Source organism: Lathamus discolor, chromosome 3, assembly GCF_037157495.1.
Source record: "Lathamus discolor isolate bLatDis1 chromosome 3, bLatDis1.hap1, whole genome shotgun sequence".
NCBI lineage: Eukaryota > Metazoa > Chordata > Aves > Psittaciformes > Psittacidae > Lathamus > Lathamus discolor.
In genome coordinates, this window is record NC_088886.1 from 82024726 (window position 1) to 82088355 (window position 63630).

A 63630-nucleotide genomic window follows, 5' to 3' on the forward strand; every position below is an offset into this window, starting at 1 on the left:
CCTTAAAATCTTAATATTGGTCTGATTTATCAGGATGATATGACAAAACCTGTTGCTGTGCATATTTTCTGCAGAACCAGGTGATCCTGTTAATAGGAACAGCCTGAGCAACACCCTGCAGAGATGAAACACATTATCTTTTATTCATGCAGCTTAGCACTCTATTGACTTACTGCTCCAGCAATATCCTGAATACTATCTATCATGATTTACTACTAGTCCTGTTTCTCTTCCTGTTTTCCATCTTATCTTCCTACTGTTTTGCTTGATTTACCCCAGCGAATCAGCAGACAGCTTCCATTATAAAAGAATCAATTACTTTGATGTACAATGGGCAGCACACACCTAGTTCCACATTTTCCATAAGCAGGTGTTTTGGATGGCAGATCTTGGCAATATCAAATACATAAGCTGAAAATAGCTTACTACAGACCATTGGGATCCAGCCCCTTTTTTCTGCTGCTCCAGGAAGAGAGGTCTGTGCCACGGGACCCTCAGTTGCTGGCCTTCTCTCAGAGCAGGGCACCCATTGGGCAGCAAGCCCTCTCACAGATACCAAATACTGTGCTTTTACATAACCTGCTGCACTGTTTTCCACTCTTCCGGAAGCGTTTCCCATTAGTTGCAGCATTCACCCCCCCTCCTGATTCCAGGTTTGTCCTGGTTCACCAGGGCTGTGGCCAGGGAAGGACAATTCCCAATGCAAATGATGGTGCAAGGGAGGTGGGTCAGTTTTATTGAGCTTTCCTGATTACAGGGCTGGCCCATAAGGATTACTAAGTCCTGTTGCAGACTAGCAATAAGGTTGTCCCAGGGAACAGGGGAGAACTGGTGCTATTCCCAGGGAGGAGCAGAGGGTTACACTGGGAAGCGCCAGTCCCACCGACGGCACCGCATGTCGTTTCTGCACCTTGCTGGGGAAGGACACTCCAGCTTCAAGTTGTAATGGGTGAAAACCACCACAAAAGAGCCTTGCAATTGATGGAAGTGTGTTTTATGGGTGTATTTGCTTGTTCTCTTTGAGCCAATGGCAGGCACTTGGGAAGAGGCCTGATCACAAGCTATGGCCTATTCGGAATGGGGCTTGAAGCTGCATGTTTGTAGACAAAATTAAAACAAATCAGAAAGAACTCGTGCCATCCTCTGCACTGGGCAAACACTTCTTAAGATGCTGGAAGCTTTTTATTAGGGGATGAGAACACAGTTTATCGCTCAGCTTTAAATGCATGCAGTATTTGTAGTTTGGATTAGTGCTGAGCATTCATGCTCAATAAACCTGTTAGGAACTATGTTTAGCTTCATTTGAACACTGCCTTTGCATTGCATTTGACTAGGATAACACAGGCAACGAAGGCACAGACCGAAGTCCTGGATTTTAGGCAGGTGTGAGCCTCGAATGAAGGCATTCTGGGCTTTTTTAGTTTTCTCTCTTTTCCCGTTTCAGTTGCAGGTGACACCTAACAGGTTTCAGTCACTTAAGGGAAAGAAGGATCAGCACGAGGGTCGGAGTAACATCATAAGGGTCCTTATGTCTGTTCCTCGCAAGCATCCTGCATCTTTCTCCCAGGGAACAGAGAGGAGCAGAGCAGTTTTTGGCTTGTTCTGGCGTTGTAGGTTTGCTTTCTTTTGATTTCAATGTTGCTTTTATGAAGATAAAAAGTAATTCTCAAAGAAAATATGACCAACGTGTAACCTGCAAAGTAATAGCTCAAAGGTACTGACTGCCGAGTAGATTCCAGCATGTGTTAACACTAGTGCAGATGGGAGTTTATAAATTGGGTACTTAGTGTCACTATTCCCTAAAGAAAGCAAGTTTGTCATACAGGCCTTCATTCCTCCACCATGTGATGGCTCATGTTTAACTTCTAATAATGCATGGTGGGGAGAGAGTGCGTTTGCTTGAATTTTCACAGCATGGAAAGCAACTTTTCAAACTGTGGGAAACGAGTCACAGTTTAAGCCCTCTGGGGAAGTTGCTGTAATCGTAAGGAGAACTCCACACAGCCTGTAAGGAAAGCCAGGCAGGACCCTGAAACAAAACCGAAGTCAGGTCGTGATGACAGCTGAAGGAGGAGCAACCTTTATGTCTGAGATGCAGAGATGGAAAAGACCCATGACTTATTCTGAAATACAAAGGACCAGATTAACTCCTGATGTGAGTCTAATAAGGTCAAAGGATCTATACCAGCAAGGAACTATATCCCTGCCAGCTACTGACTGCAGCTTCTGGGCTGTAAGCTTAAGTATATGTATAATTATTTGTAGGGTGCATAATAACTGAAGACTGCCAGGCTTGACAGGACTGATATTAGTGCTGCCAGCTGCGTTTTGGCTTGTGGGCTTACAGGGGAAGATAATTCTGTCTCTTTACTTGGCCTCTTTGCCCTGTACATGTGAGCCGCTGTCTGCTTGTGTTCAAAGGAGCTCCACTTCTCAGACAAGTCTTTACATTTCCTGTGATGGTTACTTGCAGGTAGATTTGTGCATGTTTTTACTTAACCCCCTCCCTGAAAGCTTAGAGTTTACATTCATAAACGGACAACCCTGTAGTCTCTTGCTTCATGATGCAAAACCAGGCCTCCCTTCATCCGTGAGCAGTATCCCTGAGAGGAGACATCTGAAACCATAGTTACCAGCTCCTAACTGAATAACAACTCTTGAAAAATTCCCAAATCCAAGGGAATTTTTCTTCTTGACTCCACCAACTGCAACATGAAGCGCAGTCTCCTAACGTGCTAGGAATGAAATTGCAGGATTTTCCACAACCATCCAGCTTCACAGTCACCATCAGTCCCAGAGATGGAGAATGGCTCCTTGCAACTGTTCAGTTGTGCTTCACTAGACCAAGAATATTAAATCCTGTGAATTCTGCTGTTATCTGCATCTTGCCTTAGGGCTGCACATGCCTCTCCAAGGCCATGTGCCTCCTTGCTTGTCTGCAGGGCGATAACACCAGCTCTGCGATGTTCAATTGCGTTCAATTCCTCTCTTCTTAGAAAGTGTCCCAGCTGTGGGAGAGGGAGAGAAGGAGTGCTTTCTGACCTTACTCTGAAGCAGCCTATGGATAACTTGGAGAAGAGCCAGGACTTTGTCTTTTCCTGGAAATGTAGCTGCAGGAAGAATGAATCACCAGGTTGAACCTGTATAACGAGCTGCAAACAAAAGCTCAGACTTCTGTGTCTCACTGTTACAAATAATGGGGGGAAAAAATAGGCATCCTGTTTTGAAATCCACCACCAGCTGACAGGACAAAAATACTGCATGCCTGATCGTCTTTTGAAGCTGATAAGTAACATAAGACTATGGCCATTTAAGGGAAAAAGCTTGAAGCAAAACAATAGTTAGGGAAATAGTAAATCCCAGTGTTTTTGGGGAAACAGAGTAACCAGTGAGGTTGTTCAGAACACACAAGATGGAGTTTTAGTAGCCCTACATTTTCCTGCTTTAAAATCTCCTGTACTACCCTTGGCTAGTAGTGAGTCATGCAAATCAGCGCCAGGAGCCTCTGTTTCATAGCATAAGGAGACTGCAGTGCTCGTGTCATTGATTAAATCCGTCCTTTGCCTCTGCAGCAATCTAAGATGTCATCACAGGCAATGCAGAGGCTTCTTGGCTAGCATGCGAGCATCTGGATCACTGCAGGGATACCAACAGCACAGACATATGGGAGTTAATGTTTCTTTACCTTAGCCTCTCTTTTCTGATCCAACTTCATTTTGTTTGTCTTAAGGCAAAATAAAACCAGCTTCACAGTTATCAAAGGCTAAGGCAGAGTTAAGGGAGACTTAGTACCTGAGGAGAGAATGTGAGATGGGCTGAAGCCAAGAAAGATAGAGGCCTGCAAAGATGTACTTTGTGTGCTCTTGGACAGAGGGCTGGCAGAACTCCTGTTCTGATGTACCAAGCGTTAGAAACTGCAGGTCATGGGTACAAATTTCCTATGAGGAAAAGGAAAATGCTTTCCAGTATTTTAACACAAACATTAACATGAGTGTGTGACTTCATTCAGAAGCACCAAATTGCATGTATAAGCCCTGCAGCAAGTTTGTTTAGGGTAAACTTCTAAAGGTTTAATTCCAACCCTGAGCCACCAAAGCCTGCAAGGCAGTTCTGAGGAGCCCTTTCTGTTAGCTTTGAAATTGCTTAGGCTTGACTCTTCCTCCTTCTCCATTGTCTTTCTTTCTAAGGAGCGGAGAAGAGAAACACTGCCAATACCATTGCAAATAACACTAAAACCTCCATGTTTTTTCTAAACTTGGATCTTCGTGGTTTTAAAAAGGTAACCTCTGCATTGAGGCAGATGCTTTTGCATCTATATGAATGCTATAGCTGTTGTCTGCCTGTCTATATAATTGCTTTTAAATTGATTTAATTTAGCTGTTGTTTACAAGTTCTAAATTAATACAGCGCATTGCTTGCACTGTAATTTCTCCTCCAATTATCTAACATGGCACCTATAAAGCACATCGGAAATGTGGCCACCTAATGTTAAGCCTCTAGAGCCACAATCGGACCCCATCCACATTCAGTATTTTGCAGCATTTTTCCCCTCCCCAGTATGCCACACGCCAGACACACGTTAGTTACCCTGGGTCTGCAAGGATCACAGAAGCTGCTGGGAGAGGAGGGCAGTCAGAGCACCGTGCTGCCATCTCCACACCTCTGCCCTGTGTCCACAGTTCCCCCAGTAGGAACGCTGGAGCAGCCCTGCCCAGTGCACAGTGATGCCTGTTCATGCACCTATCTCCCTGCAGCGGGTTCAGGACTCTGCTGTCACAAGACCTGGCACACAGTACCTCATGGCCTAGAACTCCAGCAGCTGGAGACATGGGTAAGGCTGCGGGTCTGCAAAGAAGAGCTTACTCATTTTGCTTTTTGTTCCTTAATTAAAGCTTCAGAATAATGTCAGCTTTCGGACCTGCAAGGCCTTCGAGAGATCAGTCACGGAATTCCACTAAAAGCGAAGTGATCTTTCTGTAACAAGACATCTTAATAAATGTGGTGATTATGGATGACAGTTTACCAAGAGGCGAGGTTGAAGGCGTGAGTGTAATGTTACTGATGGGAACATCTCCCTCTTCAGAGGATCCAAAAGCTTCCTGCATTTCAGCTCAAGCACTTACAAAATTATACATCTTTGTACTTTTGATCATTACTTCCACTGCTTAATGTAACTCTGTGTGTAAAGGAAATGACATGCTAGATCAGACCATACATTTGTTTCAATACTGAACATTTCTTGCAAGGATCTTGCTGAAGCAGCAAGTTATAAAAGGTCTACTGATAACCCATCACTTTGTGCAGAAACTGAAGGTTTTATTTGTAGTTCACCCCATTGTTTTTAAAGCTGATCCAGATCACTTCAAGATGAGGCTGTCTTCATTCTGCAACTGCAAGCCATCATCAGACAAATTAATCTCTGGTTTATTCCCTTTGTATTTAACAGGGAGTGATTTACCGCCCCATCTATCCCAGTGGTGTGGACAATCTGGAAGCTACTGCTGAAGACAAAACTGTAAGAATTGTTTCATCATTTCACTGCTCATCATTTGAATGGCCACTTAATGGTGACACTTCGGGAGAAAGACTGCTTTCCTTTCTGGGTTTCCTGCCAAGCTTTGTGTTAGCTGGTGTTGGTTTGGCTGATGAAAGCTCTTAGCAAAAGAGATGTTTGTCCAAACTTTACTTCAAAGAGATGTTTTTCATATTTCACTGGAATGACAACCAGAAGTAGCTGCTATTTATTTAGAAAGGAAAGGATTGAATGTGTACAACCAGAAGTTTCTACACCAATGTAGAACAGAACCATTTGGAATGAGGCGTTGCTGACAGAGGGTTATCAACAACATGAATTTCTAGATGTAGTTTAAAAAAAAAGGATAAGAATCAGATTGTTTCTATTTATACCTGCCTTTGCCTTGGTAACCAGAGACTGCGTGAGGGATGCAGCATCCTCCCCACATCATAGATGGCTCCAAAATCCATGCGCAGCCATGCAGTGTTACATGCATTGGCTGCACAACTATCACAAGAACTGTCACATTCATTTCTAAGAAGGATTTTAAATATTAAGCAGGACAGAAGATTTCGGAAAGAAGGTATATTAGTACAGCTTAACAATAATCTGTTCTCATTTCTGTCTTATCTACTCGATTCTTTGATCTTCTAAGTAATACAAGGACCATTGCTCTTAAACACTTTTTCTTAACTATCCCAAGCAGCTGAAGTAGCAGGATTTACTTATAATTGGACACATTATGCTGGCCCTATCAAATAGCTGAATGAGGTAAGAACAGACTTGAATTGGTGTTTCCTTAGACTTTTCTTGCTTACCTTATAATCAGCTGTTTCCCACTTTACAAGTTTATCTGCAGCTTAGGTGTCCTTACAGCCTTCTGCAGTGTTTAAAAGCTGAATCAGGCTATGTTCTTGCACCTTTACTGTTGTGCTAAGCTCTAGCCCTGCCGGGAGAAAAAGCATTTCAGTTCTGGGCAACTGTTTTAGCCATAATTCTTTGTTGTTGCATTTTCCTTACCCTTTTACTGTCAGGATGGGTGGAAGAAACCAAGTGTCTTTCTCTACCACAATAATACCTGGGTACTGTGTCTTCTTAGAAAATGGATATGGAAATAGGAAAAGCAGGTAAATACAGGCTTGGAATGAATACGGGGAATCAGGGCCCTTACTGAACTTCTAGTGGACCTGCTTCATTTCTAATAGCTCCACTGTCCAATTATGATCTGGAAAGTAATTTCTGATCTCTTGTCTAAGGCTCGTGGAAGTCAGTGCTAAAGTAACATCAGCAAGGAAGAAGGGGAAATACTTCTGGGAAGCAGGGCAGGATTGGTAAGGAACTTGCTGGGCTCCAAAGATACTCAGGGATATCTGACTTAGAAAAACATGTTCTTGGGATAAAAGCCCTCCCTGCATTATCATCTTTGGGAACAAATGCACACATTTTCACATGTAGCCTTTTTTCACTCTAGTTGCTATTCAGCCAGACCCTTGCTCTTATGAAATAATGTAGGGAAGACAACTGATGGGGGGAATGAGTGGGGGAAGTGGGGGGCAGTTGGGAGCACTGGAGCCCTGCTACACTCCACATGTCACTTGGAGATCTCAGGCCTGGCACGTAGTACAGGAGATGGGGGCGAAAGCTTTGTGCTGCTTGGGAGTTTCCCTCCATTTACGTGGTGGTTGTAGATTAGGCACAGCATAAGAGACTCAAAACTCATCCAAGCAGAGTTCTCATGTCAGGTGTAATCATTCCCATTGCTTTTCCCACACTGCCCATATAAATAATTAAAACAAATCATTGAGATAATAGCACAAGCAGTTTCAAACTCTCCGAAGCAGCACTAGTGGCAAGGGAGCAGCACTTTAGGACATAAACCCTCAGTAAGCTGAATCATCGCACCCGCTCTGGCATGTTTATTTGGAGAAATCTGAGTTGCCATTAGACAAGTATGAACTGGTTTGGGGCAAGTGAAATTCTGGTTTCCATTCCCTTACAGCAGCAGAACCCTAAAAACAAGCTTTAGTTCCTGCTACCCCTGTGCAGCCTGTAATACTGCACAAAGTCTTTCATGCATCATGAGCCACTGTTGAAATCAACAGCCTTTAGATGTAGCCACATTTGCATTTGTGTGCCAGCCAGATATGCTGCTCCCTGTGGGAAAGAGTGGGGAGGATTTCTGGAGCTGCTTACACTCCCCAACACTGAGGGCTGGCTGGTCTTGCCGCATTGTTGATGCCACTGGGAGCTGCCAAGCCACACAGCCACTGAAGATGGATGCAGGGAAGGCATGCTGCTCCCCTGCCGCACTCCCCTGTGTGTGGCACCCCACAAATGAAGCCTAGCTCCAATCAGGGGCTGAGGAGCATGGCTGGGAGTCCTGTGCCTTTCTGTGGAGTACCTGCAGCAACGCCTCCAGGCAGCCAGCGTGCTGCCAGGACACTTCCCCAGCCCTCCTGTGGCCTTTAGCCGCCTTTGGAGCAAGTTCAAGTAACTGGAGATGGAGACACACAAAGGAGAGGTGCACTGTGTTGTTCTGCCAAACAAGAGATTAAACAAAGCCAAAGGTGAAGGAAAACCAATGCACAAACAATGCTGCAGGAGCGCTGCCGCCACACCACCCAAGAACAACTTCAGCTTTACTGACGTGGTCAGTGCACAAGTATCAGTATCCCATGGACAGTGGGATTGAGTGTGCCCTCAGCAAGTCTGCAATGACACCAAGCTGTGTGGTTCAGTTGATAACACTGGAGGGAAGGGATGCCATCCAGAAGGACCTTGACACGCTTGTGAGGTGGGCTGATGCCAACCTTATGAAGTTCAACCATGACAAGTGCAGGGTCCTACACCTGGGTCGGAGCAATCCCAGGCACAGCTACAGGTTGGGCAGAGAAGAGATTCAGAGCGGCCCTGCAGAGAAGGACTTGGGGGTGCTGGTCGATGAGAAACTGAACATGAGCCGGCTTCAGTGTGCACTCGCAACCCAGAAAGCCAACTGTATCCTGGGCTGCATCAAAAGGAGCGTGACCAGCAGGTCGAAGGAGGTGATCCTGCCCCTCTACTCTGCTCTTGTGAGACCTCACCTGGAGCATTGTGTGCAGTTCTGGTGTCCTCAACATAAAAAGGACATGGAACTGCTGGAACAAGTCCAGAGGAGGGCCACGAGGACGATCAGGGGACTGGAGCACCTCCCGTAGGAAGACAGGCTGAGGAAGTTGGGGCTGTTCAGCCTGGAGAAGAGAAGGCTGCGTGGGGACCTAATAGCAGCCTTCCAGTATCTGAAGGGGGCCTATAGGGATGCTGGGGAGGGACTCTTCGTCAGGGACTGTAGTGACAGGACAAGGGGTAACGGGTTAAAACTTAAACAGGGGAAGTTTAGATTGGATATAAGGAGGAAATTCTTTCCTGTTAGGGTGGTGAGGCACTGGAATGGGTTGCCCAGGGAGGTTGTGAGTGCTCCATCCCTGGTGGTGTTCAAGGCCAGGTTGGATGAAGCCTTGTGTGGGATGATTTAGTGTGAGGTGTCCCTGCCCATGGCAGGGGGTTGGAACTGGATGATCTTGAGGTCCTTTCCAATCCTAACCATTCTGTAACTCTGTGATTCTGTAAGTAGTGTTGTGCTTCTGTGATGGCCACCCAGCTATTGAGGGATCGCTGCCAGGCTGGCGATGTGCCCTTGCAGACACAACGTTCACCATGCCGGCAATAGGGGATGAGGCCGGTGGGCTGGACAAACCCCTTTCCTGGGCACTGACGTCCAGAAACCCCTGAAACAAGAGCCATGGGATGGAACCATGGAAAGGCAGTGGGGACAACAGACAACGTCCCACAGGGTGTTTTGCATCTCATACCTTTCTGCATGGCACTAGCTCTGAAAATGCAGCCCCAGCCTCCTGCAGGAAGCAGTGCCACGCTTTTTCCCTCTGGGATGCTGCAGGCCTTGCCGAGCCAGCGGCTGTTAGGTGCCATACTGCGCGCTGCTGAGGCTGCGCTGCCCCGGGCCATGCCGACGGCCGCGGCTTGCGTTCTGCGCCCTCCTCTCTCCTTCCGCCGCTGCGGCTGAGGGCAGCAGCGCTCCGGAGACCTCCCCCGCCCGGCCTCGTCCCTCTTTACCCGTGATCTGATCGCACTCCGCGGCCGGGAGGCGGCCCGGAGGAGGCCGCGCCCGCCCCAGGCCGAGGCGCTGGGGGCCGGCTCGGGCGCTCCGCGGCGCCTGCGGGGCTGCTACGCGTGAGCAGCGGGCGGGCCGGGCGGCGAGGGGCCGGGCCCAGCGCGGAGCCGGGCCTTCCCCGCTGTCGGCTCGGCCTCGGGCGGCGGCGCGGGGTGGAACGGGCCCGGGCGGGCCGAGGCGCAGCGTGATGGCCTTGGTGCCCTACGAGGAGGAAGCGGGCTGGGTGGCGCGGCAGCTGCACAGCCCTTCGGCCACCTACCGCTTCGTCAGCCGCACCATCCGCATCAAGCAGGACTGGCGGCGGCTCGGCGTGGCGGCCGTGGTCTGGGATGCGGTAGGTGTTCGCACCGAAACGAGCGTTGCTGTACGGGTGGCTTCCCGTAGCGCTTGCCCCGGCTTCCAGAATCACCTTAGAAACTATTCAGTGTTGAATTGCTAAGGGAAGGCTTACCCCCCCCCCCCCTTCTCTCCCCCCTTTTTTTTCACCAAAAGTTGGTATTTTTACCTTTTTTCCCCTCATAAGGGACCCTGGAGGGCTCTAAGGGAAACAGGACACCCAAACCCCTGTTGCGCAGTGCCCGATACAGGAAATACTCTTGATAACTCACAGAACTCTCCCCCGTCAATCAACAGCGGCCCATAGTGTTCGCTTAATGCCCTTCAGAGCACAGCTCTGCTGCTTGTAGTGTCAAGGACTGCTGATAGACGTTATCTTGGGGATAAGAGCCTTCCAGAACAGAGGGGTCTGTGGTTGGTCCAGGGTTGCGGGGCAGTCCATCGTGGTACTGCTATAGGAACCGTGGGCTCCCATCGGTCTTGTGTCTGTCCACACACACAGGTTGCACTTTTACCTCTAGTTTTAAAGAACGAGCATAATTTCAGCGAACTCCTGGTATGAATTGGTGCACAGGGCTGGTGGTGTTCCCTACCGTTGGCTTTGACAGAACTTGCTATGGAGAGAGCTCCCTATCAAGTAAAACACAACACATTAGATGCAAACAGATAGAAGTTTACTTCTTTCTTTGTTCTGTTTGCATGCTTCCTTACAAACAGAAGTTGTGATACTTTATTTTCCCCTGTGTCCTTCCTGATGTTGTGCCCATATTGTGCAGGAACCTTTTGAAATACAATGCAAGATACTATGGAAGCTTCTCCTGGACTTTTGCAATTCCGCGTTCATTGACAAGTGTTTGACACCCTACGACTTTTGCTTTCCAAATACAACTCTTTCTGCCTCCTGTTACATTTGGGGATTCATAAAGCAGTGCTACCACATCTGAGTTGTAGCCTCTGTGGCTCTTTTTTCCTTTTGCCTACAAGAGTCTTCCATAAAGCTCGTAAAAAGACCAAACATGCACAAAGGAGGCAGAGAAGGGCTGAACAGTCTTGCTGCAGACCTGAAGTGCCTGGTCCTTCCCATAACCACCTCTCTCAGTATATATCAGAAATGCTATGTTTTGTGTGACTGAAATGGTCCCTGTGCTTAATTGCCTTTGTCTCTTGGCTTAGGCTGTTGTCCTGTGTGCTTATCTGGAGATGGGAGGCATTGATCTCAGGGATCGGTCTGTGATTGAGCTGGGAGCTGGAACTGGATTGCTGGGAATAGTGGCCACGTTATTAGGTAAGGGCTTTTCTGTTCGCTTGCTTAAAGCAGTTTACAGCTGTACTCAAAGTGACACTTTCACATCTACATGCATGGGACAGAAGTTAGCACCAAAGCTACATATGTGAACTGTGATGTTTCCTGTCTGAGTCATCTTCTTTTCTTGTTAGACTTCAGAGCCTGCTGCGTTGTTTATTGTAGAGATGGTGCCACCGCAGTTTACTTTATGGTGGGACCCTGTTGGCGCTGATGCCTGTTACCATGGTACTCGGCTCAGCAGCATTCAGTTCCGCAGCCATTCTCCCCCAGGGAGCAAATGCTGTGCTTGTCTTCCACTTGTCCTTGTATGCAGCAGAGATAAAGCTACAGACAGAAACCACTCTCTGAGCTTGTGTAAGCCTTGTTAGCCTATCTTGCAGACAGGAAAACCAAGGTCTGGAGAAATAAAGTGATTTGCCTGTAATCTGCCTGTGGCTGAAGCAGGGACTGGGCACTAACTTGTGCTAACTGTCCCAGGCTGACTTTGTAATTCCAAGCTCTAGTGGCTGTGGAAGGTGCCGACTGAAATAAAAAAAAGCAAAGCAGTTTGACAAAATACAGTCAGGCCGTGCAGATATCACACAGGCATAACTTTTGTCTGACCTGTGAAAGAGGATCTCTAAGACGCCTCTCTCCTACTGAACAAATACAGAACTGGAGCTGGCTGATCTTAACAATCCCCGTAACGTACTCTGTTGTCACCTATGGAAAGGCAGAAAGTAACTCCTGTACTTTCATGCACTAAGGAAAAGCTCCAGAAAACACTTTTTGTTCCCGAAAACTTCATGTGGAGTACACCTTATGTTCCTAAGTGACTGATGAAGGGTAGGATGTATGTAGATAGATAGTGGTCTTTTTGATTGTTTTGTTCTTTTGTTTGTTTGGTTTTAATCAGGCAACTCAGGGGAGTTGTTAATGTTTAACAGGAAGTAAGAAGCCTGCTTGATTTAGAGCATTGTGGTTCAAATGCTGTGTTTATGGACATGGACTGTCTTTGTCTGAGAGGCATACTTCTGTACCACTTTAGGTGCTCATGTCACCATCACAGACAGGGCGGCAGCACTGGAATTCCTGGAGTCAAATGTTGAGGCTAACTTACCTTCTGAACTACGTCCGAGAGCTGTGGTGAAGGAACTGACTTGGGGAAGAGACCTGGATAACTTCCCCTCAGGAGCATTTGACTTCATCCTGGGTGCAGACATCGTTTATCTGGAGGAAACTTTTGCGGAGCTGCTGCAGACACTGGAGCACTTGTGCTCAGAGCAAACTGTGATTCTTCTTTCCTGCCGCATCCGCTATGAACGGGATCACAGATTCTTGAGGATGCTGAGAGGCCGCTTCTCTGTATCTGAGGTCCACTACGATTCCAATAAGGAGGTTCATATCTACAAAGCACAGAGGGGTAGTCGCAAGGATGACTTTTGACTGTGTGCTTTGTTAGTAATGCTGTTCAATCCTCCCCTTATTTCTACTTGATATACTTGTTCCTGAGCATGTAATTGCAATTTTGTTATTTCACTGACTTCTTGTTCTGATGGTCTTGTCTGATCATTTGATCTGATACAGCAAGGATTGTACTTCTGTTCTGCGTATTGAATCTCCACTTCATTTCTCAGTAGAGTTGTATAGGGTCTTCCACTGACTTTTTATCAAATGTAATGGTTGAAACTGATGTAAGTTGCAGAAGTCTCCAGGCATCAAAAAAAGTCATCAAAAGATCTGTTGTTTAAAAATCAAATCACACTCAATTTCTGTGGGAAGCCTAAAAAGAGATTAGAGTGGGGGGTTTTCTCCTTATCACTTCCTTAACTCTTGAAAAGTAAAAGTGGATAAAACATATAAACTAAGACACCAGCTCTAAATGCTCTAACACTTCAGGCATTCTGCAACTTGAAGGCTGTGGTAAAAGAAGCTACTTAAGGGAAAAACCAACAAAGGCAGCTGCTATAAAGTGGTTCTGTTGCTATCACTGCTGATTTGAAGAGGCGTAGGGAAACAACATCGGTGTGCTTGTAAATCAGTATTGCAGAGTAAGCCCACTTAGAAATCAGTGGTGTTTTTACCTGACTTGTAAGCATGGAGGCTATGCCTGCAGTACTGAAGCAGTCATAGGTTTTGAGTTGTCCCTAACAAGAAACCTTGCTTTCATACAGATCAAGGCGCCTTTAAGCATATACACATGTGCATGTGCCAGCACAGAAAGTGAAACAAGGAGACTCAAACTGTTTTTTAAATATCAAATCAATCGTTGATTCACAAAGTACTGTTAAATCATGTTCTGTCTGCCTCTGTGGCTCTGTCTCTAAGAGCTGTTGTTTAGGAGCATAGGGTGCTGCTGTAAAGATTTTGTAACTGGGGAGTACTTACTCTTGTATTACTTGGGAGCAGTGTCTAGATGCCTGTGTGCTTTCTCTGCGCAGTGTTCTAAGTAAACGATTTCATACCTTGAGCTTGTAAAAACACCTCTGTTTATTCCACAAGATTCCATGTGAGAAATGCTGCAGCCTGGAATCCGGCTCACACCAGCAGCAGACTTCCTTCTTTCTAGTGGTGGAAGAAGGAACCTGGTGGGCTAACGGAAGATGGCTACACTTCTAAATGCATGAATTGCTATAGTACCTTTTTCTTGGTGGATGTGGAAATTCTTTTCTCTTTAAACTTAACTTACAAAGCCCCAGGTTAGGTTCAGGCTTTAAGGATCTACCTGTCTTTGTCAGTGGCAACAGCAAACACCAGCAGTTGCTTTGGGCCATGGACATTAGAAGCTCTTTATCACTTCTGCTTCTATGAAACTTCCAGCTGGCAAAGATGCAGAGGGTCTGTGGTCCAAAAGTGATGTGCAGACTGTAGTATGGAAATGACACATTCATCGTTACAGCCCATGAATAAGGCCCGAAGGGCTTGTGCTTCATCCCTGCTGTGTCTCCGGTGTGTTTTCAGCTAAGTTTCTTGCTTGGCTCCAGACTTGGCCTGCAGACAGTTGCTGCTCTTCACACTTGCTTCCAACAGTATCCTTAGAAGCCACATGGTGTCACTAGAACAGTACTTACGCAGCTGGCTGGGGCTTTGCAGTCTGAAACTAGCGTTGAAGTCCCTGTGAGGGAAGGAAGACCGCAGCTTTAATTAAAACCTGAACATGGTATGCGCTTTAATGTGCCAGGCTTGACCCTTTCTGCCCTATCTACTGCTTGAGCAAGAAAAACATTACCAGCTCTCTTCAGTCTCTTCTCTGGCTCTAGTTTTTGGAGTGTGGCTGTAAGTTCTCACCAGTCCTCTGCCTTTTCCTCCCCACTGGTGTTTACTTGCCTCAGAGCTCCCCTGTGGTCACTGTGTATTAGGCTCCCCCAGGCTGGAGATGGCAGAAAGCAGCGTGCTGGTGCTTGGGCTTGTGAGTGCATGTGACTTGTCTGTGGGGAAAGCCTGCTATTTGGCTGTGCTGGACCTTCTCAAGAGGCTGCAGCTTGCAGTACTGAGAGCCACAGCCATAGTAGGAACATGCTTGAAATCCTGCTTAAATAGCACAGAATAAAGCCCTGTGTAGTACAGAATAAAGCCTAGTGAGCAACCTACACACTTTTACGAAGGCGGCTTTGCTCCAGGCCTTGCTTTAAGAACAGGAAAAATGTTGTACTTTTAAAACAAATCAGTTTAATTGCTTCTCCTTCCAGTTGTTCAGAAGCTTTCAGTGTCTGTTTTCCCACTGCTGCTGTTATAGCCCATAGCCTTCCTGGGAGAGCAGAGATGTGCCAGAAGACACCAGGCTTGGCTTCTGCTGTGTTGCTGTTGCAGAGCAGCTGTATGCAAATCCGAGGGAACATGTTTGAAGGCTGGAGCAATGCTACTGCCCAGAAGGAAATACTCCTGGAGAAAAGGCACCTCAGGTGAGTGCCTTGCCTGCAGAACTGGGCTCTTGGTGGCCCCTCCGCAGCTCAGCAAGTGGCACTTTGGGGAGAAGGGGATACCCTCTCCTCTGACTGCTACAGGGGTGCGGGTGCTCGTTACATTCAGGACACCAGACCCAGGAAATACAGTCAGGCCACCACCACAAGCACGAGTTCTGGCTGTTTTCTAAGCCACAATGTTCAGGGGCAGGCAGCACCTGTAATAACATGGCTCAGCTGAAACCTACAGCCCATTCCCACTGAAAGCACTGCTCGCACACCAGCCGGAGAGCAGTGCCTTCTGTGTCCCAGGGTGGGCTTTGCGGCTGCTTTATATTCCCATCACACTTAGCTTCAGGGAGGTGTCAGGAGCAAACCATGCCAGACATGGAGGACAGAAGTAGTTGCCCAATGAGTGAGCACACAAGAGAGCAGCCCTCTGCGATGGATGATACCTGCAAACTCCGCTGTCCTGATCCATTGGTCCCTGGTGAGCTCCTGCTCTAGTATGAGATGACACATAGTGGCTGTTTGGCAATGACATAAACACCCTGCCCAAGCACTGTCTGTCACCCTGTTCATCCCAGTGCTAAAGTGAGCGTGTTTCCCCTTTGGGTGGTTCCATTGCATTGGCCCCGTTTTGTAACAGATGATGTGAACTCATCTGTAGGGATGATGTGTTTGGGCATGGGTCCCTGAGTAGTGGGGCAATGCATAAATAGTCTCTTGAGAAACAAATACTCACTCGAGGGAAAGGATCCAAGTCATAGGGAAGTGACCAGATAAGACATGAACATGCTGTGAGATTGTGAAACTATCCCTGAAACACACCATTCGGCAAGGGAGCAAACTCCTTTAAAATGTCATTGCAACCAAACTTATGTTTGATTAATATGAGGACATGGAGTATGAATTTCAGCTCTGTATCTTATGGATTAAGAGCTTCAGGGTACAGCAGTGTCAGGAGAATGATGCTTAACTGCTGACCCACTGACTGCACAGGGATCTGTGTTACCCAGTTCTTTTCAGTGCGAAATTCAAGCCAAGCTGCATTATTACCTCATGGACTAACCCCTGTTTGGGATTCTCCCTTATTACCGGGATGTAGACTTGATGTAGTACGTGAACGGCATTATGAAAACACTTAGTTGTGAAAACCACAAAATCCTAGCTGTAATGAGCCGACCTTATTGCTTCCCCTTGATTTCACTGGAGGTGTGTTTACCCCGGTGCTGAATTTGTTCCTCTGGCTTTCATCCCAGTGTTTGGATCCAGCCTTGCAGATTGCATAATCAGGTCATGATCCTTGCAGTGTTTGCTGCCTTCTGTTCTGCTCTCTTATTAACATCAGTAGTACAGGGTTTACAGGAATGCTTAAAAGTGAAAAAGACAGCATATTTAAACTGTGAGAGGGTAAAGTCTTCCAGGTGTTATTAAACAAAGGGGCTAATTGCCACCAGAATGGATACTGGAAAGCAGGTTTACAAATACCAGGAGTGGAAGAGAAACTGGTTTTCAGGACTTAACCTCTCACTTCAGGATTTAAACTCTCACTAAATCTAATTCCATTTAATTACGATTATAAAAGCCTTCCCTTTGGGGAAAACCTCATGAATACTTACAGCAGGCCACAGATCGTGAGGGGACACCATAGTCTGCTCAAGATGCGCCTTTTCCCGTATTCCTAATTTACGCTAAATTAGTGTAAATGGAACATCCTGCTCAAAAAAGAGACTTTGTGGAGTTTTTTAAAGCATGTTTATGTGACTGCACATAAATGTTTGTGTAAAAAGGGAGTTATGACAGTTTATACCACAAAGGTTACAGTAAGAAAAAGCACTTCTTTATGACAATAATTCACAAATTCACAAGAATCACTTTAATATACAAAGCAATTACTACCATCCTGAAACACAAAGCAGCTAATATGTACATAGTGTTAATAAAATGCATTATAACCCAGTACAATTTTGTTTTAAAAAAACACAGATAAAGCACAAAAAAATAAGTAAAAAAAACCAAAAACCAAACAACCCCAAAACAACCAAAAAACCAAAACACAACAGGGATGTTTCTCGATTTTTGGGGACATGTAAATAAGAATTTATTTCCCCCCAAATAATGGATTTTCATTTAGTCTTTTAACTTCCACAAGGATGTGGGAGTCGAGCTCAAATACCCTGTTCTGTGCTGACATGGTGGGGGTAAAGAATCAGAAATGCAGATGAGGTGAACTTACTCTTACCAGCTTACATTACAAAGGGAGAATAATAACCCTCGCTTCTGGAAGCTTCCCTGAAAAACGTTGTTCCAAAACAATTCCAAATTATAAATCCAGAGTAGAAACAACTGATTTTTCATGTGAACAACCAATCTGTGCACAAGTCTGTGGAGCGGTTGGCTGCTGTCTAGCACCTTTTCTTGCCCTGTTCCCCTTCCCATTCCTAGAAGTCCTTATAAGCCACACAGTTTCAAACCTCATACAAAACTTGAAGTTCTAGAACTTCTTAAAATTCATGTTTTAATATAAATAAATGTCATTACACACACAAAAAACATGGAGTGGCACCTGGATGAAACACAACTTGTGGAGAGCACCTGAACATCCTTGAGTGGCCATTTCCAGGTAACTAACTGCCTCAAGCCTTTCCTTCCCCATGCTCTCGCTCAGCTAGCCCCTAATTTAGAGAAATACAGAACTGAGGCTGAGACTGGGTGACCTGACCGCTCCCAAGCCATGAGTGCAGTACGTGGTCAGCATATGAAGTGTGCCAACCATGGATCATTACAGCCTGCCCCGGCCCCTTCCCTGCCAGCACACAGCTCCTGAGGATGGCTGATTTCTGCCGCCTCTCACTGATGAAAGTGAGACCTGAACTCACCGCTTACACAGCGAGCCACAAACTGCACCTCCCCTGCCATAACACAAACAGGTCACTGTCTTCAATTTGTGCTACTCTAACTAGCCCAAGCTCCTCTCTTTGCGGGCCAGAGCTTAAGTACATTTAGAAAACACACTGCAAGGCAAAACTCTTGAAATGCAAACTCTTTACCAACTGGATCTGGTCCCTTTTCTCCAAAGACGTACAGGTTTACGCCATATCCATCCACAGACCTGAACCTGCCACAAGCACACAGTAGGTAGGATTGAAAGCACCCTGTTTCTCTTCATCAGTCTGGCTCATCCCAGACCAACTGAGCTTCATGATACATTCAGGTTTCTGCACAATCAGCGTCTTCTACAGCTAGCAAATTCAAAAGCTCAGGGAAATGAGCTCCCAGGCACAGCAGAGAGAGCCATCAGTGTACTGTATGCTTTTAAAACCTGCTCACAGTGACAGATTTCAGGGTTATAGCTAAATCATCACTGTTCCTGCAAGAGAAAGGTGGTTGTGCTTTTTTCATGTTTTTTAAAGCAGGGTGACCCACTGACAATGTACCTTTACTTCCTGGTGTCAAAGGATTGGAAAGCCTTCTGATTTATTGTCTTGGAATGCAGCTTGTAGAATCTGCAGCCACATCTCAAATTAAGAGAAGGGGAATAAAGTCGCTGAAAACCAGTTCAGCTTTCCTTCCAGATTAACCTCCCTTTCCCACTTGGGATCACTGAACTAGTTCTACTCTAAAAATAGTTCCACATCCATCCTGTACCTACTGCTCTGAGCTACCACACACTTAATACTTTCCAGTCCTCAGCGCTGCCAGTGCAGATCTCCTGCCATTCTGAAGTAATGCCTGCTGGATGCCAGGTGCTAATCAGCAAGTTAAATTTGCTGTGGGGAGAGGAGTGAATTGTGTGCAGGCAGCAGGATTACAACAACCGTGCCAGGGAGAAGCTTCTCAAGCAAACCCAGCTGATCTTTTCTTTTGTTCTGTGTTTTTATTTTTATTTTTTAGATTCCTTTTTTTTTTTTTTTAAAAAGTGCACATTTTAATTAAACATTTACAAAGAATATAGTGTAACAAAAATAAATACATGACCTTTTGGTTAGATCATTGGCAAATGTCACATCACTAACCAGCTTCCGGGGGCATAAATGACAATAAAGACAGGGTCTTTGAAAACCAATGAAATCCTTGATGAATTGCCATAGATTTGCACTGATACTGAACTTGCTTTGATGGGGAGACTTGTCTTTGACCCACAAAAAGCACTTGCTGTCTTAAATTAAAAAGACATAAAATAGAGAAGCAGAGGCCAGTTTTTGCTAACAGAGGACTACTTGCAGCTGCAGGCTACCGGAAGCCCAAATGTGAAAGAAAAACATAGTACAAATTTAGATCAGAAACTCTCAGGGCTGTTTTTCCTTTTATTTTTACAGTTTTTTCCTGAGCCTCTTAATGATTCCAAACACCCCACCAATTTTCTGATCAACGTACAAGTACCAGAGAAGCCTGCTCTAAACGCAAACGCCAACTACAGAAGAGTCAGAACCTACAGGTGTCTGTACAGTCCTGACGAGCATGACAGGCTAAAATTGTGCTTTCAGATACAAGCAATGATGCTGGTAACTACCTGATGCTGGTGAAATCGCTGCTTAAATTAAAACGTATCGCCACTACCCCAGGAGGATAACCAGAACGCTTTACCAGTGGTTCCTTTAGAAAACAAACACAACACCTTAACAACCTTTCCAATTGTTTTTGCCTTTGATATATAGCTGCCAAAGAGAAAAAAGCACAAAAGTGAATTATTCTGGGGGTGGTGGTGGCTGGTTTACATAACTTTAAAAGCCTCCATCAATGAAAAATGAAAACAAACCTCACAAAAGCCATGAAAGGTGAAATAAAGTTCTTGAAAACGAGTAACTGAGGAACAGCACAAAACAAATCAGCAATAAGCGCTCGAATAATGCAGCCCAGAAGGACTGGGGCGGGGGAAGCTTTCACACACGCACACATCCACACGCACCCAGACACACACAGAAGAAGTAAAAATCTTTTCTGACCTCCATATAACTATAATACTCAGCATTCCTGACTTAAAAGCTCTCAGAGCTGTAGATTATATACTGTGTGTATATATATATATGTACATATATTATACATATGTATTTTCCAAGAATATCTAAATTAAAAGAGCACCTCTGACAATATCTTAACTGCCTGATTGGTGCTGTTGTTTTGCAAAATAATGACATTACAAAAATTATATTTCAAATCAATTGTTGTTTATTATGAACATAATGGATCTAGCCCTTTCTAACCCTCTCTTCAGGTAAAACAGGCTATCAGTTCTTGAGAACTCACAACTGTGAGATAGAAAACTAACCCTCCCCCATGCCAGCATAAATTCTGTCCTGCTTCCAATGGCCTTAGTATATAGAAGCTGATTACCCCAACCTCACTACTTGGTAAATAAAGTATGACTGGGTCCCTGTGTCACGTTCTTTCCCTTTTTGAGTCAACCTGAATAATAAAGCATATATGGACAACCCTATACTCGGTCTAATACATTTTTATTATTGTCATTTCAAATTTCCATTAAATAAATTCAAGTCCCTAAATCCTCAGTGCAGCATAAATAAAAATAAAGATTCTTGCAGATCCCTATGCATTTTAAAATAACATTCCTTTTTTCCTTAATGAAACACTGGTTGCCAATGAGGTCTAGACTAGGAACACTACAGACTACTTGCAGACCATGCACAGCCAAACCAGTTACAGTTCTCCTCTCACTGCTGAATGAATTTGCACCAACCCTGTATTAGAAGAACCCTGTCCAGGTACCGTTTTAGGTTCCCTGGTTCATCCAGCTCTGAGGCTCTGTGCCAAGTGACCATCAGCAAGTGGTAGACGGTGCTCATTACCCACTAGAAGAGCTCTCAGATTGCAGCTAGCCTCATTCAGGTTCACTAGAAAACCTCAAGTTTTTGCAAACAGAAGGTTCTACATAGGAAACGGCCTTAATGTCGGCACGTACAGCCTCTTCCGTGTTTCTCAAAGCTGGAGGAACCATTCCATATACCTGTGCAAACTAGGCCATGAGCTTCGTTTTACAAGAACAACTCCCGCGTTATCAACATTTCTATTTCAGCACTAGTTCTGGTAACCGCTGTATGTATTTGCATTCTCTGACAGTTTCTACAACAGCATTGCTGAGAATTTAGGTTCTTCAAATTTGCATTGTTAAACTAATAAATTTCATCTTCCATTAAATAAAAACATGAAAATCAATTCTCTATGGCAGATAAAAATTTGTATTTATAAATCCCCTCAAAACTCATGAAAATGAATTCTTCAATCATTCTGATATTCAAGTTCTCTTCCTGAAATACAAACGTAATTTGAAATTATTGATAACTCTAGATTTAACACTAATGCTGTAAGTTTAACCTTTTAAACTCCTTTTAAAGTCTCTTGGAAACTGAATGCCCTCTTAAATGAGAAAACTAGAACTTTTAATACTGCTTAACTGTTTGAGACTCAACTGCCCAGAGTCTTCCAAATGTTCTTCGTATAATGTCACATTGATTGTATAACCTTTTAGAAATTCATGTTTGAAGTTTGTCTGAAAACCAGATAGAGTGAATGGGAGAAAAGGTATTAGTAATGCATTAGTACATACCACAGTCTTATTTGTTTATCCCTATACATAAAAGTTTGATCAGAAGCCCAAAGTAAACTTACTCCATCAAATGACCGAAGTTGATTTATCAAGAGACAAGCATCAGAGGGCCAGTAAACAAACTGCACATGATTCTTCTGGACACATTCTTACAAGGACTTCTTAACATTCTTCTGTGGTTCTTTTTGAGCATGATTCCTTCGAAGTCCTAATGCTTAGTACAGAGTTGGTTTTGAACATGAACGACTTTTTAACAATGTAAATCTGGGAAAGATCGCATTTCCTCAGTGCACACACAGAACAAATCAGCTTGCAGACGTCTGAGGCGCAGGAGTAACTTTACTCACAGGAATAAATTACTTGGTAAATCTGACCTTTTACATGAAAAAAATCCTCTGAATAAATAAATTTAGCTAGCCTGGCCAGGTTCAAATAACTAACATTGTCCCTTGCAAAGCAGGAGCTGGAATATTTGTGCCTGAAGTCCTCTTCAGTGTTTGAGGTTGTCCTGGTAGTTGTTATACTACAGTTTATGTATGAAAGGCAGCCTCAAAGTTTGAAAAAGGATCCAGCAAACCAGGCTGATGTTTCCATTGAGTACAGTAATTTCCATTACATAAGACAGTGGCAGGGCAACAGAAATAACCTCAGTGTTTGAAAGGACTTGGGACACAGACTATACTGTCACCAGGGAGTATATATGTGGAGTTGGCCATGCTTCAACTGCTTAGTTGCTCTGCACACAAACAGGTAGTGCTTTCATGTTACTACACAACTGTTTTCATAACATCACTCTTGTACCTTTTTTATTCTGAATAACGTTCCTATACAAATACCAATTCCCAGACAATATCAAGAAGTTGGCATTTGCTTTTTGTGCATTCAGAATGCTGAATACACTTGCACACACGTAAGCTTTGAGAAGCAACAACTGACCAGTGAAGCTCATTTCAATGCAGTTTGTTTCTGAGGTATGGAGAAGTTTTTACTAGTCCAGGAGGGCTTAATACAGATTACAAATCAAAATCCCTCTTGGGCTAGTTGAAAAAGGTATGCTGTCTCCACACCAAGAACATGATTCTGAAGTGCCTTTCATTTGGCATGCCACTTAGCCGTGTATTTTTACAGTTCATAATGAATATGGGAAACCAATTTGGCAACCAATGCTTCTTCACTGCATCATGCACGCTCCATGTATGTGGCCCACAGTTCTCTGGACCAAGAGGCTGGGGTGGTTCTGTCTCTAAGGCAATGGAAAGAGCTCAGCACAAATTCTTGACATCATTACAAAAGGACTCTCCCCACAGTAACTTTCCAAGTGAACACTGTGACTCCTTGAAGAGGATGGGGAGACGAGAAAGAAGCCTGTTCTTCACGCAGAGATTGATGATGAAAATAATCTTGTGGGGGGGGGAGTGGAGGCAAGTACTTGAACATTCACAGTTTGATGCAAAGCACAGATGAAATATATTCTGTAGTTGCTTCAGGCAGTTTTGCGCATAGAAAAAAAGAAATGTTTAGAAAATAAAAAGTTTACTTTGTCTTTCTGGATATAGCCAGAACCAGTCTCTATCCCACCTGGACAAATGGGAATCCAAAATTAATCTGATTTGTGGCAGTAAAGGTCCTTAAGTGCTTTCAACTCCTCGATCAGTGTCTTGTTTTGGTTTTCAAGCACAGCCACTCGATTTTCTAGACATTTCACATACTCCTTTTTCTTCCTGCGGCATTCACGTGCTGCCTCTCTGCAAAGCAAAAAAGGCAATTCAGATCCTGAACAACCACTTGCAGACATGGGCTACTTAACTGTTCAGGTTAAAACTTTACCCAGTATTGCCATTTTTAGACCACGGAGGTATTGTTAAGACATGCAGGTCAGGAAAAAATCACCGAGTTCTTAGCAGTTGCTCCTTCACAAATCACGCACACTCAAGATCCACAAATCACTTCAATATGCAGATGCCAGTAAATCAGCACCAATAAAATTCTGCTTCTGTGAGAAAAGGATACTACTCAATGACAAAATTCTGCTTGCAGGATTTATATTACAGCCTTCAGGCTGAGTTGAATGCTGCTGCAATAACTTCAGTGATTTTACTGCAATAAATAAATGAATAATAAAACCACGGATAAGACCATCTATTAATCTCCTTATAGTCTTAACTATTCCCTTTACTGCAGTCTTACAGGATGCTCAACAGTTCCAAAAAAAGCTGTATTTAGAGCTTTCATGTATTTGGTCTTGAGCAATACTTCAATTTTATTAATCATGTCTGCATCACTGCAACGATAATACAAAAACAACTCAAAAAATAAACAGTCACTAGCAACCATATAATTTCTTTGTCCTTGCCTGCTGTGCCAAGAACATGGCAGCATTAATGTGCTAAAGCAGATCTTGGGACAGTCAAACTTTTAGGTCTTGCTTGCAAAGCCTGAGCTGCCTGTAGGTAATTTGGTAACATACTAAGAACACCAACAAAAAATACCTGGAAGGTGCTAATGTGCCGCTGAGCATGCTGAAGACAGTAACACCAAGGCAGAAGTTACCCTGCACAGCTACAGTAATGTACCAATGGCCAAAGTAAGCACAAGCATGTGCTAAGGTGGATGGGAGTCCAGGCACAGGGCTCTCCTCCTGCAATGCAGCTTGTTGAAGCAGCACACTGCAGATAGATGCTAAGTGTACCTACTTCTTTGCCCTGAACCTTTAGATGTGAAGCAGAGCAGCTTCAGAAGGAGAGTCTGAGTGTCCCTTCACCGCACATACTACACAAATTGGTGATACAGTCAGTGTTCTGGGAAGTAAGAGACAAAACTGAACCCAGTTCTCCTGCTTCTGAGATAAGTAACAGCCGTAATACTAAGTAGAAAGAATGTCAGTTCCAGGACCTAATGGGTAAGAAGACTCAAAGTAATTTCTGAAATTCAGCCCTACAAATGAGACGTGATGAAGAAAACCTCGTTTGGAAGCCCTGAAAGGACTCAGGGATCCATTAGTCACTCCTACAAGTACAATTTCACAAGCTTGCAGCACATGGGCCTTGTGCAACTTGTAGTAATTTTGGGCTGTTACTTGTGTCACCAAAAGATTAAGTATTACTGGACCAGGAAGTGCACACTACTAACCTGTCTTCCTGGGTGACAACTTTTTCTTGCTGTGATTTCTGTGCCAGCTTGGGCTGCATATGAAGCCACCTCAAGTCTGCTTGCTTTAGTTATTCGTAACGAACAGCTAGAGTTATACTGAATTACAAGAGAGCTTTTAAAATGTAAAATTTACACAGAAAATTTGCACAATAATATCTATGAATATTTACGCTATAATCCTCCAATAAGAACCACCTCGCCATCTGCCTCTCTCTCCCCCTCTCCCCTGCTTTGCTACGGAGCCTAGATTTGCAAATATCTATTAAGCAGGCAGGCTAAAAGCACCACATGCAACATGATACTGTTGCAAAAGCTCTCAATTTAGCTGAAGTGGGGGTAATTCCTCATTGTTTTTCTTGGCTTTCCTAAACACAAAAGCTTTCTTTTACTGGAGGAAGACTGCAGACTAAATGAGGGGATTCAGAACGCTCATTAAGTTTTTCTCAAGTGCAGAGCCTGAAAGGGCAACATCTACTATTAGCTGGTATCAGAAAAATATATAAAAAGGGGACACGGGTGACATTCTATGTAAAAACCTTTTTAAAGTGAATTCTGCTGTTCAGCATTATTTACCTCATTAAAGCCCCTCAGATAAGCCTTGGGTCTGCTCATGTAACTTTCTATTGTGTTCACAGCTCAGGGATCTAGAGAAGATAAATGCACCTGTACAACATATTTTTTTCAGACTGACAGATGAAGTAAAGTGTGATTTCATGGGGCTTCCCCGCTCAGAGGGGAGGGAATCACTGCAACATACAGGCTCAAATCTGTGGCTTGCAGATGGGAGTTCAAGCCTCGCGTGATGGATCGGCTCAGGCCCATCCCTTCCCTCTCCTGCAACAGCAGCTTAAGGAGCATCATGCCCAGCTTCTCTCTGCTGCTCCTTTCCTTCCCAGCCTCCACCAAGTCCCACCTCAGCAGGCTTAGCTTTTCCTCCTCACACACTAAATCCTACAGGGTCATATCTCCTCTCTCTCTTTCAGCCCCCTTGCTGCCACCATTGGTTCCAAAAGACTTCAAAGCTGCTCATTCAGCCTTTTCTTGAATCTTTCTGCCTCTGGAGGATAAAACCCAAAGGGCAAACAGCTACACAGAACAAGTGAGACAATGAAGAGTGCAGGTAGGTCAGCAGCAAGGAGAATGCATGCAGAAGGCTAAGGCAGAGAATCCAGGAAAAGAAACTACATGAATGTAGTTACTCAGAAAAGATCAACTCAGCTCAGTGTTTGTAAGTACATAACTGAGGTCATATAAGTCCCCCACCAGTGAGTATTCTCCTTATGGCAAAAAATTCATACACCTCACAGAATGAATCTGACACCTTTACTTGAGGTCTCATAGTCACAATACGTGGCATTAGCAGATGTGCTTCTTTGTTTTGCATCTTTAAATAAAGGCAAAGTCTTTAGAAAGACTGAAAAAAAGATTGGGATTCTTAGCACTTAACACTCCAGTTCTATGCAGAGCTGACTGGGTAAGAAGCGATCTAAATATACATGCCTGTTCTTCATTAGACGCACTTCTCTCTTCCGTGCGGCCTCTTCTGCTGGCTGGGTCGGAAGTGCTGGCGAGGATGCCATGACTACGCCTGGTGCAATGGTGCTGGTAGGGGCGGTGCGAATCTGGTAAGTCTGCACATCTCCTGAGGCAGCTGAAAGGCGTAAGGGAACATGATGTCAGTGTGGTGAGACTGCTGTTAAACACTGTGCCAAGAGCACCTAGGCTATCTAACCATGTACTCTGGGCTACATACAGGAGGAATGATGCTCATCTGGGTCATTGTTGCTATCTCAGTCTTAGGTTTTGGGCATTCCTGCTGACGAAGTCTTCACTTGTGCTTGGTAACTTCAATTGTCTTGCTGTATTGCTGTGCTTCTTTTTACCCTAGTATATTTCTTTTTTTTTCTCTAGTTTCTGGGCAGTTTTAGCAGTTTTAAGAAGATGAAGGATGGGACAAACAGTATTTCTAGCTATGCTCCAAACGCCTATGTGCTTACACACGCTGCATGTGTAAGTACTTGGCACAGAAGAAAGGGTGTAGAAATGTAGCATTTACCCCAACAAGAAAGAGACTGTGCAAACTAGGCACTGAGCTGCTTCTCTAAAATGAACAAGCTCTTGGGTTTCTTTTGTTTATTCATCTAGGAGTGTGTTACGTTTGCCTGAGCTTGTAAGAAACTACAGCATCACCTAAAGAAATCACATGCTCTTAAGAACAAAAAAACCAGATCATCAATGCTACTACAGTATTTTTCTCAGCTATGTATTTTCAATGATGCCTGGAGACCTCTTCACTGGACAACTTTCAGATCAACTGCTTTACAATTATAAAAGCAGGGGTGCACATTTCTGTTATTTTTAATAGACATATTTTAATAGACATTTAAATTTTATACCTCCCCAATTTTTAATAAACCATGTATTTTAATACAATAAGCCCCCCCCAACTTATTCTAAGTTGAAATAGCCCCGCTTGCTCTAAGTGGAAGGCTAGACCAAATGATCTTTTAAGGCACTTTCCTAAATTACTCTATGATTCTAAGTACTTCGTGACTAGTCACAAAAGCCACAATAGGACAAAATGATGACTTGCCATTGAAAAAGCAAAAAGAATACTTCTAAGTTAAAGTGTCCTTATAGAAAGAATCAAACAACCTTCTTTACTCACTTTAATGCTTTGCTTTAAATTTACTATTGCTGCAGATGACTGTCTGGGGAACTAAAAATTCTAACGTGGTATCAGTTTTTGCAGAGATGTTAAAATAAAATCGTGTGGACAAAATACAGGAAATACAGCATGGAAACCCAAAAATAAGTATGTATTTTTAAGAAGTAAACCCAAAATATCCACAATTTTATAAGCTGAAGGGAAAGGCTCCAAGAAAATGTGACAAATAGTTTTGTCCACAATTTCTTTTAATAACTTTGGAGACTTAATCTGTGCCAGAGCTGTTAATTCTGTTTCCTGATGTTTTAAGGAGTTAGGCTGGCAACTTGTGTCTGCATGGAGAATGTGTTATACGGAATCACTGGCTGTGAAGTTTCTCACCTTGTACAACAACCTGGTTACTGGGTACAAGTATCTGTTGTCCATCTGTGGTCTGTGCATATTGTAAAATGGTGGTGCCAGGTTGGGTTGCAGCTGCATTGGTCATAGTCAACGTCTGGAGACCTTGTACTCCGTCTGTGCCATTGTTAGACAACTGTATTGCTCCTCCTTGGGTAATAGCAACTGAAGAAAAAAAATCAACTCAGCATTTAAGACACTAATTTACTCATTGACTCACAGTACTAAACCTAGATATGGCAGAATAATGATCTGAGTTAAATCCCTTGAACTCTTATACACCCTCAAATCAGACACATGGCTTTAACGCACATTAAAGAAATCATGCTTTGAAAGTAAGTTGGGAGTTATTCATGAGACCTGTATTTTTTGGGGGGTGGGGGGCAAACCCCACAGCCTAAAACACAGATTAGTTTCTCTGATAAAACAGCATCATATTGTGGAGTTACAATCCTCCCCCAGGAAATACTTTTTAATTTCTTAGTTAAGATGTTCTTCTTGGTTGGTTTAGGTCTTTTCCACAGTCCTTTCTTCTCATCTGTAATTCCCCTCCTTTTCTATGCTTTCTGCCTTTCACTTTCCTCTGCTGCTATTGCTATCCATCTTGTGTTTCACTTTCTTCATGCTTTTGCTTTTTTTCCCCTTCTGACTGTATCCCTCCTCCCTACAACTTCCTCACAGCCTTCCTAGCAGTGTTTTCATTGATAAAGGTCCATTTTCACACATTTTTTCCTTCAACCTTACTTAGGTGGGTTTTTTTCCTTTCTTTCCCTCAATCCTGTCATGCAGGTGTGCTGAAACATCACACCTCATCTGTGATTCCACAGAATTTCACTGTGCTCCTATACACAGATGCACCAAAGTCTCTAGCATCTGCACAAGCATGTATTTTACAGTTATGCTAGGAAAGCAGAGTTAACCACATCAGTTTCAGTAGGCAAAGTGGCTAAGGAATAAACAAAGATACAAAATTCTAAAGAGATTTTAAGAGAAAAATACAAACAAGCAAATTCTTTCTCCCTTTTGTATATTTAATACTGTGTTTGTGTGAGACAGCACGTGAATTTTAGCTTTACTGCTGTATTCTCAAACCTTTAAGTTAAAGCCCTCTATCTGTGAAATACAGTGAATAAACACAGAATCATATATTTATTACATATTTTAAATAAGGTTGCTGAAGTTCTTGTTTTTCCAGGACTTTCTAAAAATGTAACTGCAGACTGCAGTGCTTTTCCTATTAATGAGGTTACAATTTTGTGAACCAGTATTCATCACCTGCCAGGAAAAAAAGAAACTTCTGAATTACCTCATCTGGTTCCTGAAATGAAGTTCATAAAAGCACTACGGTTAGTTCGTATTTTGCCTCAGGATGCATTAGCTGCACTAACTGGCAAGCAGTCCCAGAATGCTAACTGATCATTTCAAATACCTACAATAGGAATGTGTTTAAAGGGCACGGTTATCAAACAGTCAAATTAAAATAACCTTATTTTCACCTCCTGCTTTGTCTTAGTCCAAACACTTATAGAAATAATAGTTGTTCATCTTCTCATCCCCACTTACTAGCACCACTGAGAAATTCAGACTACATACTGTACTGCCCACTGCTGGTTTGGTAAATGGGAGTTGGCACCGTAACAGTGGCGATGGCAGGTGCTGCTGTTTCCTCTTCAGACTTCTCTTCTTCGATCCTTGGCACTCCTGGGGCGTCTGAGGACAAGTCATTCAAAATTTTTCTGGCAAAGACAGTGTGTTGTAGAGATTTTAATAAAAATACGAGGGGAAAAAATAGCCTATTTGATACATAGCACTGCGGGAAACTGAAAAGTGCAGTACGCCAGCAAGGAAAGTATGGGTGCAGAATGGAAAACCTGCACCATCTTCAAACTGATGGAGAGGACTGTTCCAAGTGCCATTCATAGATGGGCAAGGGAGCCAGCACAGAACAGCTGTGTTTTAGTACACCAGACAAAGATGCCTCTCAAGGAGCTTCTTCTCAACCCAAGCATCAGCTGTCACAACCTTCCCTTTTTCTTAAAAGCATGTTTTTCCCTCATGCATTTTTACTTGTTTCCTGCTTTTAGCCACAGAAGGATTTGAGGAAAGCACAAGTATGTAAAACCCTGCCTCCTCACTTACATTAGGGGAACTGCTCCATTTCAGAGACCGTAAACACCTCAGCCAGAGAGCTGAGTACAAAGGAAGTCAGCAGAAATGCTTGTAAAAAGCAACCAGTTTATAGTGAGTGTAATGCCTGCCTGGGAGGCAATACTGAGTGTGTTTGAGTCAAGTCACACAGTTATGTTTACAGGTGCCCTGCCTGAGAAAGCTGTGACAGTAGCATGGGTAAAGAAAAGAACACGTTGTTTAATTACTTTCACGGGGTAATTATCCAAACCAAAAATTGCTTAAACATCACTGCTACAGGTCTCACTGAACATGACTGTAGGACAGACCATAGCGGTTACTGCAATTCGCATCATTTAGACCAAACACTATCCCTCAGAGAACTGTCAAGCCCTTTTCACTGCTGGCATATTCTATTATGTCACCGCAAAATGCCACTCAGGTAAAGAGCAACATCTTCTGTAATTCTCCTCATATGTCTTCCTGTGGACTGTCACTAGAACTCAAAGTGTGATGAAGCAAACACAGCTGTAGGCCCCAAGCTCCAAAGCAACACTCATTTCCTAAATAAGGCTCTAAGGCTTTGGGAGCCAGAACATCTGTACGGAGCTATCTGGGAAGAGCAGTGACTCTGCTAAACAACTTGACAAAACAGAGCTTTGCTAACGCTGTTTTGATGGTGTGCATGCAAGAACCCCAGCACTGCACAAGCACTCCACTGTGCCAAGCACCACCTGGACAAATGAAAAACTCCCATCCAGAGAGTTTGCAACTATGTGTTAGACCAGAAGAAACAGTGGACAAAATAGATGAAGAGCCTTCTATTCTGTAAATCCATCCTGCCTCTGGGGCCAGTTACAGCAGCTTGAAGAATGCCAACCGGGATCTTGCCAACACAGCACCAGTCTGGCTCAGCTTTTCTGATGTGACTCCTACATTGGCCTAGAGCCTAAGCTGCATATGTACGTTTGACAGTTACAAAGTTTTGCTGAGTCACCAGGACGTGGTTTGAGGACAGAAGCTGTGGTGTGGCGTCACTGTGTGCAAAGGAGCCCAGCTCAATGAGAAATGAGCATGAACAAGTGCCCTCTTCTCAGCTTTGCTCCGTGTCTGCTTAGCTCTGTTGTCTCACGATACACAGCCATTCCCCCATATATAGTAACAGCCAGTGTCTCACTGCAGAAGCAGACTGCAAGGAAGTCTGTGGAAGCCTTTAAGTTAGCAGCACTGCTCCTCACAAATCTATTAAGGCTAGGGGTCTTCAGCAATGACCTTCATCATCTGCACCACAACAGCCTTGAAGGCTGGTGGAAGAAAATAATCTGTAAGTGCTAATAAATGTTTGAGATATGTTCAGGCCTACAGTCTAGCTTATATTTCTAAGGTTATGTTCATGAATCAAAAAGGAGCATGTGAATTTTCTGAAGCAGCAGGAATGCACGAGTCACTTAAAAGCAGAACTTCAGAGCTGTTCCTTAACGCTATTTAGCATGTTTTAAGAATGAAAAATGAGATTTAGTACAGCCAGAAAAAGTTGTACAAAGGCTTAATTAATAAAGTAACATGACTAACACCATGTGAAGGAGCATATCAATTGTTCTTACCACAGAAGTATTTGCCATGACAACTAAAGATACCAGATGCCTACCACTACATTCAGCTCATACCCTGGCTTCTTAAAACTTTAAACACAACCAATTTTGCTCAAGCCGAATTTTTCTCTGAGCCTCAGAACACCACATGTTCATTGAAAGTCTCCTGGGAGAAAGGAATTAAGTTTGACTGCTGCTAGCATTTCAACACTGATGAAAAACAACAGAGTTGATTTTTTGCAGACTACAGATTATACAGAAGCCACCTGCTTGCAAGGCTTCAGTGTATTTTATGTATTAACTATTCATTAAAGCTACCTCTGGGGGACCCAGCACAACAATACCTCAGCATTTCACAAATGTGGCAATTAGCTTATTCTCAGCTCATTTCTGTCCTAACTGAGTGTAACAGCTGAGGTTTCTTCCTCCTCCTCCTATTATCTCTTTACATCCTATTCATGGAAAACACATTGAGGAAGAGAAGAACCATTAACAGTAAACTTAGAAGTAACTATACAATCACACTATTGGTCTCACCACATGAAGAACACATCCATCAAGCAAAATGCTTCTGCTTTTAACCTCCATACCTGTAGGAGGGTCGTCTGGAAAGGATTTCTCTTCGTTTCTGTGAGTCTGTGACACTGTCTACTGATTCCTGTGAATCTTCACTTTCTGCTATGGTGGAGATCTGTAAATAAGAACAGCAAACAAACTTAACAAGACACTTCCCGTATCTTTATTTTAAGGAAATGCTGGCATCCTGTGAAAAACACTACAAGTATTCTACAGTGCTCCTACCTAGTCAATGAATAGAAAGGAGAGGCTGTTCAGTAACAGATCCAGCGATTGATGACCTGACAATTATCTACCCATGAGAATGTTCTTTATAATTTAAATACTCTAATCAGAAAATATAAACAGTAATTCCATGCACTTTTTGTCTTCTGTGATTCCTTGTTTCCATCCATTTTAAGGAAACTAAGAAAGATTTTTTAGTAAAATTTAGGGAGAGAACAACTACAACCAAGTTAAGAGAGCAGAAATGTTTGGAAACAAAAGAGCAAAATACACTTGAAATTGAGAAACAACAATTTATAAATCACTGGGTAGATATCGTCTTAGAGACTGACACTGGGGGGAAATTGTCAGGAAAATGTCGAACACAAAGAAGCTAAAAGTCCAGTGCTGCAATTCTGAACATCTGTGCTAAAAAAAGACAAAGGTTTATGAAGGACAGCTAAAATGTTTGTATCAATCACCTTTCAATAACTTTAAATTCGAAGTGTGCCAAGAACGTTAAAGCATCTTTGATACATAAAAATAGAGACTGTTTTCCAGAAGTCTACACTCATGTGACAAATATACAAAAGCTAATGATAGTGAGTGGATAGAGAAGCGCCTGTGTGAGAAACCTATCTCACAGTCTGTCATTTTATGCACTGTGGAGAATATTCCCAAAGGCTCAGAAAGGTTGCTGGCGCCCACATCTCAGTTATCAGATAGAGGGCCTGAACAGGTCCGAGGCTGACAGTGAACCACCAGGCTTTAAATACCCAAACATGCTGGCTTTACACTGAGCCAGGTGAATTCCAAGCATGGTTTCATTGTCAGTCTCTTATCTTCCACCTCTGGGCTAGTAATTTATCTGAACACTGCTTACCACCACTACATTAAAACTCTAAACTTTTGACTCCAATGGCTGAGGAGGGTAGAGCCCGCCAGAAACTCAGCACTAAAGCTGACAAGGGGTAAACGAAGATTATGATCAGAATGACCTGATTTTAAAATGAAGCAGTGTTTGTGCTCACTGTACTAATAGCGAAGGAATGATGTACAAATCCTTGCCCTGTGTAGCCACTGCATGACAAGCAACTTCTCTTTCTGCATTCAGTACCACTGTGTTTAAAGTAGTGAATAAACAAACAAATAAATTACAGGTTTTACAGATCTCAGACTACTTGTCTCTTACGTGTTCAAGCTACCTCGTCATTATCTGGCTTGCTTTATAGAAGAGAAGCTAAGGCTTTACAAGGCAAACAAAGTTCAACAGTGAATTTTAAACCCATTTTTATGAGAGGACTGACAGGTTTATTTTAAGGACCATTAACAGACAGACACCTATTTTGTAAACCAATGTAAGTATTTTTGAGGCAGCAAAGACTCTCATTCCAGAATATCAGCCTCAGTAGTGATTAAAGATCATTAAAAAACCCCACAACGCTTTGTTCACTCCAGAACAGTACGAACTTTTACTCAACAAAAATGTACGAAAATACAATGGAGACAAAGAGTAATACTGTAAGAAAAAACACGAAGCTGTTAAACTCACTTAAACTCACTTACCAAGCTCTACAGAGAAATGAAACTCGGCAATGTTTGAAAGTGAAAAGTGGTTAAACCAGAACAGAAAACGAGTCACAGAGCAACACATACTGTACAGATTTTGCCTTCAATATGCTCTTGAAGTTTATATAAGCAAAATCACAATCTAGGACACAAACACATTAGAAACCCGTGAACCGGCAGGAGTACTTGAAAGGCCCAATTCACGTATTAGGAATTTCTTCCATCAGTACCTGAACTGTCTGGACCTGTGGAGACTGAATAACTGATGGCTGGGCAGCCTGAATTACTCCATGCACTTGAACTGTCTGCCCATTGGGCAGCTGAACTAAGGTCACCGTGGGTGCAGAAGACGTTGCATGAGCTGCTGGCATAGATACCTGCAAAGAAGAGACAGTGAGCATAGATTAGGTTATTACAAAACCTTCATATTTTACTACCAAGAACACACTGTGGTCAAAGAATTATGTGTCTTCGAGACCCCAGTTACATGACCCAGATGTTTCAGTGTAATATAAACTCCCCTGAACTGTCTAAACCCAACATCTGACCTACTTTACAAATTAATCTAATGCAGAATTTCTGCAGGCTCAAAACATCACTTGTAAAGCCACTGATAAAATGAGAAAAACACAACTGCCCCTATTCTGAGGTAACCTAATAAAAACACATTATTACCTTTTGCTTACTTCAGTTAAATACTGCTTGGACTTGGGTGTACTCCTACAGACACTGCTGAGTCAAAGGCAGAAGCATATGGGAGCGGAGCTATTTTTGTTCCCACTCAAGAAAATGCAAAGTGCTTGCCAGCTGTATGAAGTTTAAATTTTTAGGGAGCCATATCTTCTGGACTTCCCAGAGACTAACCCATACTGAGTAGCTGGCAAAGCCCATTTAAATGAAGAAAACTGATCATGTGGTCAGACATGGATTTGCAGTGGGAAACAAATGGTTTGTAGGCTGTTGCTGTGATTCAGCGTAACAGGTCAACACAGATTCTAGTCTTAATTTCTGTGAGGAAAAATTGCTGACATTTTAAGCACTCAGCTCCTAAGCACAACTTTGTCTCTCCAGCACCGACCCGTAGGCACAGCAGCTATGCCAACAGGGATACACTAATGGCTGCAGCAGCGTACTTTAGCACTGTGTGCACAGCCACCCATGTCCTGTGCAGTGGCTCAGGCTCTGATGGCAGCGATACCCACACAAAGCTGCTCACATCATGCAGGGAAGTCTGACTCTGGCAGGTCACAGGAACTATTATGGGCAGCTGAAGGGCCATGCACCAAGGCTGCTACGTGGCTGGGCAGATGTCCTGGTGCACGTCCAGTACTCAGCAACTGTCTGGTGACATGATACATGTGTTCATGGCTAGGGGGGTGCTCCTGAAAGGCAGAAGGGTGCCAGTGCTGCTGTACCAGCATACATTGCCCTCAGTTTGCATCTGACTCACACCATCACAGCCCTCAGGGAAGGACTATGATGTGTGAGCTGCTCTGGCAGACCTCAAACAGGCTACGGATCACAGACTGGCCAGCCTTCTACTAGACACCCAGGTTTGGAAAATGTAACAATCCTCCAGTGTTCAACAGCATTTTCAAGGAATTCGACCCATGTAGCTACAATGTGAGAAGGGGCTGCACTGCTGTCCTACCTAATCTCAAACAGCTGCTATGTACCGGATGCAGAAGTAAATCCTCTGCTGTCCCCATGAACATGTGGTTCTCAAAAAGGTGCAGTAGCTCATCTCTGCATTTCCATAAACATCCACCACCTACAAGGAAATCTTGCTTAACAACAAAATTAAAGGGAATGACACTTAGACCTCTCTCCTCCACAGCTATCTCTCCCTAATCCATAAACTTGTGTTTGCTTCTACCTTCTTTCAGGAAAACAGCTGCAGCATTACGTGGTGGTACTTAACTCCATCTGAGAGGAACCAGGGCTGAGATTAACATGAGCACACTTTCCTCTAGCAAATTATATTGCTTTACCAAGGAACCTTTCTTAATAGCGCACGTCTGACACTGCCAACAGTCCTTGGCAATCACGGCAAAGCTGATCAACTGGAGGCCACTCTGTGACTGGATTAAGCCAACAGCAGAGTGCAACTTCTGCAGATGTCTCTGACTCATACCTTGTGGAGCTGGAACGAGTTTCCTTTTGACTCTAAAAACTACCCTGAACTCACTAAAATGTAGCAATTAACTAAGCTTACAAGAGGGGTAACCTTACAAGAGATAATGAAAGAAATAAATTGACATAATTAGTTATTTAGATTTACTTAAGCCTCTTTTGGTATTTCAAATACCATAACAATGTAACATGATGCGGACAAGGAATCACGTTTAGACTGCTGTATCACCTCCACAAGGAATATAAAGCCTGGGGAATAGCTAAGGTGCAAATAATACAGTGAATGACAATAGAGCAAATTAGGAAAATTACAACATATTTCTTTGTGGTTCATATGGGTTTTAACCATAGCTGTGTAGCTTTTCCCTACTTGGAAAGAAATCTCATTCAAGTACTGGGGTAATTTTGACTGAGTGAAATGCATTCAACCCACCACATAGTTGCAAGTTCAGCTACCTGGAGGTCAGTGTGTTAGCACATGAATTTAAAGCATTCTTGCTTTTCTGGACTAAATGGTAATGCATACCAAGTGAGAAGCAGCTTACTGGTTTTGCAAGAGAAATAAACTACTTCCACTCAGTTCACACTGAAGTGTTAGTCACACCACCTACATCCTGTGCCTAAGTTAGACAGTGAGAAAACTGCCCAAAGAGGCAAGCTGGTGCAGGGCAGCTGGTGGCCTGCAAATTCACACTACAGCTTCACACAACAAAATCACCCTGTGCATTTTAACAGCTCCAAACCCTATACTATCACTTGAATGGAAGTGTACTAGATCTGGCTCACCAAAAGGTGTGAGGACTTTAAAAATACATTAATCATTTATGAAATATGTGATTTAACACCTGTGCCACTTAGAAGACACTCAATTCCCCAAACTATGAGATTTAAAAAACCTGTCTGCTCTTTGCAGACTGCAAATAGTTTTAAAATTAAACGGTTACAGGAGAGAGCTGAACAGATTCCGCACTCATTTACACAATGGGGTTGCTTCTGCCAACCATCAATGTATCCAAGAATGAAAGCAGGTTCCAAAATTAGAGATGTAGCTAGGTTCACATTTCTTGTCTCCCTGAAATAATTTGGGGATAATAAATGATCTGCTGTTGCCTCTCTAAACGATTCTGTGAAATTCTGTCTCTCCAGCAATTCTGTGAAATTCTGGAAACAGCAGGATAACACAAGCTGTTTAATTGTTCCATTTGATTATAATGCTTATAGTATTAATCCCATCTGTATATTCCCTGCATTATTTATCTGTATTTTCAGGTTTTTCCCTCAGAATTAAACTGATGGCTACAGGCAAGATTCTAAAAAGAAAACGTAACAACAAAACAATCCAGTCAAAAAAAAAAAAAAAAAGAGTAAATTACACGTTTTGAGAAAAATGCCTTTCAGTGGGACAGCAAAGAGTGCTACATCATTCTATTAACATTCCTCAGTTTACATACATACAGTTCTTCAGAGCTAACACAGCCTAGTGTGATGAGAAGTTAAAAATCTCTACTGCTTTAGAAATGTGAAGACAAATAATAAAGGAACTATACATTGCACCTCTTTCAGAATCTTATCAATGGAACCTTCTTTCAGGCCCATGAGCAGACATTATCCCTCTTAAAAAACAGCCAATAGGTTAAACTATTACACCATATGATTTTATACCTGGGCTAACGTTGCAATCTGTGGTTGTGCCTGTACTGTCATCTGTTGGGTTTCTGCCTCTGTAACGGCTGCATCTCCACTCTGCTGGTTCTCTGCTCCAGATTCCATGGTCATTTAGTTACCTACAATCACAATATTGGTCGTAAGTCTGGGTTGGTATGCAAGTCCACTGCTCTTGGTGGATCTGGCAGCAATCACTGCAGCTGAATTCCCATTACTACATACTGTTTTCATTTGCTTATTAAAATGTTGCCAAACTATCAGCATTCAGGCAAAATACTTTCATGCCAGGTGTCTGCCTCAGGTTGATTTTTGTGTGTCATGTTTCTGAAGAACAGGCCCAGTCTCTTCCAGTGATGAGATGAGAAATAATGTGGTTAGCTCATCTTAAAATACTGCTTAAGCAAATGCACCGCGATGACCCAGCACCTCCGCAATTTGGGATAATAACCACCACTGTCAGGAAGGGCACTTCCCTCGGTGCCAAGGGGACAATATGCCCTGCCACCGCCTCACCGCTCTCCCACAACTGCAGTCCGCAGATAGCCATTAGCAATTGCTTCTGTGTTGGGTACTTAGTTTTCAGTCTTTTTCTGTGTGAACTAAATATGCAACACCACCATGCAAATTCTTTCCACAACCAGACTGTCTGGTTCTACGTCACAGCAGCGTAAGTCTTCTCTACTCCGTAGTTTGAAAGTCAGTAGACGTAACGATGGAAGCCATTTTTACTTGAACCTTAATGCAAATAAGTATTTTTATATTTAAAGATACATAGCACTTTGTCATGACCTAAGTATTGTATAATACATAGTTCCTAACACACTTATATTTCTAAGGAATAACTGAGCAAGCCTAGATCACAACACACAACTCTATAAAAAGAGGTTGCATAACTTCCAAAGCCATGCATGTAGGCAGAGTGCAATGAATGTTAAATTCTGCACTGATCTGTGAAAATTACTTTTCAGTTCTTCTTTAAATACTGATTATGAAAATATTTAATATATCTAAAAGAACTTCAAAATACAAGGAAATGCTCCCCAGGGTGATATAGCAATATCACTGTATTATGCAGAACTCCAAATGCCAAGCATTAAGAATGGATGTTACCTCCACAGCCACAATATTAATTCTGTGTACCACCCTGTGCTGCCCAATCTACTCAGGCCTCTGGCTACCCTAAAGCAGCACACCTGTCTTCAGAGCTGGAGCAAAACCACAGAGTAGAACATTTCTGCTTGGGAAAGAGCCTGAAGGCAGAAGATGCTCAGATCAGATGAAGGGTGGAAAGAAGGAGACATGTCCTTCTCCTTGCTCAACTTTATTGGCCCCCCGTGGAAAAGATTTAGAAGTGTTAATATGGGTGGTGGTACCATGACCACATTCGAAACATTTCATTTTAAACACAGCCAGGGAAACTTTCCATTTCAGTGCAAACTACACTTCAGTATTATGGGAAAGAATACTTTTTTGGACATCAACTGCCCAAAGCAGAGAGTCACACTTCAGCCCCGAGCACGATATGAACAAATACTCTGTCTTAGAGTAAATGATAGCTTTCAATAAAGATAAAACAACAATTCACAGTAGCAGTGATTTTATCTTGCATCAAAAGAAAGCAAGTCAATGTATGTAAATCAAAATCTGTATTTTCAGTATTGAAAGTGACTGCAAATAAGCTCGTGTCTGTCAGAACATGGGAATGTTTAACTACTGAGTATTTAGTTACATCATCAGTTTAGAAGCTCTGAGGAGATGAAAAGAAGTAGAAGAATTAAACCTGTTCTTCCTTAAGAACAAACAATGTCAGGAAACACACAAGGTTTTTAAAGTAAAACAAACCCAAATTAAATTCTTTTGAGCACCTGGAATTTTTTATGCCATATTTTTTGTCCCACATAAACCATGTACTAGTGTGCCAAACGCTTACACACAAACAATACTCTACCTATATGTATATATTTGTCAACTGGCCATGAAATAAGTTAATTGTAAAGTCATCACATTTTAAGTAGTCCAGACATTACAGTTTTTATTGCCTGTGTCCACGCAAATATAATAACCCCATTCTCCCCTACAGTACCAAGTCTTCTCCATCTTGCATTTCATCTTCCAGAAAGCACAAAAGAAAACCCATGCACTATTACTGTTTCTAGTATGTTACCAAACAGTTCTGAAAGACTTCATTAACGTGGTTTTCTACCCCAGCTTCAACACAGGAGTTATATTTAAGTCTTAGTCCTCCACGTTATATGCCCAATTTTTTTTTTTGAGTATTCTGCATTTTCAGAAGTGTGAACTACAAACCAGAGTACTGTAGATTTCCCTTTGATTTCTATCATTTTAAAGGAGGCATCTAGTTTTATCCCTTTTCTGTGAGTATCAGCCCGTTTGTCCAATGTAAGCAAACCAGCAACTTTTTCCCAGCTCCTATGCATGCATCATGGTGACTCCAGCCAAAAGACTGCCTCATCGGAACCATTTCAGGAGCAGATCTTTTGCATGAGCAACATCTCCCAGCCAAGAATCTGAAAATAACTTCAAAAAAAAAAAGAATCTCCCTGCAACAAAAAATGTCTTGCAAAACCAGTAATGCTTTTGCTTGCTGACAGAAATCATAACTCCAGTATGGAGTCAATTTCTATGCAAGTGGATTAGAAACAGATGAAATGTGCAAGTGAGAAGTCGCTTGAATCAGGTATTTAGCAATGTTCACAAAGGTAGATGTTGCCAAATTCCTGCTGATAAATGCAATGTTTTCCTAGGAAGAATTTCCAGTCCTCTTACTCACTGTTCAGCAAAGGACCTCTGGTTTTACAAGCTTAGTTTCCACACTTGAATCATCTTTTGCATATGTAATCAGCAAAAGCATTAACTATTTGAGGTGCTCCCTCCTCTACACCACCACCATTTCAGAAATCACGTTCTTATTGTGACTTGCAAGCACCCGAAAGGAACCTCCTCATACCGTCCAGTAAGCACCGAGCAATGCAGGAAGCTGCCTGCAAGATTTACATCTTGACACATGCAGTTTAAGCGAGTTTCCCACATGACTTGTGGTTTTTGGACAAGCTTTTAGTCTTATGTTATTTTCAGGTTCTAAGTACTTTTGAATTTGGTTCAATTTACATTGCACTTGCATATTCAGTATTTGTATTCGAACATCTTCACTACTACCTTTTACAGTAATTTGTGATAAAAGGAATTGTGTTTTGAGCATCACAACATATCCCACATTCGGCGATTACTACATTGTCTGATGTTTGCTTTAACAGTACAGTATGATTAAGACTGCAAAGATATAAAAGACCAGACATCCAGAACATAAAACCTTATTAAGTTGTGTGCACAGAGAAGACCATGATGGCTGAAATTAAGGTAGTCAATTCCTATTAGTTCTTGCAATTTACAGTGTAACAGATGAAATCATGTTTGGTTTGAAACCTTAAGCTCCCCACACATACGAATGAACACCAATTTTCACACCTCATTTCTAATCTCTCGCACATCCCTCGTGTACACAAGCTTTACTGACCAGTACCCCGGTGTCCTGCTCCTGTGGATGGTCAGGCACAGCCTACCTTTTTGCTCCTCCTGCCCTGTTTGCAGCAGCCCAGCCTGCTCCCAGGCACTGATTTCCCTGGCAGCTACCACACCAGGACTTCTGTATTGGAGGTGGGGGTCTGAAAGTGTCCTGGTGGGGAGCAAGTGTCCAGGGCAGGGAAAGCAGATGAGAGCAGAGGGAGGAATCTTCTCATTCCCATCTGCTTCCAAGCCACTTTTCACCTTGTCAGGAGAGGGCTCACTCCCCCCACCCCGTCTCTTGGAGGAGTTAGTAGCTGCTGTAGTTCTTCTTGAACCAAGTGTTCCAACTGAATATAGCTGAAAAAACAGTTAGCTATTAACAACCAGAGCTGGAAAACCAGTCTGCTTGCCTAAAACACCCCAGCTATGAACTCTGAACACAGTTTAAGAAAGCCGATGAGATCACCTAGTTTGAGAAGGTTTAACTCTTGCTTTTATGTAATACACAATTTTATTAGATCAAAAGAGCTAGTATTAAACTTACTAATACTTCCTTAATAACATACTTACTAATGATCTGGAATTCCAGAGGTGAAGAGCCAAAGACTGAAACACTCAGCTGACACCCAGTAATTTGTTTTAGCCAAATGAGGACAGGGAGAAAGATGTTCAACAGAAGATAACTAAATATATTAACTGAATTAACACCATGACAGCAGCAGACAGATGCTATTAAACACACACAGTTGCAGAATGCAGGGAAACAGAACTATACACACTGTAGAAAAATCCAAATACACTCGTTTTGTTAATGGCAAAAACATGGAAAGGGGGCCTGGACACTACTGCATACAGTTCACTATGGATTTCTGCTTAACATGCAGACAACATCTGTGACAAGAAACGCTAAAGTGGTAGACAACAACAGTAATAGGAGACACTGTGATCTTTGAAAATAACATTTGTATAGATTGTGCTCTATACATCAGCTGGATTACAGTGCAGAGGTTGGGAGCCCATCTTAAACATGGGTTCTGTGGAATTTGGGTGCTTAGAGAAAGCAAGCGTTTGGGGCAATGAAAAACTGCTGTTATGAAGAGACTGGACAGAACTGTGCTATTCACTCTAGAAAGGAGAGAAATGCTTCCAACACTAAAAACTATATTAAAAGTAAGTAAGCTATAAACATTAACTGCCTGGTAAGAGCAGCGAAGCTGAAAGGTGAAAATTTAAAAGTATAAAAATTTAACAATATATACGTGGGAAAAAATTATGAAAATTGATACTTTATGTATGGCACAAATAAAGCACTGCTGCTGCTAAGCAATTTATCAGAATTGAAACAGGGGCTAGACATGCACATGGATAACAAGAATATCCAAGAATATCCAGAATTAATATGGTTATTTCATACCAAAAGAAGTTCAGAACTAAGAGGAAGATCATGAGTCAGGATTTAAATCAATCTCTAATTATTAAAAAATCCAATAAAGCGTTTAATGAGAGGGGAAGATTATGTCACATGTAATTCTTTCTGGTTCCAATAGTCTTTTGAGGTACCTACTGATCTTCAGTACCTTAGGGACAGGATGTTGAACTAGGTGTGCGACGGATAATGGTAACTCCTGTAAAGACTGTTGAGCATCAGTGCTGTGTATCTGGACTATGAGCATCACCTCCCCGCCCACCTGCTCACCGAGCCAAGACATCATTCAGTCTTCCCACAGCTTTCATCTCATCTTCACTCTTCAGTACCCACCCATTGATACATCCGTGGCCTCCCTGCTATTTCCTGCTTTCTTACTACTTCTTTCTCCTATCCTAAATATCCCTATGAACTCCAGCATCTCTCCAGAATGTTGGGCTCTGCTCCTTGGTTTCTCCTTGCTCACAGGTTTTCTGCTTTGCAGAAAAGGCTGCTTTTCGTCTCCCAGGATGGACTGGAGAAAAAAGGTGGAGGTCCTTCCCCAGACACCACGAAATCCAAGAACCAAAATACCTCACGGTGGCTGTTACAGCAGATGAAACTTTCCATCCACTTTCATACCTGAAGGTCCGTAATGCCCCAAAGCTTTCTGTGCTTTTCAGTTGTACAGTTGGCACAGTAACATATTTTACTTCTCCCTGGAAGCCTTTCTTTTCTGTCTTCAGTAACATCGTGCTAACAATTCACTGTTATCAGTTAATGCTTATGTTGACAGTTATTGGCCATACAGTAAGTATACCTTGAGGCAACACAGTTTGCTATACACCTCAGATGTACTGTCATAGCCCACTCAGAAGCAAGCACAGCTTTACCAATTGACATACTTTAAAGCTTCCTTCTCCTCTGCAGCCAGATGATGACTTCTGCTTTTATTTTATTACACACCAAGATTTTGAAGGACATCACAGCCTCCATAAACAGTGCAGAGATCCAACAAACCTATGCTCATGTGCCCCATCCATTGGACATTCACCCAGCCATCACCTGCAGAGGCCACCTCTGCTGCCACACTAGGCTCCTGATCCAGTTCAATACCCAGCCTCTCAGCAAGGCAGTAAAGGACTGGGGCAGCGAGAGGGCTGAGGAAAGGGAAATTGAGGCAATACCTGTTTCTCAAGCACTGTACTCATATTTATTCATAGCAGGAGCGCCAGTATGACTGTTCAGGAAGCAAATACCCCTCCACTGTCCAAAGCTCCAGGAACTCACTCCGCATTTATTATATGGGGTTTTATAAAGTTGCAATCCATCATAAAAGCACTGAAGAGGTCAGGCAAAACCACTCTTTTAAGGTATTACTTGTTCTCATCTTCCCAGTGTAAGTAATAAGCACATTCACATGAAATCTGTAAACACTTTTACTGTCACCTTGCAGCGCAGCAGCCCTTTCAGCTACACCTCAACAGCCGCTTTATGAATTCCATTCCAAGGCTGCAGACTGAAAACATTCAGAGAAAAGTAATTTTATTTACAGCTAGCACATGGGACTTCAAATAACCAGTAATAAATGTTCAACAGGACAGGCCCATAATTATCTCCCTCTGTCACTAACGGCTACAGTGGGTTGGCACAGGGATTACAATTTACACCAGAGCTTCTCTGTCATCACAGTCTGGCACTGGCCCTGCCCCTGCCTCCTCCTGTCCTCTCCTCAGGGTAACAGGACTGTGCACCATACTGTGAACACAACCTACGTCTGTTGCTCTGTCTTAAACCCACCTTTTCCTACTTCTCTGACCACCACACAGCCGCTCGATGACCATGACAGCTTGTGGGTGAAGACAGTGCAAGGGCCAAGGAAACTGGGTAGAAGTGTAAGTAAAAGAATGGCCTCAAGAACTAACTCCACTGAAAATGCCGACGATGTTTTCGTGGCAGGGGTTGGAACTTGATGATGTCAAGATGCTTTCCAACCCTAACTATTCTGTCATTCTATGATTCAGATGACTTGCGTGCACACACAGCAATCTGCTAGGCAAACTGGAGAACAGAAAGCTGGGAAAATTCCTCTTGTCACTGAAGTTAAAATATTTGTTCGCGAACTCACAAGCAAAATTTAATCTCACTGTAACGGGATCATGCACAAAGCAGAATCAGACCATCAGCTGAATGTAATACTTGTAGTCCTACTTGTAGTCCCACTTGTGTCTCCATCAGCATGACACTCAGAGAAGTGTCTGAAAACTCTCATGCTGTATTAGACAATGCAAGAGAGGTGAGCAATGTAGTATTTTCATACAGATTATAGAAGGAATGCAACCAGGAGCCTTGATTATGTGTAACAAACCTTTCTGGCTCATGACCTTCCCGATAAAACTTCTAGTAGTGACACCTCTGAGGCTGGTGAAAATGTCTTGTATTTCACTGCTTTAGATACGCAAATGATGAAATGACAGGCACTGCATACTCAATTTCCTTTTCACTGGAGAAAAAGCAGCGGCAGATTTTAAACCAAGGTCAGGAGACCAAAAATCACAACCAACCACAGCTGCGAGCACCCAAATCAGCAATCATGTCTAGATTTTGTTTTCTGTTAGCATAACACAAGAAAGCTGACATTTAGCAGGCAGATGGGCAATCAGTATGCACAGGTAAGGTGTCTGAGTCAAAGTTGCTTACTCTTCACTGCTGGGTTTGCCTGGTTTGACTCCACGCTGTTGGCATTGCAGTAGTATCTAGTGTTTCTGTCTTCAAGCTTTTTAAAAGGAAAAAAGATTCGGACAGCAATTAACTGCGGTTTATTTCTTCTTTCACAGATTCTATGAACAAATACGAGAGCATCCAGCAAGCACCTGGTACATGCACAAAACCAAGTTTAATCTATACTGCCTTTTCTAGCTCAATAGAGAATCAAAGGACTTGAACGAGTCACAACCTTTGCCTTTGAACTGGGCACTAAAAGTAAGGGTGAACCTTCCTACAAAGCTTAAAAATAAAACCCCCTACATATTTTCATTCTACTGATAATAGATGTATTAAGAAAAAACACCAGCCAAACAAGCAAACAAAAAACCACCACCAACAAAACAACACAAAACCCAAACCCTTTTTCCTAATCTTATCTAATAGCTGGAATAGTTCATATGTGAATATACCAGTTCTGCAAAGAGCTTCGTAGATGAGCCTGAGGGGAGAGAACAGAGCAAGCACCTCTTAAGGCATTAACAATGAAAGGCAAACAAATGCCTCTCCACTGCCTTATCCCCTTTGCATTTAGAAATCCCCCTAAAATACTGTCAGACTTCGCTTACACAAATCAAAATGTCAAAACAAATCCCAGAAGGGTGATAAAGTCATTGGGTAACTATTATTATTGAAAACATAATTCACAAATACATTCTATTTATAAATGCCCTGTCTTCATAATGCACTTAGGGCATTAAAAGACTAATTCATATGCTTTATGTCTGTTATCCATAACTTGTAAGAGAATTGTCATAACCACTTGTAAACACCTTTACTATATGTAGCAAAAAAAGAAAGCCAAACAAACAAAAAAAAAAACAAACCCTGAAAGATGAATTTTAGACAAAACAGAGATTTTTAAGGATATCCTGGGCAGTATATACAATCTGTTCACAGAGACCTCATAAGAACTTCCTTGTTTCTAAGAATTCAGCACATTTTATAGCTCTTCCACATTTGTTGCCAGTGTCATATTTCTGAGGTGCACTTACATATATAAACTGACCACACTTTACTACAGCTTGCCATCTGTTCTCTGACATTATTTTTAGAACATATAAAGCACCTAATTTTCAACTTATGCTGATTTCTTGCAACTGCTACTAAGTGTAGAAAGTAGCTTTCCTTTCACAAAAAGAAAACCATGTGAAATTGTCAAAATACACGCCTCTTTTGCCCATGTGTCTACTGGAAGTACTGTGGCTCACTCTGCAACATGTAGCTACTGGTTACTTAATAAAAATTATCCTACCAGTATCATTTTATACCCAGACATCTTTAGCATGACATAAAATAAGGGCATCAAATGATTTTTTTATGACTGCATCTGGTAGCTAATGCTCCCTCTGAATACATCCTGAACTCTGGGAACAAGCTCTTTGCAATCAGTACAGCAAATTAATAATCACCATAGCTCCTCGTGATGAGGTTTAATTTCTGTCCCTAGTCAAATTCTCATCTAACTTTGACTGAAACAACAGTGAGTGGAGAACTGAGGAATAAATGACTCCATGAGATCTGAAGCTGATCTCTCAGGGCAACTGATTGCAGTGACATGAAGCCAGCCATGTCCTGTATTTGCACTGCTAACTTCAGTGCTGAACCGTGATTACACACTAGTTTTATGGCAGCTTTTAATAGAAAAAGGAAGATACAATTACACCTGTACTATGACTAGTGAGGTTACCTTTCTGTGTGCGTGTGTCTACAGAAGGGAGCCTCTGTGATGCTACCAGATTACTGTAGTTCACCAATAGTGCTCACTTCTGTCAACAGCAGGTGAGGACATGGTGAGGTGCAGATGGAACCTGCTCAGTCCATGGTGGAAACTTGCTGGAACGAACCAGCACCCATCTAACAGCCACAGGGTGTATTAAAGCAGCCTGAATCCAAGCAATCTCAAGTACAGCAATGGGTACAATAAACTAACATCTCTGTTCTGCTAATGAGGCCCTGTGCCCAAGCTGGTATACCCTACCTCTTAGTACGGGTTGTTAGCTTGGGCTCAGAGCCATACAAAAGCACCTACATGACCCCTGAGTACGGAGGTAGGTTGTACATGGCTGGCACAATGAGCAATTCAGAAACAGTGCTATCGAGATAATGCCAAATAAATAATTTATCGGGTTGTGCTAGTCAACAAGCAGAACATTCTGGGCCACCTCCTTTCATAGCTAACATTGGCATGTGAAGGTGTTCCAGCAGAAGAGGTAAGGCAATCCAGAGTGATGGAGAATTAATCCTGCAAGTGGACAGAGACTTTCTTCCCCAGTAACAGAGAGAAAATGGGAGATGATAGAAAAGAGGACTGTGTCCCTACTAAGAATGAAAGGAGTATTCAGAGCATAAAATGATACCCAGTTAGCAGGGTCAAGATCCACCTAAGGTGGATGTGTTCCTTTTTTCCACTGGGTAGACCCGTCAGAACTCGAGATTTCCACTTGACCTGCCAGAAGCATTCGGATGGATCATATTTGTTCTTCTCCATATGCATTTCTGTGTCTTACGGCCTTTTATGGCCCCATCATTCATTCTGGCAGAGTAAGAACCACCTAAATAGTGCATGAAATACTTTTTGATACCATTTTCACATGTTGTAAGGACCTCTGTCTGCATGCCAAGCAGCCTTTAAACATCCCAGGTCAGAGGCATCATCGGAAGGAACTGCTGCAATCCCAAATCTGTGACAGCACGCTGCTCTATAGAGAGAGATTCTATACACATTTGCATTAAATAAACTGTTATCTCTGACACAAGGAAACTGTTCAAATTTGTTCTTAGCAAACAACTACAGGAGCAAAGACTAACTGTTCAACAGAACTACTCTCCCAGAGACAGTGAAGTAAAGGGTATTTCCTAACTGTGCCTCCTGCACAAGCTTTTCTCTCTATACGTGTTAGAGATTCACAGTCTTGATCACTGGGTTCATGACAAATGCTTAAGTGAACAAAGCTAAAGCTACTTTGAAATCATACATTAGAAAATCCAGCTCTCTTCCGGTGCTCAGAGCAGATGAGGAACAACTCATTGAATAACAGAAATAAAACCCAGAGCATTACAGACTCACATGATTCTGGTTAACCTGAGTGCTTCAAGCCCAAGGGCCAAGAATACAACATACAGTAGTCTCACGCCTGTCACAGAGAATCACTTCCATACTGGCGTTTCCTCAGTTGTAGTAATTTACATTACATACCAGGTATGATTTAATGGAAGCATATACAGGAATGTGATAAAGACAAATAACCACATAAGCACATTTATTATTACCTGAGATCTTTCTTTTCCAAAGTAATTTGTTTCCAGAGTCTCTGTTAATTTTACAGTGTGAAAATATTAACAGACACACCACATTTATAGGAATAGTGTACTGTAAGACTGGACTGAAGTTTCTGATTCTGACTGAAGATGACATTCTAATGTAACATGAATGTAAATTTACATTCTGAAACTTAATCTTTTGGAAAGGCCCAGAATTCAGGAGACTTTCCCATTAATAAAGCAAATGTTTCCTTTCCCATCCTATAATAAGGGAGAGCAACTGTCAGTATTTGAAGTTCTTCCGTTTGGTCCAAAACTTTAAATTATGTATCTGAATTTCAACATCCATTGTTTAGTTCATGTAGAAATTAAAAAAGCCTTAGGTTTAAATACTCAGCAATACACCTCAGTACAATACTGCAGGCTGAAAATGGTCAGAAGTTGGAATCCAAAAGTGACACCAATCACACCTCTTTTCTCATCATTCTTCTATTTCAGAGAACTATCAAATGACTTAAGAAACTAAGGGCAAGCGTGGAGCTTAAGGTATTATCAGCACCATGGTTAAACTCGACAAGAGAATTTTAGGTAGCGTTCCAGAACAGATTTTGTCTGTTGGCGAGAAGAGACAGCTCCATCGCTAATGTTTCCAACCCACTTCTGAATGTCAGTGGCTAAAGGATTAATGTGTAAAAAATGCCACTTCATATATTTATGCTGCAAGCTCTACAGGCATAAACTACTAAAACAAACACTGCTCATTCGGTCTGATGCTTGGAATGTTCATGGTATTTCTGGAGTTCAACCCATAGTGTAGGAGCATGAAGTTATATAACATGGTAAATATTGGAAAGCCCTATTTAAAAACCCCACACTTCTATTGAGTTCAGAAAGAAAACACAACAAAATGTATGTTTCAGGCCAATGCTTTCACTGTTTTATTAACAGAACATCTTTATAAATGGTCATCTTAAAGAATTACTTATACAAAGTGGACAATTACCAGATAAAAAGTCCAATGTCTGAAACAAATGCAAAATAACCTGTATCTGCATAAGCAACATACTTTTTATTATGATTTAATAGCTTTGTTTCTCTCTTAACAGGCAGTATAGACTATATTTTCCTTCAATCCTCTCAAGCAAGTGAAAACCTCTGAATTATTTCTGCAGCTGGCAGGCTACGGTAGAGTATGCCCAGGTATGCATAAGAAAAACATCACTTCCTTACAAACCTTGCCTTCTGAATGCACCCTATTCACAAAATGTATTGCAACATTAAAACTGAAGATTTGGGGCTTAAACCGCAAGTCAGACGTGGAAATATTTGAAATCCTAAAATTGCTCTGGCTTTACTAGTTATATTGAAATCATCTTTGGCTGGTCGATTAGCATCAGTCTGGGAGCAGCAGCAGGTACATTACCTTGCTTAAAGCACCAAAATTACAGCTACGACCCACCCTCTCCCTAAAAATCAACTGAAATTAAACAGTGACCAAATTCTGTAGTAAAATAATTTAGTCTAATGTTATAAACTGAGGGGCTTCTGGTTTATTTTTATATTTGCCTGGATGGTGTGGAGAGCTTCTCAAATGAGAAAGATCTCTCATATGGCTGCCTGGCAGATCTACTCTGCAAAAGTATTCACCTCCAGAACAGAGAATAATTTACCTTGGTTCTCACGCTGGAGTTTTAAGACCTGCATTACCTGTGGGCCACACAGCTGTCTCCACTGAACAGATATGTGCCTTGCTGGCAATGGTGACAGTCAGACCTGACCCTGCGTAAGCAGTAGGAGCCCTTGATGAACCAGAAAGGGTCAGAGAAAGAAAGAGAACCTGTGTTTTGCATCAGTGTGTTGCACACAAAAGAATATCTCAATTTTGCTTTCTGCAACTACAGTCTGACAAGGATTTCTGTTGGCAGCACTGCCATGTTAAGCTCTGCTTTCCTCCAGATTCTCTCTCCAGATTCTCTCTTATTTTATATTTTTAGAGCTGTCTGTGAGGCTGTGCAGTAAATGGGACTGGGCAACCAATATGCACTACAGAGCAACCAGATTTTTATCCCAGACCAGTTCTCCAATCCAGTTCACATCACTGCCTCACAGGCAGCTGTACCAGTACTACTGGCACAGGTGCAGGAACAGGGAAGGTGGAACAGAGTCTACCCTGCTGCAACCAGGCCTGCCAGCGAAAGCAAAGTAGGTAAAATAATGAGTGTAAGTGTCGTAAGACTACAGGAAGTTAACACAGATGCTAAAGAGAAGAAAACATCTATACTCTGTAATTTGATATTATTGTTTTAGTGATGACTCTGCTTAAGAGTAGGAGGCTGGAAACAGGATGATTATTTTTTATATAGTCAACATTAGCTCACTGAGGATTGGGCAGAGACACGCATTTTTCAAACAGGCACATCACTGCCATAGCGGATGTTTGCAGCAGGTAACGTACTTCATCCTCTAGCCAGCCCAGGATAACGTGCACTGATTATACACACCGCATTAACCTTGAACTGCAACTTTCAGGCTAGCAGTTTCAGCCACAATTATTATTTTAAAATCAGGAAGACAGGGCAAGGCATCTATCAGTTTGCAGTAACTGAAACTACAGCGAGCTCACCACCCAGGTGCCTTGGGCCAACTGACAGGATCTACACCACTGTGTTGGATCTGGACCCTTTCTGGAGCTTCACATTTCAAGTTGGGCTTGGTTAAAGAAAAGTTATATATAATTCTCCCTATCTGACTGGGACCAAAGAGTTACAATGATCTGATCACTTTAGATGACTGAAACTTGCCTCTGATAAGGAGAAGCTAGCTCAACCACACCGGTGTCATGAGGCTTTCATAAAAGGGACTCTCCTCTTGGTTCTGGGGCTTTTTCCTTCAACTGAGGCTCTTACTGTGTTCCAGCTTTCCTAGCAGCAAAGACAAACTGATGAGGCTCTGATCACCATGGACAGAGCCTGACTCTTCCTTCTTTCACGATGAATCATGGATGTGCTGCAGTTCCCCAGGACGCGTCTACTGACCCAGCTCTCTGCTGCTGAAGAGATGTTGTGCACCCGCTTCCTTTCCCTACATCTCCTTGTGAATGTGCACCAGTGTTGGTGCTAACAGTATCTTAATCACCAACTGATTCAGCTCACTCACACAGAAGAAACTAACTTAGCAAAATAGGATGGTTTTCTCCTGGATTACTGATTTGAACTGCTTCATTAGATTTTACATACAATGAAAACTGCAGCTAGTGTAAGTGGTAGCTGAACACCACAGAACCAGGAGCAGGAGAATGAAAACTGCAGCTAGTGTAAGCGGTAGCTGACCACCACAGAACCAGGAGCAGGAGAGAAGGAAGGAGTAAGATGTCTGTCTCTTGAGAGCCACATGCAGTTTTATCAGCTCAGATGGAACCACAGTAAAAGACTTCTGCTGGTATTATATTGTGGCATTACTACACAATGCCCTTTTCCACATCTTGGTATCTCCCAGAACTTTCCTATCAGCACAAAGAGAAAATGTGGATGAGTTTCACAAAGAGGGGCAGGGGTCCTACTTCTGTAGCAATGCCCTAGGCTTTTATTCAAGAGAAAGCTCTCTATAACCTACAAAGACATAAATTTACAAACCCTGCTCACACTGCATGTCACTTGGAAGAATGGACAGGCACAGCGGAGTTTGAGTCTGGGCCAGCTGCATAGAACCAGAGGAAGAATCATCAGAAAAAGGCAAGAAAATAATGCTTCCCATCCATTACTCCACAGGGATAAAATATAAGCTAGATGAAAAGAGATTTTATATTTAAGCCTAGGAAAGGTGCAAGGGAAAGCAAAATCCTACTGATATTGGAACAGCAGTGGAAAACAAATTAGATTAAGGGCAGCATTGATCAGAAAAAATGCATGTGATATTGGAGCCAAAATATCACAGGAGTTGCAGGGTTGCTGGAGAGATGATTAAAGATATTGCAGCAAAGAGCTGCAGAGAACAGCAACAGGAGTTTAAAAGTCAGAACAAAACATGTGAGAACAGCACTGAGCAAGCGAATGTTATAGCTGTTAAAAGAACACCCAAAACCACACAAAAGGTGTTTAATCCAAGGAAATAAGTAGCACAACAAACAGTATGTATATGTGATATTAAAGTTTGTGAAGGGCTGCTGCTTGTGTTCATTTGCTCATATTTAGCACACGTAAAAACTTGAGCTTAGCTAAATGATGCAGGGCTGCAGCAGAAGAGCCACAACAGGATCTCTGCCATCCAGCTTAAGTTACAAGCACAGCAATAGTTGAAATTCGCATGTAGGTTGCATTTTCTCATTTAGCAACACTGCTGTTTGAGCTGCCCTCATCTTCCTGCTCCTTTCAGACCCACCCTTCCCTGCATATGCTGGTACAGATCATGTGCAGCCTGCAGCAATCAGGGAAGGGATGATCCAGGTGAAAAATAACCAGACTTCCCACCCCCCACCCTGACAGATCATTTCCCCAGTCAGCTCTACTATGCAGTAACCCAAACACTTGTGCCAGTGCAATGGAGAAGACACGAACAAACCATCAGACAAAGGATGCTTCAGCCAGTATTACTGTCAAAAACCTGTATGTGGAACTACGGTTTCAGTCCATCGGGCAGTAGATAAACTCTCAAAATTCCTGAAGTTTAGAAAAAGTTTCTGGCAAAAGAGAAAATACAACCCAGTTCTTTCAAATGCAGGGGAAAACCATTTTGTTGATAACCTCATTGACCAAACAAGCTATAACTGGAACAACACTTGGTGAATCAGATTTTTTACACATCACTTGAACTCTCCCCTCCAAAATGTGTGAGAACCTCAAGGGCAGACATTTATGTTTCCTGCATGAAGGTGGCTCCAAAATAGGTCATTATGAGGCTTCCTGCCGTTTTGTCTGAAGTAGCTAGTGTAGTCTTGTGTCAGAGACCAACTGAAAAGTAATGAAACCTTTTCACCTGCAGTACAACCAAGTCATCTAAAAGTTTTGCAGAATAAAACAGGTATCAGTGTTTTCATGCTGGGTGATGTACAAAGATCATTAACTGAAGATTGCTCAGGTTTTCATAACCACTATGAAGTCGGACTGCATGGATTGCAGATGAAGCAACGCAATTTTTGATTCAGAGTTAAATCACTGCCTTGTCATGAAACTTCAACTGTATGCAGGTAGGGCACCAGAGAGCGCAAACCAGACTCAGTAAGGTTGTTTCTGCAGACAAGGGTTGCTGTCGTGTCCCATGAAACTAACTTTAGTGTCAGCTAGCATGGCCTTCTCACTGCACAAAAGCCTTGAGAAGTGCAGCATGAGTAACTGATCCCCACTTGCTTCCAGAGATCCAAAAATAGAGGTGAGGTGTGAATATCCCATTTGTTTCAAAAGGGTGTCAACAGAAATTCCTAGTCAGGGCTTTATGTGCTATCAGAATCTGCACCTACAGAGCTGTAGCTGTACTCAGGCAAGAGGCTGTTTGCTTCTTACTGCAGCAGAACACCTACTTTCCAAAATAAGATCAGCTACTACAGAATATTTTATCTTTGACATCAGTACCAGCAATAGCTATGCTGGTGCAGGCATCCAGGAAAGACAGATTGATGACGTGACAGTCTAAATGAGAAGTTTCTGAATTCTCTGTATCAGAGAATATTCCCCCTTTTAGACCTTCGGGTTTTGGTTGGCTTTTTTCCCCACACAGGGTAGCAGAGACCCTTTTATATGTATATATATATACAAACACACACACACACATATATATATGTGTATGTACACACCAAAAGTATTGGAGGAAAAAAATAAAGAACAGATGCAGACCATTACTGCAGATCCAGACACAAAGCTGAGAGTACTAACCTAAGCATTTGATGTTCTATCAGTGAGATTAAAGAACTAAAAATTATTACACTTTTCTATACTGCATGCAAATTACTTCACTTTAGGTCACTTGTAATTGATGCTCAGCAAATACACAACCACGTCTCTGTCCCCTTTTCTCTCTGATCTGTGAGGATACAAAGCTGGTGACGAAATGCAGAGATCCATGTTAGAAAATATGGATCTGAGAGTCTTCCATTCTATTATAAAATAGAATGTTGTGTTTCTAAAGCTACAAAAAAAAGCAAGGATTTACTATTACACTTTAGTATTTAAGTGCATATTCCATCAAACAAAGAATGAATGAAATACACCAATGACTACATTCTCTTTAATCACTATCAACAACTATGTTACTTACTTAAGCCCACAGATGTCTGTTAATCAATTTCAACTTTAGAAACCCTCTTTTCATGTTGGTATTATTCAGAGTGATGCAGAGCACCTTTGGCCTTCATTTCAGAAGGAGTGGTGGAAGTGACAGAAATTCATGTACAAGGAAGGACAGGCGAATCACAAATACCCATGTTGAATAAAAGCTTATTTCAGTGAATTAACATTGTACTGTAATAAAACCCCATACTGATCCAGGCAAAGGAAGCAAGTAAAGTCTCAAAATGCCTGTATTCCGAAATAGTGTTTGGTGGTCACAATGGGACTAAACAGAGATATGCGATATCCCTAAATAAGTATCTAATCCTTTGTTTAATAGGAAACTTGTTTGTAACCCCACTAAAAGAATAAATCAGGACAAGTGTTATTCCAGAAGCAGATTATGTGCAGGCATTTCAACATTTAAGAGGGCAAAAATGTATTAAACCAAAAGCAACATGCTTTTGGGAAGAAAAGTCATATGATCTGTAAGAAAAAAATGCTATCCTTGTACACATTTGAAAGGTGTCACAATCTTTGGTTAGAAGAAGTTTTTAAAGACTGTTGCATCATTTTCACTTATTACTGTATATAAAAATGCAAATATCCGGGTTCTGAAAGCTGAAATGAAGTCAAAATAATGTCTTCTACACTAGGCAACAAAACAGGAAAAAAAGCCCCACAGCAGCAGCACGGCAAGGCTGGTGTAAGGTGGGAAAAAGGCAGCCGAGTTGACATCTGCGACTGAGGCAGCAATAGAGGTCAAATCCTGCTCGCTGTGCAGCACCTAAAAGTCTGTGGGAAACTGTCAAAAGCAAATCCCAAACCGAGATTTACCAGCCACGGCCAAGCTCAAGTTCACGTCGGGTTAAAAATACTAACAGGGAAGAAATAACGCAGCAAAAGGGAACCGTATCTCTGTTACGTGATCTGCGCATCGGGCTTAAAGCTCTCCCCTCCGATCTGTGCCCGGAGCGGAGCGCGGTGTTGGGTGTCCGAGCACCATTACCCCTTTCACAGCCTGCTGCAGACGGCCGTGCCCCACGCTGCAAATAAAGGCAAACCACCAGACCAAGCGCTGGCCCAGAGCTTCTGTGCACAGATTTTATTAAGAACTTCTCGTTACAGAGCGCAGGAGCACCCCACGTCCTCGTTTCCATCACGGCAAGAGTTTGTTTATTTATTTATACAGCGCACTCGGGTCACCGGGGAAGTGAAACTCTCCGGGCGCGGAGCGGGGGGCCGGCCCGGCAGGAGGGCTGCCCGCCTGCCCGGCCCGCCGCCGCCACGGCCGGCCCCGCGTCCCTGGAGCCCGGCGGGGCCGCGCCGGCCGGGAGGCCGTGCCCGGGGCCGCCGCCGGCCGAAGCGGGCAGCGCCGGGGGGAGGACGCGGGGCTTGCGGCGGGGAAGCAAGCCGGGGCGCACCCGGAGGGGCGGCGCGGGGAGGGGGGCGCGGGTGGGTGCGCGGCCGCTCCCCCCCTCGTCGTCTTCCTCCTCCGCCGCCTCCTCCAGGGGCCGGGGGGCGCGATCCCCCTTCCCCGCCGCGGGGAGCGCCGCTGCTGGCTGCCGCCAGAGTCGCTGCCGCCGCCCGGCTGTGGCGGCCGCCGCCGGGGCCGGCTCCCATCCGCCATTATCCTTTGTTCGCGGCACGGCGGCGGCGGGGATGTTGCAGGGCTCGGCTCCATCTTTAAAGCGGGCGCCCCTCCCGCGGGCGGTGCAAGGCCGGGCCCCCGCGTCCTGCCGCCCGGCGGCTCCCCTGGTCCCCGCCGGGCTCCATTTCCTTCCCTCCCCCCCGCCCCTGTTTGCTGGGCGCCTTCCTCCTCTTACCGGTTACCAGGCTGCTCCGTCACTGCTTTCGTTCGCGCCTAGGATCTCGCCGCAGTTTTATTCTCTCCCCCACGTAACACACCGCGTCAAACTACACCTCCGCCGCGTCACTCACACACACACAGGCGCTCCCAGCCCGGCGACAGGCAGGCAGCGGCCGACTGAGGAGCGCCAGCCAGGGAGCAAGCGCCGAGCGCGCCGCGGCCCGCACGGAAAACGCCGAGCGCTCACGGAAAACGCCGAGCGCCCAGCAGGCGGCGGGAACGGCCGAGCGCGCCGCCGGCCCCCGCGGAAAGAGCCGAGCGGCCGCGGAAACGAACGAAGCGCCCCGGAGCGGAGGCGGAAAGAGCCGAGCGGCCGCGGGAAGGCGCGAACGGCGCTTCCGCTCGGGGCAGCCCGCGCGGAAAGCACCGAGTGGGGTTCACCGGGGGGGGGGGGGTTGGGGGGGTGCCGGGGGAGGCGCGCGCACCCCTTCCCCCCCTCCCCCCCACCATGCCCGCCCCCACGCGCGCGCGGCCGAGGCAACCGGAAAGTGACGAGCGCTGACGGAAACTGCCGAGCTGCCCCTGCGGCGGGTGGGCGAGCGTGGGGCCTCGCAGACCCCGCAAAGGCGCCGGGAGCTCCGCTGACCCAGCGCGTCCCCACGGGCACACCGGCTCCTGCGGGAGCTGTTGGTCCCGGCCCCGCAGGGCTGCTCCCACCCCCATGGGATTCCCCGCATGGGTGCCCCACTGCCGGGCAGCCGTGCAGCCCACCTTCCTCAGACCCCCGGTTCTCAGCCTAAGGGCCAGCCACCCCTGCCTGCACAGGCACAGCATGGCGGGGTGAGGTGATGCGGCAGCGCCACGCTGCCCCTCGTCGGTGCCTGCCGCCTGCCTGGCGTCCCAGCCGTCCATTCCCCACATGGGGAAGTGCTCGGGTTGCTCCTCCGAGTCTTCCTCTGTTGCCTGGTTTTCACTCCAGGTTGTGACTCCCATCCTGCTCCTTACCCTCTTGCCAGCCCTGGCAGCCCAAAACCAGGCTCAGGGTGACTGCTGCTCTGGTGTCAGCAGGTATCCCCCGGAATCCCCTAGCCCCGAACAACTGTCCTCCACCCTTGCCGGAGGGACAAACCTGCTTTGGCAGAGGCACTGAAGCAGTAACCCCCCAGTTGGCAGAGCAGCTGTGGCCGAGGTGGCACTTTTCACCCATGGTGCCGGCGCTGTGCTTTGCCACTTCGCAGTGGGCAGAGATACGGGTTTGTGTCTTGTCAAAGAAGAGGAGCACCCGTGTGCTGTGGCTCACAACTGCCCCATCTCCAGTGCCAGTGTGATGTGTGTTGCTGCGGTTTTAAACACTGGATAGGTGAACTTTTCCTAGGAAAGGCCTTTCAAAGCATTGATGCCACCGTGGAGCAGGGAACGGGCCACTGGTGCTCCTGTCGAGTGAGTCCAGCCCTGTGTTCTCTGGTTCACACAGTTCAATGCACCCGTTGTACGCTCTGAAGAATTAACTGCTTGAACTACAACCTGATGGAAGCTACACATAGCCTTGAATAAACTCCTTTTCGTTTAACAAAACCTCAAGATGGCACTGCATAACAAGATTTGAAGCTCCAAATCTGATTCATTTTTGCAGGTGGCCTCACAGCCACCCAGTGAGACCCCACTGCGAGGCTGTAAGTGCTGCAGGCGCCACATCAGATGACGCGGGTGTGCACTTTAAATTAGCCTTGCTCTTGTTTTCTCAAGAAGGTCGAACTGATTTTGTTTATATTGAGTTTCATCTAACTCCATCCGAAATTGCAAGATACGGTGCAGAGAGTGATTGCAGGTTTACTTTGATTGTAATGATTACTGTTATTCTAAGATAAACTGAAAAAACACCTTTGGTATGGGGAAAAAAACCAGGCAGAACAATAAAGCAAGAACCGTGTTTCATTGACAACACACACCATGGCTTGGTCCTCGCCTCATTTCCTGCTTCTGCTGCACTTCTCCCTCTGTGCTGCCTGCAGACAGGAGTTCCAGGGTTGCAGCACAGCGCAGCCCCTTCCCTATGCCCACTTCTCACCCTCCACTCGTGGACCTGTGCTGTGCCTTTGGCTCATACCCCATCCTTCCTGCTAGGATATGAAAGATCAATCCACTAAATCAGGCTTTTACAGTTCCTGTCCTGAGCAGAATTTTCCTGCCATTTAAAGTTTGTGAGACAGGTGAGAAACCTAAAAGCAGTGTTTCTTATTTGGTCTATTCATGGGCAGTAAATGGAAACGCTTCTCACTCCAAATCACCGATATAGGTGTGAAAGGCTTGTCTCACCATCATGTCCTGCTCATTTCACTCTACTAGATACTGAGGTAGAGGGCTGGTTTCTGACTGTTTTCACGTTTGAACTCTAGCCCCGTTGCATAGAGTTTAAATATTTTAATGTGTATAATAAAGTATCTTCCCTGCATTTTTTACCATATATAAATTAAATCAAACTAGGTGATTAAAATGTTTTAATTCAGCTAAAACATGGACATTTTGTTGTGTGGATTTTAAAGTTTGCTAAAACTCCTGCATTTCAAGGAGTGATTCTGAGATCAAAACATAAGGATTCAGCCTTTGTCCTCCTCTTAGGAGGAGTAAAGTACTTTCTGTGAGAAAATACTTCTAACGAGCAGAACAAATGTAGTCATGTGCATGTCTTGTTTGGCTCATGGATTTCTTCATCTGTTTTCCTATCCTTCTCTTTCCCCTTTGTGTTAACGTTTATGTTGCATCATCTTTTCTTGCTCCCCCAAATGACCAAAATCACATGCGTTCTCCACCCTGCGTGTTTCCCAGAACTGGATTGCTCACTCTCGTGCAGCAAGCCTGAAGAATGGCAGCAATAAGCCTTGAAGGGAATGAACTCTGGTCCTCAACAGGTAATGAAAATGCACTAACCAGATCTCAGCAAACATCTCATCACTCGTGGGAGTGCCAGTGGTGATTCTGAATTACATCTGGCTCCCGAGACCAGCCAGGACTGCCCTTATGCAGCCAGGCAGCTCCCTGTGTGCCTCGGATCCTGCTGCCCGTTTAGGGCCAATACTCGGGCACCCTGCTGATTCTTGCCAGCCCTGCTCTCACTCACAGCTCTCTGGCCGGCTCCTCAGCACTTCTCTCAAAGTCTGTCAGCTCACTGATGAGTTTGCAAAGGGCACCTTGCAGTGGTGGCTACTTCTCTGTAAGCTGGTGTAGGCTCCACATATAGCAGACAGCTGGAGAGAGCAGTTTATCTCACTAAAAGGCGCCTTGGATAGTCCAGATGCCTGAAGTGGCTTGAGATTACACCCAATGTTGTGTGTCTTTGGTATCTTCATCTTGTGCCCCATGGTTGAGACTTAGATGGGCAGGAGCTGGATTCATCCCTGATTCATACTGGCTCAGTGGCAAGGCCGGGAAAACATCTCATACACAACTGCAGTAAAACCTTCTGACAGCTGATTCACACATTCCCCTTTCCCTCACAGGTTTTCTGGTTGGTTTTGCTTGCTTGGTTGGTTGGCTTTTTTGGTGGTGGTGACGGGTTTTGGGTCAGTTTTTTTCCCCTCTCACCACATCTGCACGAAATTAAGACACTCGGCAAACCTGGAACTTCTTTGGGAGTGGAAGTGGAAGTCTGAGCTGCAAAGCCCCCTTCCCTCGCTGACATCTACCTGTTTCTGTCACTGTTGCCTCTTGGGGAGTCTGTGGAAGATACTAATGATGTGCCAATTACCCACAAAGTCCAACAGGGAGGGGCTGACATGGGGAGTGAACTGCTATGCTCAGCAGTTTTCTTCTTCATCAGCAGAAGTTTGCTTGATGATGAGTGAAATGCAGCAAGATTAATTACTTTTCTTACATTTAAGCCTCAGAGGCAAATTCATTAGCTTTGCAGCTTCCAGGCTGTTTACTCTGCCCGGTGGACTCCTTGCATACAGCCTTGCAGATTGATTGTCCCTGTCCCAGGGTCCGCAGAGGCTAATGGGTGACATATAGATCAAAGAAGGATTTGCATTTGGCTGTAAGGTGTGGCAGGGCCACAATGCACACGATGCAATCTGGAGCAGTTGACACTGCTGACGCGGATAGCATGCAAGGTAATTGTGGAAGCACAGACACACAAGCATTTTCAGTCTACACACAGCTGTAAAGAGAGCAGCACAAAAGTGCTTTTTAAAGGCCATAGCCACCTCTGGGGATGATTTATAACAAAATGATCTTTCAGCATCAAACACTTAACGGCAGTTTCTAGAGAAGCAGTGTGGTCTTGCACTGCAGGGACACGGAGAGGCTGTTTTGTATTAAGTATGACATTAAGCACAAGAAGGCAGGATGTGCTGTGGGTATTCACCGCTGCATTTACTAATGGGCATTCTTCAAGGAAAGGGAGAAAAGGACAGTATTTGCAAATAATGGATGTGGAGGGGGACAGATGTTACATTAGACAGTAAAGTGTCCAGCACGTCGGTGTGAGGGGCACTGCATTGCACTTTCCACCCTACGCAAACGGAGCAACTGATTTTAAAGCAGATGCAGAGGAAGGTAGGGGGTGCCATGATACCCCTGTGATGGACGTGGTGATTCAGTAGCACAGACTGAACACTGAACTGATGACTTTCTGAGAAGATGAAGATAATAAAGCGGTTGAATTGGGTTTGTGTGGCAAGGTTTCTGTAGTAGTGGAGCTACGGGAGTGGTTTCTGAGAGAAGCTGCTGGAAGCTTCCTCTATGTCTGACAGAGCCCCAGCGCCTCTGGGTTAACAAATTTCAGAAGGGAGAAAAGTTACACTGCAGGAGCAATTATAGCCAAAGAGAGGAGAATATGTGAGAGCAACAGCTCTGCACACCCCAAGGTCAGTGCAGAAGGAGGGGAGGAGGTGCTCCACGTGCTGGAATGGAGATTCCCAGATTCCCATGCAGCCCGTGATGAACCCCATGGTGAAGCAGGCTGTGCCCTTGCAGAGCAGGGGGTTGTCCAATGGAGACTGTGATCCCATAGGAAGCCTGTGCTGGAACAGGCTCCTGGCAGGACCCACAGAGAGAAGAACCCAGCCTGAAGCAGGTTTGCTGCAGGACTTGTGACCCCACAGGGAACCCACGCTGGAGCAGACTGTTCTGGAAGGACTTGCACCCAGGGAAGGGACCCACATGGAGCAGTTCATGAAGAGCAGTTAGCTTTTGGGAAAGACTCCTGTTGGAGATGCTTATGGGGGACTGTCTCCTGTGGGAAGGACCCTATGTTGGAGCAGAGGGAGAGGAAGGAGCAGCAGAGACAATGTGTGATGAACTGACCACAGCCCTCATTTCCTGCTCCCCTGTGTCATTGGAGGGGAGGAGGGAGAGAAATTGGGAGTGAAGTTAAGCCCAGGGAGAAGTGGTGGAAGGTGTTTTAAGATTTTGTGTTATTTCTTGTTACCCTACTCTGATTTGATTCTTAGTAAATTTACTTCATTTCCCCAAGCTGAGTCTGTTTTGTCCGTGACACTAATGGGTGAATGATCTGTCCCTGGCCTTATCTTGACCCATTTTATTCTCTCTGCCCTGTCCAGCTGTAGAAGAGGAGTAATGGAGCAGCTTTGGTGGGCACCTGGTGTTCAGCTGGGGTTAACCCCCCTCAGAGGTGTTATTCTGAAACCCAATGACAAAGGCATGTCAGCCCTCTATTTCCGTTTCTGCTTCTGAGATAGATGGACAGAGCAGTCTTCTATCATTTCATAGCCTCTCAGGACCAGCTAAAACTGCTTACTCATCAGGATAAGGACAAAATCCTACAGGTTTAGTATCTGCCATAGAGAACAAGATTCACTGGACTCCCTGGACTCTTTATTATAGAAGAAGGACTAAATTCACAGTTAACACAGACCAAAGTAACCAAAAATAGAAATGTTTTTTTTAACATCATCCCACTTAAAGTTAATGAACTGCAGCTCAGGTCTGCCCTCAGTGCTCTTGGACATTCATCATTGCTAAAAGTAATAAATCTTCCTGGCCAAATACAGGCTTTACAAGCAGGCAGATTGCATGCTCAATTAGTCCAAGGAAATTGGTCACTTTGCTTAACCCCTGCCGTTTGAAATATGGAGCCTCGCTGCCACACCATCCTGCTGGAGCTGGATCACGCTTCTTGCACTGACGGAGCAGTTGGGGATGGAAATCCTCCACCCCGGGCCAGGGACACCGCCGTTCCCCACCACACCTCACCTTATGTGGAGCAGAGCAGCTTCCTCAGTTCACACACTGCCGCACCGGGATTTGCCTGCTCTGACAGAGCAATTTCTAAACCCCAAACGCTTTTGGTTACATTCTGTGCTATGTATTAGCCCATTTCTGCATTTCCTGATATCATCCCCCTTAGAAGCAGAGGGACTGTTTCAAGGGCAGGAGTGCAGGAACAGGTGAGCACAAGCAGCTTTTTTGATGCTTTGACAATGTGTTGTGTTTTCTAAGCACAGCCAGTAAAATACATCTTTTGGCTCCCTGAGCACACTGCAGCAAGCCCAGCCTGGCCCACTGTGTGAACAGCTCCATGTAGACTAAAGAAAAGTCCAGGGTTTCCCCTCGCTTAGTGAAAAATGCCTCTTGAAAGTCGTTGTTTTCTTGTCACTATAGCTTCACTTTTCTTTGTCTTCCTCAGTAGGCTGAATTTCTTCTCATTTTGTTTGACCCCTATTTAATCCCTGCTTAACCATTTCTTGGTTTAGGTTAATTTGTTCTGAGTTAACTGTGAATGTAGA

The 63630-nt window shown here is 43.8% G+C and overlaps 2 protein-coding genes across 2 annotated transcripts; one reads left to right on the forward strand and one right to left on the reverse strand.

The window, feature by feature from the left end:
- The first annotated feature begins 9655 nt into the window (after positions 1 to 9655).
- METTL21A (methyltransferase 21A, HSPA lysine) lies at positions 9656 to 13777 on the forward strand. The gene is made up of 3 exons (XM_065672747.1): positions 9656 to 10020; positions 11196 to 11307; positions 12356 to 13777. Exons 1-3 carry the CDS (start codon positions 9874 to 9876, stop codon positions 12751 to 12753), a joined length of 657 nt encoding a protein of 218 aa, XP_065528819.1. The 5' UTR covers positions 9656 to 9873; the 3' UTR covers positions 12754 to 13777.
- Positions 13778 to 17065: 3288 nt separating this feature from the next.
- On the reverse strand, positions 17066 to 57330 carry CREB1 (cAMP responsive element binding protein 1). The gene is made up of 8 exons (XM_065670102.1): positions 56901 to 57330; positions 37858 to 37979; positions 34293 to 34439; positions 32304 to 32404; positions 29588 to 29730; positions 27977 to 28159; positions 26428 to 26578; positions 17066 to 23522 (listed from the first exon to the last, which is right to left on the reverse strand). Exons 2-8 carry the CDS (start codon positions 37969 to 37971, stop codon positions 23378 to 23380), a joined length of 984 nt encoding a protein of 327 aa, XP_065526174.1. The 5' UTR covers positions 37972 to 37979; positions 56901 to 57330; the 3' UTR covers positions 17066 to 23377.
- Positions 57331 to 63630: the final 6300 nt, after the last annotated feature.

Coding starts and splice junctions, on each gene's coding strand:
- METTL21A (XM_065672747.1), top strand. CDS start 9,874: ATGGCCTTGGTGCCCTACGAGGAGGAAGCGGGCTGGGTGGCGCGGCAG. Junction 10,021..11,195: donor CGGCCGTGGTCTGGGATGCG/GTAGGTGTTCGC, acceptor CTCTTGGCTTAG/GCTGTTGTCCTGTGTGCTTA. Junction 11,308..12,355: donor AATAGTGGCCACGTTATTAG/GTAAGGGCTTTT, acceptor GTACCACTTTAG/GTGCTCATGTCACCATCACA.
- CREB1 (XM_065670102.1), bottom strand. CDS start 37,971: ATGACCATGGAATCTGGAGCAGAGAACCAGCAGAGTGGAGATGCAGCC. Junction 29,731..32,303: donor TCCAGACGACCCTCCTACAG/GTATGGAGGTTA, acceptor TGTCTTTGCCAG/AAAAATTTTGAATGACTTGT. Junction 26,579..27,976: donor TAACCAGGTTGTTGTACAAG/GTGAGAAACTTC, acceptor TACGCCTTTCAG/CTGCCTCAGGAGATGTGCAG.